Source organism: Lissotriton vulgaris, chromosome 2_1 (genome assembly GCF_964263255.1).
Source record: "Lissotriton vulgaris chromosome 2_1, aLisVul1.2, whole genome shotgun sequence".
Taxonomy (NCBI): Eukaryota; Metazoa; Chordata; class Amphibia; order Caudata; family Salamandridae; genus Lissotriton; species Lissotriton vulgaris.
In genome coordinates, this window is record NC_141687.1 from 1,474,980,540 (window position 1) to 1,475,052,628 (window position 72,089).

Below are 72,089 nucleotides of genomic sequence, written 5' to 3' on the forward strand. Positions count from 1 at the left end.
TATCCACTCACAGACCGATATAGCCACTCACACAGCCACTCACTTACCCATGCAGCCACTCATATTTATTTATTTATTTATTTAGAGGTTTTCTATAGCATTAGCCAGATATCGGAGCGCTTTACAACATGATGTAGAGAAGACAAATAGAGGATAGTGGAATGGTAGAAAAATACAATACAGACACTCGCTGACTCTTCCAAAGAGCCACTCATACCCACTCACTCACCCATACAGTCACTCGCTCACCCAAACAGCCACTCACAGAGCCACTCACTCACCAATAAAGCCAGTCACACAGCCACTCCCACACTCATACAGTTACACACATGCACATATTCACTCATACAGGTTATCACAGACCCACTTATTTACCCATACAGCCCCTCACACACCTATTTAGCCCCTCAGAAATCCATTCACACATGGATAAACACAGAAACAACCACTCACATAATATATGTTAGAAATAGTATCACTCATTAGTAGTACACAAAGTATAGTAATTTGACTTTTGTATCTTAGTATATATGTTTATTGTCAATGTTTTTATGAACCTTAGGCAGGTGATAAAAAGTGGGCAGAATTGGATTTATAGTATCTGTAGACGATAATCGTGTGTTTGTAGCGATGCCTTGAGGTGACCAGGCGACCAGTGTATATGAGGCTCTACGCATGTTGTAGCATCAAAAATCTTTTTGAGTCACATTTTTGCTGATACACGGCTTGATTAACTGTGGGAGAGATACATGACTGGATGATGTATACTGTTAACACACTCCCTTAAAGATGATATGTACATTCAGAGATGGCGCGCAAACACGAATGTTTGTTGTAGTCCTATGTTTGTTTTAATCATCCACAGTGAGTCAACATACCGGCGCGCGCAGCGCGGTCGAGTGTAAACACTGACGAAGGGAGTTCCTCCCGAAACACGTTTGTTCTTGTAATAAACCTGTGCTGAGAACTGAAACCCCGAGAGTGTTGTATTCTTCTAACCCGTCTGGGTATTGTTGAGGAATCTGGAGCAGATATTGTTATCGCGGGACACCGCCGCGGAAACAGCACCCGCTACTTGGGGGACTCGTGTTGCTGGTGTTCAGAAGCGTGGATATATATATTTATATATATAATATATAATGTATATATATATATATATAATAGATTTTTTTTGTTCATAGGCATGTCAGCAAATCCATAGTAAACACGTTTTGTTTAGTTTATAATAACTTTGGCACCACTTGACGAATCTCCATGATAGTTTCCGAAAAACGTGCTACATTTTGACTAGTTTGTGTATGAAAAATTTGGGGCGATTCAACAAGCTTGGCTACTGAGAAAAGGGTTCTAAAATGAAAAATCCCCATGTATTTTCCATAGACTTCTTTAAGATTTACCTCAAAAACTGCTGAATGGAATTACGCCATATTTGCTAGGAAGGTAGATCTTCTTGGTCCACAGATTTTGCTTTGTGTGAGTGTGTGTTATTCAGGTTAGTAGATTTTGAGAAATGAAGGTTAAATATATATGTATATCTGGACAGTTTGGCACACAAGAGTCCCTCGAGAGTCACAGGGGCACCAGTTTAAAAATAGAGAGCTCCGATTGGCCAGCAAGCCTTTTTTCATTTGGGCCATCTTGCTCCTGTGCAAGCAAGCGCTCTGACTGACTCCCAGCGACATGAGAAGAGTGTTGCTGGCAGCCATTACATAATGGGGTTCGTGGGGGGGGGGGACCCAGAGGGACCACCAGGGTCAAAATACCTAAAAATTGGCAATTTGTGCTATGATACCCTGGGATTTGGAACAAAAACTTTGAAAATGGGAGCCTGGGACTGCATTGCTTAATTAAGGGGCGAGGAATGTGCAGTTCCCTCCCTAAGTCATTATAGGTCCTGGAAGGCTCACACCAGGGGCCAAAATGTCCTAAAAGGGAAGGGGTCCTCCCTCCCTGAGGCTTGAAAGGCCTCTGTACCCCATCCCCCGATGCCAACTCACTTGTTGTATCCTGGGGAGCCCATCCATGGCACATAATGGTTTCCCTGCCCACACTGGCATAGGCAGGTAAACATATGCTTGGTGGGCAGGGAAACCATTATGTGCCATGGATGGGCTCCCCATATGGTGGGATAATTTTTCAATCTTCTGCTGAACAGGAGCAGGCACAAAGTCTGCTGCCAGATGGCGGGAGCTTTAAAAATGCTCCAACCAGCTGAAAGCAGACTTGACATCAACAGATTGATCCCACATGATGGGTGTCTGGGTGGCCACCGGGGTACCCACCTTTAAATAATGCAGGCCTCATCCGATGGGGCACTGGCTCCTTAATATGCTTGGGAAGAGGTTTTCTCAGCTACCCTCCCCTTTAAAATAAATAAGGCTCTGGTGGTGGGGTCCCCAGAGTGGGGCGTGCCTAATGAGGCTCTTGGAAAGGGACCACTTGTCCCCTCTACCCCACTTTAAAAATAGACGCAGCCATCTGGGATGGGGTCCCCAGAGCCAAATGAGGCTCAGGAGGGGGCACATGTCACCCCCCTTTTTAGAAATAAATACAGCGATGAAAAATGGGGCCTCTAGGGCCTAGTGAGGCGCATTGAGGAGGGCAACATAAACCCCTCCCCTTTAAAACAAATTGTCCCTAGGAAAGGGGGTCCCCCAGGCCTAATAAGACTCAAAGTAGGAGTCCCGGCAGTCTCTTCCCTTAAAAAAAAAAACACAGGGCCTATGGGGATGGGGTTCATTGAGCCTGATGAGTCTTGTAAAGGTGGGCCGTGCAGCCCCCTCCCTTACAAAAAAAACAGCCCCGGCGATAGGGTTCCTGGGGCCTACACAGGTTTAGGAAGGGGCCACGTGGTCCCCTCCCCTTTTTAATATTTTTGTCCCGGGGGATGTGATCGCTGGTTCCTAATTAGGTTCAGGGAACAGGTCAATGCAGCCCCCTCCCCAATCCTTTGTAGGCCCGAAACCCCTTCTCCTGGGGTCAAAATCTAAAGGGAGGGTTCAGCCCAACATCCACAAGCCTTTTGCGGCCCCTGGGATCCCATCCCTCAAAGCCAAACAAATACAAAGGGGAGGGGGAATGTACAATATATTCTACAAACAAAAGTTACAGTACAATATATACTGTATATTTCTAAACTTATCTGTTTTCACTCAGCGTCTTATACTATTATAATTCTTGCACCACCATACACAATGTGTTCACTCTGTAGCCACACTACATTAACTATAGCTTGTGCCTTCTCCATTGACTTCTTATACTCTTTTATATTATATCAGTTATACCATCTAAAATAATATTATTTACAATAATAGTTTTGACATCACAAATCATATAGTTTATGAGAACATAGTCCATTGTACAGTTGCAAGTTATAGTAGCGATGTTTATATATACCTGTAAATATGTTAACACTGATTTCGGCAAATCTGCAAATTTAGGGGCCGATTAGGATGGCAGCCGGACTTTAGTCCACCCACCACCCTAGCGGTGCAGGGACCGGCTGCCAGTGGTGCGGTGCTCCTGCACCTGCAATTAGGATGCCACCGTGGTGGTGGCATCCTCCATTCCCAGCATAGTGGCGGGCGGTGCTGTGAGCACCACCCACCACAATGCTGGGAATGCACTGTGTGCATTGTCATGCACAAGGTGATGGGCACCGTGAGGTGCCTGCCACCATGTCCATGACGATGCAGGGGGTACCATAGGTACCCCACATGTGCACCCCCTAATACTCTGGGGCCCACAACGGGCTCCCAAAAGCAGACTCTGCATGGCTTTCCATGGCAGGGTCTCCGCCATGGAAAGCCATGCTCCGCTGCCCATGCCAATATGGATGGCGGGGTCTAGCAGACACTGCAACCATGGATAGCCCCTTTCCCGCCCGGTCGACCTGCGGAAAACCGGTAGACAATCGTTCCGTCTGTCGGGGTTCCCCGCCATACTAATATGGCAGGGGGAAATGGGTGGCGGGTGGGGAAGGATGTAGGGCGGATCACCAACACCAGGCGGGCGGTGGCGATCCCCCCCATATCCTAATCGACCCCTTAGAGCCACCGATTAATTCTGATCAAGTGATTGGGATTAACAAGCATAGAATAGTAGTCTGTCTATGTTTGCAGACCAGCGCAGATACCGCCGTACCCACAAAACATATATATATTTTTTAATAAAATGTGTTCAATTACATAACAAATATGATTTTTATTTTTTATGATTTTTTCAAAGTATAAAAAGTATATTTATAAAAAAAGAATGTCTACAGTAAAAAATGAATTACTAATTAAAATAAATTCTAATACACTTAGTATTAAAATGAAACCCCACAAATTCACTAAAAAACCTAAATATAGAAGGGGATAATATTTTAGAAATGGAATTTGAGAAACCTTTGAAATTCACTGAAAAAACAAAGGTTACAGCGACGTTATAGTTAGGCTTACACTTCACTTGTACAAAACGATTGACATTCAGCAGTTGTAGTTACCTGAGCTAACTATAACTTATGCCCCCACAATTCACTTCCTATGATCTCCGCGACCTCCCTAGGGCACTAATGTTTAAATATGCAGAGGGTGCCCAAGCAGCACCTCAGTGCCCCGGGGACCAGCTTCTCCCAAGGGAAGACAAGGCTAAGAATGCGGGGAGCCTGCTCAGCCTCCTGCAGGCCCAGGGCCCACCACCACCCTGGGGCAAACAATTGTAAGAATGTGGTGGGCCTACCCTGCCCCCTCTAGCCCCAGGACTGCCACCTTCCTGAGGCAAACAATAGTAAGAACACGGAGACGTCTGGCCCCTGCAGCCCTGAGGACCACCACCTGCCCGAGGCAAACAATAGTAAGAATGTAGGGGGGCTATGAATTATAGAAGTACAGGGAGCCCACACGTCCCCCCGGTAACTGCTACCTCCCTGAAGCAATTATCATAATAACTGCCACTCCAGGTCCTCCCTGGACCAGAAACAAGCATCCCGGGACCGGTTTTGAGGTTTGCTCTGTATTCCACTGGATTCAAGCTAGCCTGGCTGATGAGAGGTGTTACCCCAAAAGCGGTCCAGGGATGCTTGTTTACGGTCCACGGAGGGCGCAGCTGGGCAGTTTGGGCTGGACTGTTCCCATAATGAGCAGGTCAACACTGATTTGCATATGGCTCGGTTCAAACTGGGGGGGCCCAGTGTGAAAAAGAACAATGGATTTAACCCATATCTCTTGACTGGGGGTTTATGTTTGATTAATTCAGCATTCCGTCGATAATTTGTTGCTGCAGCACTTTTCACTCTTAGTGGGATGGGTATGCTCAGATGTGGGTTCCTTGCTCGCTGTGCCACTGGATTCAAGCTATCCTTGCTAATGAGGGGTGTTACCCCAAAACCGGTCCCAGGATGCTTGTTTCCGGTCCAGGGAGGACACTGCTTGGCAGTTCGGGCTGGACTGTTCCCATGAGGAGCAGGGTCAAGACTGATTAGCAAATGGCTGGGTCCAAACTGGGGTGGCATATTGATCTAAAGAACAATGGTTTTAACCCATATCTCTTGACTGGGTTGAATGTTTGATTCATTCAGCATTGCATTCATTATTTGTTGCCCCAGCATAGGTATAATTATCATGCACGTAAATATGTATTTACTTATATATATGTCTGTATTTCCAAAGAATATTTTCAAGTATTTTACCTAATGTTTTCAATAATCATTTCCATGTTTGAAACAAACATCTTTTTGAAGCTAACCCTCCCAAAATAAACATGTACTGTTAGATATATATAACTGTCAACATTTGAAATATGGTTTTATATTAACAGTTCATGATTGTTGTGATATTTTCAAACCACTCAGCTTTCTGACTTGTAGTTTATACAGTCATAAGAACAAGTTAATGCCAATATAGGACCATGTTTCAGTTTCAGTTTCAAAAGCATTATTCGGTTTGTCAATAACAATCATATAAAAAATGTGTTAAAATACAGAAACTATTATTAGCAGCCCACTTCAAACTCTCAAATGTTTGCTTAGCAGCATGGGTAACTTAGAGGCAACATGTGCAATTTTATATATTTCGTGGAAAATCGCAAAAAAAGTGCCAAGTGCAGTCAGTTTACATTTTGTGCAAATATCGCAAAAGAATACCATGTGCAATCATTTAGATTTCATACAAATTTTGCAAAAAGTGCAATGTGCCAATAATAATGAAATAAGTATTACAATCAGTACATAAAAACCCAAATTAATCACATGAAATATTGTATATATATCACGTGTTCTAAACCTGTCTCTAGAAATTCCATAATGTGCTTACGGGATTTCTTAGGTATTTGAGTTGTAACATATAATTGTGCATAATCAAAAGTTAATAGATTTCCTAGCAGCTATACATTTTAAAATATAAGATGCGACATAAAAGCATATGTCTGGACCTTCCAAAGAAAACAATAACTTCACAGCATTTTTAGTTGCTCTTACATTATGTTTTAAAAAGATAGGTTTCAAATAAAACTTCCTTAAAAAAGAATAAAATGTACAAAACATTAAAAAGTGACAACAACTTTGGTTGGATATATTATCACATGGGCATGCAGTAGTAGAACTTTTTTTCATAGTCAGAAAAACCACGAGATGGTGAGCAATCCCTAACCTTAGGCGTGTCAATACAAAACGATGGGAGGTTCTAGTCTCTTCGGGCAAATATGGCTGAAAGACGATTATAAGGTCTAATTGCTGATAAAATACAAGAGTGGGTTGTTCCCCAATTGTTCTCCCACGAACCTCCCTTTTATATGCTAGAAAGGTTGTTATTATCTCATTCTTAGCAATTGAGGCTGCGTACTCGGGCTCTACCAAAATGATACAATTTAACAGAAGACTATACCAGTGGTGGATAAAAGGTAACCAGGGAATACGAAAACTGTGGTCCAGCTTCAAACAATCTTTAATAATTGAATGAGTAAATAACGTTTCTTCTTTAGACCAGATAGATCACCACAATAACAGGGGGTGTAGGGCAGCAAGGTCCGAAATATATTTGATTCCCACTTCTTGGTGTACTAATTCCGTAGAGGCAGATGTTGGCACGCTCAGCAACCGTTTGATGAAGGTGTTTTCATCTTGCTAAAGTGACTTTTCATGACAGTGTCCCCAGACTCCTGCCCCATAAAGTACGGAAGACACACACCTAGCATTATAGATGGCCACCATATCTTTTACTCTGCCATCCCCCAATTTTGCAGAGAATCTAAAAATGCTATTAGTATTCCTGCCCTTCTTGTAACACACGTTATCATGTTCACATGTCCATTTCCCATTACCAGCAAATGTTATACCCAGGTAAGAGAACGATTTGACCGATTGCATTTTGGTATTCTCTATATAAAAAGTCCTAGTTGATTTAACAATTTTCCCACATGTCATAGCAAATGTTTTAGATTTATTAATTAAAAGTTTTCTCCCGTTAATAAACAATGTAAAATTATTAATAAGCCGCTGGAGACCAATCTGAGTACGTGATAATAAAACAGCATCGTCTGCATATAATAAAATAGGTACAGCCTTGCTGTCTACCAATGGGGCATCTGCAAGTATCTGTCTTAATGTTGCATCAACTTGATTGATAAATAATGAAAACAATAGTGGAGCCAGGATGCTACCCTGTTAGATGCCTCTTTTTACGTTAAAAAATGGGGTGCAGTCCCCCATGGGCCCATAGCGAACTCTACTGGATAATCTCTCATAAACTCTTGCTAAAAAATATACAATCTCCTTTGGGGCACCAGAGTCAAGTAATGTGGACCACAAAATTGAGTGGTACACAAGATCAAACGCACTACTCAAGTCGGCGAAACATAAAAATATGCTTCCCCCTTTAGCTAATGTATATTTACTAATGAGAAGATCAAGGTTAACACACTGTTCCAGGGTTCCTAATCCCTTTCTGAACCCATATTGTGCTTGTGAAAGGATATTATTATCTGACGCCCAACTTTCAGGCCTTTTTAGAAGAATCCTGCTCATAACCTTGACAGACGAGTCCAACAGTATATTGGACAGTAGTTACATGCTTCTGATTTTGTGCCTTTTTTAAACAATGGTATATTAATGACTGGCCCCAAGACAACGGAAATGCGCCCACCACCACCTGGGGACAAACAATTGTAAGAATGCGGCGGGCCTGCCCTGCCCCCTCCGGCCCCAGGGACTGCCACCTTCCTGGGGCAAACAATAGTAAGAATGTGAGGACGTCTGGCCGCTTGCAGCCCTGAGGACCACTACCTGCCTGAGGCAAACAATAGTAAGAATGTAGGGGGGCCTAGAATTATAGAAGTACAGGGAGCCCACACGTCCCCCCGGTAACTGCTACCTCCCTGAAGCAATTATCATAAGAACTGCCACTCCAGGTCCTCCCTGGACCAGAAACAAGCATCCCGGGACCGGTTTTAGGGTTTGCTCTGTATTCCACTGGATTCAAGCTAGCCTACTGATGAGAGGTGTTACCCCGAAACCGGTTCAGGGATGCTTGTTTACGGTCCACGGAGGGCGCAGCTGGGCAGTTTGGGCTGGATGGTTCCCATAATGAGCAGGTCAAGACTGATTTGCATATGGGTGGGTTCAAACTGGGGTGGACCAGTGGGCAAAAGAACGATGGATTTAACCCATATTTCTTGACTGGGGGTTTATGTTTGATTAATTCAGTATTCTGTTGATAATTTGTTGCTGCAGCACTTTTCATTCTAAGTGTTATAGTTATGCTCAGACGTGGGTCCCTTGCTTGCTGTGCCACTGGATTCAAGCTATCCTTGCTAATGAGGGATGTTACCCCAAAACCGGTCCCAGGATGCTTGTTTCCCATCCAGGGAGGACACTGCTTGGCAGTTCGGGCTGGACTGTTCCCATGAGGAGCAGGGTCAAGACTGATTAGCAAATGGCCTAGTCCAAACTGGGGTGGCATATTGAGCTAAAGAACAATGGTTTTACCCCATATCTCTTGACTGGGTTGAATGTTTGATTCATTCAGCATTCCATTCATCATTTGTTGCCCCTGCACAGGTATAATTATCCTGCACGTAAATAGGTATTTATTTATATATATGTCTGTATTTCCAAAGAATATTTTCAAGTATTTCACCTAATGTTTTCACTAATCATTTCCATGTTTGAAACACACATCTTTTTTAAGCTAACCCTCCCAAAATAAACATGTACTTTTAGATATACCTAACTGCCAACATATGTAATATGGTTTTATATTAACAGTTCATGATTGTTGTGATATTTGCAAACCACTCAGCTTTCGGACTTGTGGTTTATAAAGTCATAAGAACAAGTTAATTCCAATTAAGGACCATGTTAAATGGTTACTGTTATGTATATAATACAAACGCTGTGTCTAGCTATCTTAGTAAATTGAATTTTGTGATAATCGCTATGAATATTTGCATTGATTCATCCCAGTAACACCTTGTTGACGCACAGTGACTCAAAGCAACGCAAAGGGATGTAAAGCAGGTGTTGAGCTGACAAAATGTCAACTTTCCATTGCAAAATACCTTTTGCTTCGGATGGCAGTAAGCATCCCTAGCTTAGCATCACTTTTGTATTGCCCTGCGCTGGCACAAAGCATCAGTAAATCTAGGCCAGAGTCTCATGAGATACATGATGCTATGCAGCTTTGCAAATTTCTTGCTTTGAAGTCACATATTGGCTAGAAAACAGCCAAGCTTGTCCTGTAAGATATAAATCTACCAGCCTATTGTTACAGTCAAGGTCACAATAAAACAAGTATTTTACAGTAAATCTGCTTTGTTTTTATGAGCGCCCATCTGACTGTGTGATCCTGAACTTTTTTTCTCAAATATTTGTGATTGCAAACATGTTCTCAGTAGTTGTCTCCAAGTTCAGAAAATCTCACTCCAGACATAGATGCAGTTTCAGTACACTGTTTTTAAAAATCAAGAGTTTTTTTCACCATAGGCTCTCTTCTTTAACTTTAGTAAATTTGTGGACCTTGTGAGGATTTACAAAAAAAAACATAGGATGTCTTATGGATATGAAAGCTGCAGATAGCAATGAACACATCTAGTGCCCTGCACTTACTCATGCACAGTGTTATTGATCCGAGAAAGTAAGTGAAGTTGTGATAGGCATGAAGACATTAATTTGTTTTCTGTTTCGCCCACCATTAAAATAGCTTTCCTTCTAGAGAAATCCCTTTCTTTAATGCCCAGGAAGTAAAGCAGCATGCTAAGGTTTATGCACCTGCACCAGCCACAGTGGCACTTAGGGCTTGATCATGAACAGCCCTCAAACTTCTAGTTTAAATTACCCATATATAAATTTGCGATTGTGGAGTTCATGTGACAGTTGGTGAGCAATTTGTGCTCAATTACATGCGTCACAACTAGCAATGGAAAAGAACATGATAATAGTGCATGTTACTCCCTATGCCAATTTCTACACACTGTCCATGAGTGCTATTTGCGCTGGTGATTTCTGCAAACTTTCACTACCTACTTTAGTTTTTGCCCAAAATATGATTGCTAATCTGATTGTGATTGGGGCCTTACGAAATGCCAAATGTATGACTTTGGGGGTACCCACAAACTTCCCAACATTCACCACTAGTCCCTCTCCTGGAGCAACATGTTCTTCACTTTAAACCTGAACTTAGTACTGCAGGAAACGCCCAATCATTTGGGATTTTCTGGAGCAGAAAATTCTGTCTATGGATATTAACTGATCAAACAAGGGAGGGAAACCTGCCCTATATGGTCTAGTAAGAGGCCTCAAAGAGGTCCACTATATTAAGCAACGTGCCCTGAACCCACAAGGAACAATTCAAAGATACATTTACTCAAGTTTATCAAAATTTATTTTTATTTTAAAGTTCATTTTTCTCATAAATAGGTTGAAACAATCCAATGAATAAATATATACAAAAATAGAAAAGAACAACAAGGCAAAATTAACAGTGGTTCTTACTCCACACTTGCATACCACCTACACACATACATAAACATTCATACATCACACAACACAATGCAAGGATGGTCTTTGATGGAATGGGGACCGATGGTTGGGTGTCCTGGTTGGTTCTGTAAGTTCCAGGGTAGGAACAGACGCCAACGCGCGTTTCGGTGTGTGGCCCCGTCTGGGGCTACACCTTCATCAGGGCAAGGTGAAGTGGAGGAGATGGAACCACAAAGGAGACGATTAATCTGTATAAACGATATATTAAAAACATTGTTTCAGAAAACATCCTCACACGGGTTCAGGGCACATCAGTATAGAATAATTTGTAACTACAAAAGATGATGACATCCAGGTTGTCCAACAATAACTAGGCCTACAAACAACAAACAGAGTGGTAAAACAACATACGCATATATACACGTTTCAGGTAGACAGGGATAGCCGGTTAAACACAGGACAGAATATAGACCAGGGGTACAAAACAAAAAGCAGAGAGTACAGTTAGAAAATCGCTGCAGCTGCCAAGTCATATATTTTACCTGTTTCTAATGTGCTAATGGATATTAACTGTTCACAGATTAGGAATGACTTTCTCTGATGTCATTTTTCTGCCCATAATTTGAACCTAACTGCAGAAAACTGTTTTGAATCAGGTTCTTATTAAATGAAGGTAATATTAGCTATCACAAGAACTCATGATTTTAGCCTAATATTAAAACAACCAGGAATAATATGGAATAATATTGTAAAAAAAAGTGTTGTACAAAGTAAGAACCATCTTGGAAGATTGTGCCAGCAACCAGGAGTAGTAGCACTATTTGTAGTACGTCACATAAATATTTGTACTATATATGTATATATTTATATGTGTGTGTGTGCATTTTCATTAATGAATCGGTTTTTTGAATTAGACTAATTGAATTGCATTTGGCTGAGCAAATTCGTTCATCCTGCACATATTATTAATTGTATTTCCTATAACTACACCAAAGACCACAACAAAGTAGGATTTTGACGTTACTTTCTATATTGTCGGCTTTTTAAGTAAAATTCATGAGAGCCACTTGAGGAATGACAGCAGCTGCTTCATCAGTGTGCAACTGTCCAATAATTTCATCCCTTATGTGCGACTTGGACTTGGTTTCATCTTTATGGGCGAATGCCAACAACATAACTTTATGAATGTTTCACTGGAAGCTGACCTAAAATCTTTATTTTAATCTTTATTTTAGAATGCTGGATTTATAGAGTGCAGGGTAGGACATAGCACTGTCTTGGAAAAGACTTCAAATACCAAAACATTTGTCTCTGAAATCTTTTCTTGGACTATCCAAAAACCACATGATAAGATTTGACAGTACTTTTTAAAGCTTATGATTTGGTAGCTCTTCTGCAAATGACAAAAAATTAATCGAAATATGGGAAGTAATTATTTGTACTGATTAAAAAACTTACCTTTGGTGGGATTTCAGTTGACTCAAATGGATTCTATTTGACTGAGTTATAGGGTTATGTTTGTTTTTATGTCTCGCAAGCAAGTACAGCAAGGTTAGACTCTACTGGTGAGGTAAAATGGCACCTGAAACCAATCTACATAGCTGGAATTAAAATAAATGACCAGTTGTAAAATCAGCTGTAAGCAAGTATTATCCCCCCACCCCGACAGTTCTAGATACAACATCTCATGTGCCATAAATTGAAACAATTAGAACGTATTTGTAAGTGGCCAACCAGAATGTTTAACTCTGGACTTGTAATGTACCAAAAAAAACCAGGCAAAGAGTAAAATTCAGTTTTTTTTCTTTACACAAAAAAAACACACACGTTCATAATACAAACTAAAAAGTTTGTATTGTAGACATGTATTTATTATTGCTGTTTAGGATTCTTTCATCCAAATTACGTTCTACATTTCTTTAAACCTTGACTGATAATTTGATATGATTATCTCGTTTTCCTTTTCTTCTAAGTATAATTCAACCAGGTTCTGCCATTTGAGTATTCGAAAAAAATAAAAAATATACAGAAATTGTCTAGGTTTAGACAGTAATTATTCTTCACTTCCGTGCATGAAAATTCTAATTTAAATATTGCTGTAAGCAAAGAAACTCTTCGCGATGAATGTTTTCCCCTGTAAACAATTGCTTATTACACCGGGTTTCAAAAATTAATTCTGTCATAATTGGCGGAGAAAACAAACAAGCAATTAAAGGTGCCGCGAAGATGAACTTTTTCCACGTTCTCCTCCTTTTCATTTAATCACTGTATAGAAAGTGGATGTAAGACAATGGCGCCCTGAGATGCGTGGAGCGCGAAGCACAGCTTGCCTTAAAGCTACAATATGGCTTTAATTTATATGCAAATGCGAGCAATAAAAAGGCGGACAGTGCAGAAATGATGGCTTTGGCGAGGAAGCCAGCTAAACTGGCGTACGTTTCCTGCATTTCGATTTTAACTAGGAAGGAACAGATTATACACATTCTTTCAGAAACCGTATCTTTTTATCTCTGCAAACTGCAGTACCTGTAAAGAAGGAAAACGAAGCGATGGCAGGGGTCTGAATGAAAGAGGGCAGTCCCTAACAGCTTCAAGATAATTTCACAGTCTCTGCTCTGTAACTGCTGTGTCCCGAGATGACCAGCAACATGCAAGGGCGATCAAAGGCCAGCGGAAACATCAAGTAAGCCTAAACGGGGCTAAACTGCGGCAATAGGGTCGCTAAATGTACTTTAATCCTGTTATAATAGAGGCTAACCTTGCGGCAGTGAAGGGCCTTGTTCCTTTTCACCGCTGATTCCAGGACCCCTGCATGCACTGAATAGAAATTGCTTCCTTTTCTTTGGCGCTGCTTGGGCCTGCTTTTCTCTGATGCCCGCGCAGACCCCTCCTCCTCCGTTTACCGAGTGTCAACACACAGTCGGGTGAGCAAGACTTCTCATCTCTTTAGATCACTACCCTGTGACCTTCCACATTTAAGCACAGGCCATTAGACTAAGCTTTCCAGCTGTTGCCTGAATGATGTGTCTTTTTTTTTTCCAGAGAGGAGCAGTGCTGACTGGAACACTGGCCAACAGTTTAGTATTCCGCTCTGCAACCACCCAACTAGCTGCGCAGATAATTGTGTATGAGGAATGAGTCTATAAAAGGCAGCGCGCGCATTGTATGACGGGAAGCGTGACATTGCGTAGGCACGACCCGGGCGCTTATGTCGTTAAAGTGTTGTTTTAGGAACCGCGGCCCCTCATAAAATTCATAAAGGTATGAAAACTTGACATGGTTTGTAACATAGTAAGTCAAATGAATTCCTTGATTATGACGTTTGATGTGTAAAACATAGACTTGCGACTCTGAACCGTGAGCGACCATAGAAACTGCGCATTAATTTGGACTTATAGGATATTATATGTAGGAAGGAAGAGGGGCGCACTTGCGAATCCAGCCAACTGGCTGACAGTAGCAGAAGGTTCAACACAAAGGCTTCATTGACAGGCAACCTCCCACAGAGGAAAATGGCATCAGATATCTTTCACTTAAGTACAAATTACATACTGTACATATCATGTTTTATTGGCATGTTTCCAGAGTCAGCATGTCGCTGTGTGAATATCAACACAGACAAGGGGTGTGTGCGGGAGCCGACAGGGCTTATTTCATTGTACATTTGGCAGCAGTGGACTCCATCTTGTGTGTCCCAACTGCGGCTCCTGGCTCTTGAATCCGCTCCTCTGATTTTCATGTAAAGTAACCAATGCATGGAGCAGTCTGGGATCTACAGTAAAAAAAGAGCAAAATGATATGTTAACCTAATGAAACAGTAATAACCTGAAAGTGCAACAGCTTAATCATGAATATAATCACTGCAATGACTCCTAAAGGCCTACTGAAATGGAGCAGAAAAATTATATTTAAGGAGAAGTATTTTTCATTTATACAGTTTCTTTTCCAGAATCAGCGTGCTGTTTTAAGGAAGTGCCAAGCTTCTCAAATGGTCACTACCAAGCAAATTCTTCATAAAATATAAAATGGAAGAATAACCGCCTGCCTCTTTCAGTAGTCAACTTTGAAGGCTGATTAGTCTGTTGTTTCTGGGTTGCATTGATTAATGTAGAGTCAAATTGGATGAAAATGGCTCCATTAGAAATGGCAATGGGACTGTTTTGTACTTTTATTGGTTCAACTGGTTATCAAATTACGTCTGGTTTTATAGTTAGGTGACCAAGAAGATTCTATTGTTTTTCATAGAATCAGTTAGGGTGCACGATCTGTCATTCACAGCAATCTAATATCATTTTTTAGCAATGCACAAGTTTCTGATTCAGAAAGCAAATTAATTAATGGCTCAACAGAGTTGTCTGTGCCTTGACAAAGGGGCACAATTATCAGTAGAGCAAATGTACAGGAGCCTTAGGGTAAAAGGATACGAGGACCTGACTGCAATGCCCAACTCGTGGTTGGCTTGCTTGTATTTTGACCAATTGCAGCTATGGTACCCTATTGTCATCATAACATCTCAAAGCATTTTTAAACAAACTTTGTTGAATAAGAAGTACCCGAAGTTCACCCTTTGCTAACATTGCACATATTTTCAGATTCACCTTCCACCAAGCAAATGTTCGGTACATATTGCAAAATACATTTGTAACCCATTGTGAGATAATTTTCACTCCAACTGAACTGAGCCAAACTGGAAAATGTATGCAGACATTTCCTCAGCAAGTGTAATGTTAGACCTAGCATCTTTTGGAGTGATTTCCTCTGTCTTTTTCCTTCTGAATTCATGTATTTGACAGTGTGCTGTATTTAGTTTTTGCTGGTTTTAGGACTCTGGGCAGTTTACCACTGCTGACCAGTGCTGAAGTGCAAGTACTCCCTGTGTAAAATGTAAGGATAATTAGTTTCTCCGTGATTGGCATGTTAGATTTACTAGTAAGTCCATAGTACAGTGCACTATGGGTGCACAGGGCCTCCAAATCAAATGCTACTAGTGGGCCTGCAGCACTGATTTTGCTACCCTCCTGAGTAACCCTGAAGCATGTCTCAGGCCTGCTACTTCAGAGCCTGTGTGTCCAGTTTTAAACTGCCAATTCGATCTGGCAAGTGCACCCACTTGGCAGGCCCAAACCTTCACTTGTATTACATGCCAGGCCCACCAAATATAGGCCCAAGGTAGCCCCTTGTGTAAGATGCATTTTATTGAAAAGGTATGACATGTACTGTTATGTTTTACATGTGCTGGTAGTGAAACACTGTTAATTTCGTTTTTCACTTCTGCAAGGAGGCTTATCTCTCCGATAGGTTAGCATTGAAGCTGCCTTGTAACATCTTACAAGTCTATTTTCCAATTGGGAGCTGATAGAAAACTGAAGTTTGGGGTCTCTGGACTCACAATTTAAAAATAATTATTTTAGTAAAGTTGGTTTTTAAATTTCAGGTCTGAAAATGCCACTTTTAGAATGCGCACATATTGAAAAGAAATGAAATATAAGGCACCATAACCACTTAAGAATTGAAGGTGGTTATTGATGAATGTTCATTATTAAAAGCACGTCCAAACCACTCTCCTTTTTCTAGTATTACTGTTGTCTAGTTTGGACGGTGGTATAGGCCCAACCCCTTCTTGTTTAAATACTTTTAGAAAGCTGTCATTTTCCAACTTTACCCATTCTGTGCCTTTTCATGCCTGCAGAATACATGTCTGGATTAGGATGACTGTCGGTGTGTGTGTGCATTCACACTAGACTGTAACACAATGGGAGCTGAGGTGTGCCCTGCATATCCTGAAGACCCATCACCAGGCTGATGGGTCTTCCTGAGCTAGAGTGGTGGGAGAAGTTGACACTGACACCCGAATAGGACTGTGATTGTCCTTACGCCAAGTCATCTCCATCCCCCTGTAGTGTGTCTGGAGCCAGGGAAGGGACACTACAAAGACTGTCCAGTGAGGTTTTTCTACTTCAAAGACTAAATTGGGTAAAGTACTGGACATGTGACTCCATTTCTTTAGAGCACTTCTGGGTTGAGGACATACTGCCAGGAGGAAGAGCTGGATAAGCTGGCAGGAGGGACTACCACTTTGCTGTTTGCTTTGCTGTGTTGGCCTGCTGCTTCTGTCCTGGAAGTGAAAGGACTGGACGTTACTTTCTACATCCTGTTTCTAAAGTTCTCCAAAGATTTGAGTTGAGCTTGCATTCTGTTAAGAAATCCCAGGGCCATCAAAAGCTTCACCTACTAGTACCTGGGCTCTGCAGTTGAGAGTTCCTTCTTGCCAAGTGGTGCCAAATCCAGTTCCTGGGCCACTGGAAGTGAGTTCTGTTGATCCAAACAAGAAAATCCATGCATTGACTTCAAGCGGGATGTATGACGGGACCATGCGTACTTTTACAACGCGTACCGTTACCACGCTACTTTTACCACGCAAGCCGTTACAACGACTTGCGTGGAGGGGCGCTGGATAGTAAATTATTTAATTTACTATTCCAACTCCAGTCCCCGTGGACTCTAGGGAAAGGAGTTGGATAGTAAATTAAAGTATTTACTATCCCGGAGCGCCCCCCAGCGCATTTCGTTGTAACGACCTGCGTGGTAAAAGTAGCGTGGTAACGGTACCGCGTTGTAAAATATGCATGGTAACCGTTGTATACCCTTCAAGCGTGATTCGGAACCTTTGCATCATTACCAAAACTCGATGCATCGCCGCTGCTTGCACCAGAGCGTGGTCCCCACTGAACACATTGATGGCGTTACATAGCAGGCCCCAGCTTTTCATCTCAGCACCTCTGAAGAACAGCCGCTTTGTGAGTCTCGAGCACTGCATCACCGAAGCCCATGATGCATCGCCCAACTCCGAAACAGCGCATGCTTCAATGCTGTGGAATCTCTGCAGAATGACTTGTCTTTTGTTGCATCGTCCCTGGGTACCAATTTCTTCATCGACACCGCACTGCTGTTAGGAACCAACGCAACCCCACCTGCCTAGCAGTAAGGAACCAACCCATCACCTGCTTTTTCCATAGCTTACCTCCCCTGCGTCTCGCATCATCTATTATTTTTGACGCATCAAGGTACTTTGTCCTGATCATGTGCAACTATTGATGTTTTAGAACTACAACTTTATTTAATGCTTGAAAATTCATATATGATTTGTGTATGTTGGATTTTTGTCATTTTGGTTCTTGTATTATTCAGATAAATTGGCTATTTTTCCAAACTGTTGTGGAGTCATTTTGTAGTGTTTTCTTTGTATTTACTGTGTGTGCGTGTGTGCGTGTTTGTGTGCATTTGTGTGTGTGTGTGTGTGTGTACACAAAATACTTTAAACATTGCCTCTGGGATAAGCCTATATGCCTGGCTGCTCTTGCCAAGTTACCAAGATGATGAGCAGCGGTTATCTTAGGTGTGCAACCTACTTACCCTGACTGGACTGAGGGTCCCTACTTGGACAGGCTGCAAATCATTGTCAACTTGAGACCCCATTTCTTACATTTACCTCTGTGAAACATTTTTATGAACAATTGCAAATTATTACAAGCGTATCTTTTGCTTATTACACAGGCTGACATTGCGCCGGAAATGAAGATTATTCTTCAAACTGTAACTTACACCAAGCTATTTTCATATTCTGATTAAAATTAAATGTGCAACATTAATTAGAATAAGGCAATGATTTTCGTTTGTAAGAGGCAAAGCAAAACATTGTATTCCATTTGCAAATTTGTAATCTTTTCAATTAAGCTTCAATAAGGTTGCAAAAATAAATGTTGCAATTTTACATGCCTTCAAACACCACTTCAGTGCCACACGAGTTACTTCAACAGAAAATATGTATTTGTATTATCAATCCACCCATTCAAAATGCTTATAAGCTTTATAACTAACCTAAAGTGGTCTTTGGAGGAGGCTATGATGGCGTTTAAGGACTTTAGGCTATTGGATTTAATGTGCTTGCCAATTTGCTATAAAAACAAAAGATTTACGCTGTTCCCCGGGGAGTATGAATAAGGGTGTAACCAAGCCCAACAAGAAGAGGGTGGCACGAATGCCCCTTCCAGAACTAAAACCCTCACACACCCAGCAAGCTAGGTGTCATGCTTCATCATTTAGGTTTTGCTCCTCGTCAAACTGGCGCTGCAATGTTTGACGGGCTCCCATAAAAGGGCTCTTTACTAGGGGTGGGCGGCCAGCTACGCTCCGTGCACGGAGTGTGCGTAGTTCCGCCCACTCCGCATTTTGCGGAGCTGGCGGAGCCAGGCGGCACTACGCACGCTCCGCAGACGGAGCGTAGCTGGCCGCCACCCGCCTCCCTCCCGCCCTCCCTAAATACTTTAAAATAAAAGAATGCTATAATTTAAAAAGCACTTACCTTGCCGCCGCTGGCCGCCGCGTTCCCCGGGGCTCGTTATCTTCCGTCTTCCGTCTTTATCAGTAATGCGCATGCGCGGGCGGCCGCGCATGCGCATTTTCACGAGAAAATGCGCATGCGCGGCTGCCCGCGCATGCGCATTACTGATAAAGACGGAAGACGGAAGATAACGAGCCCCGGGGAACGCGGCGGCCAGCGGCGGCAAGGTAAGTGCTTTTTAAATTATAGCATTCCTTTATTTTAAAGTATTTAGGGAGGGCGGGAGGGAGGCGGGTGGCGGGGCTGGCGGCCAGTGGTTTTGCGGAGTGGGGCTACGCGGAGTGCGGAGGTGGGCGTAGTTTCTCGCCCACTTCGCGTAGCTCCGCGAAGCCCCACTCCGCGAACTCCGCCCAGGGTTACTCTTTACCCGAGATCTTTTGTTCCTGTCAGTTGGTGCATGTGGATATGAGGGTGTTAGGGAAAGTGTAGACGTGTAAGTGAAAGTGGGAATTTAAAAAAAAAGTTAGTGATGTGGTTCACTACTTTATTAAAAACAGTGAGCAGAATGTGACACGCTAGTGCTATGATCCGGCAGTGTCTTAATCTACTTGAAGGTCAACATGTTTCATGCTCGGAAGAGCAATTCGTCAGGACCTAAAAATCAAGAGGTGGGTACTACACAGCAAGGGAGACCGGTCTCTCTTCCTCCTCCCTACGTGTGGGTAGGTTCTACAGGCAAGTCCGGACTGCGGAAAGGTACCTCAACCTTAGTGTATCAAGCACATGGGAGACAACCGTTGAAGCCGTTCTTATGTCTAAGTAGGGTCCCACTTAGAGACTGTAGGTCCACCTGGCCTGCCTTGATTTAACCCAGTGGAAGGTAGTATCTCCCCCTTCCCTTGCTGTGATAAAAACTTCAGTGGATTTACTAACTTTAAAAAAAATTCCCACTTTCACTTCCACGTCTACACTTTCCCTAAAACCCTCATACCCACATGCACCAACTAGCAGGAACAAAAGATCTCCGGTAAAGAGCCTCTTTATGGGAGCCCGTCAAACATTGCAACGCCAGTTTGATGAGGAGCAAAACCCAAATGATGAAGAATGACACCTAGCTTGCTGGGTGTGTGAGGGTTTTAGTTCCGGAAGGGGCATTCCCCCGCCTTCGAGCCCCCCTCTTCTTGTTGGGCTTGGTTACGCCCTTATTTATACTCCCCAGGGAACAGCGTAAATCTTTTGTTGTTATAGTTCCAGGGCCCCTACGCTGGACCGCATTAAAAAATTGCCCTTCCGAATCCCCTTGATTGTTAATTACTTGCCAATTTGCTGTAATATATTTTGCTACCGATTGTAATCCACTTGCCTTACATAATGATACATCTTCTGTTTTTGGAGGGCGACGTGAAGTAATTGAACATTGTTGCCCATTATTGCCTATACCTTTAAACAGCTTTGTTGAGGGTGATACACACCGTAAATTAACATTCAAAAGTAGATATGCCAGTGTTCTAAGCATTCTCGGTTTATTTTAGCATTCCATAAAGTGTAGTAATGATAATAACAACTTGAATGTTAATATTAATAATAATAAAGACATATATATTACATATATAGCCCATTCCCCATTCAGAATTTTCTATGCCACTGTTAAATGGTATTATTTATTTAGTTATTTATTTATTTATTTAAAAGGTTTTATATAGAGCTGCTGGACCCTAGAGTATCAGAGCGCTTTACATAAAACAGGTACATATTAAGTACAATATACAGTTTTCGAGTGTACAGGAAAATTAAAAGAAAATAAAGTGGAAAATGAAAGAAAGAAAAAAAATAAGAGTTTGGTAAGTAGAGGGGTCAGGAGAGCTGGAGAGGAGATATTGGGAGAGTTGAGCATAGAGATGGGGTGTTGAGCAGGATTCAGGATAGATACAAATTAGGATCCCCAGTGTTTATTGAGGAGAAGTAATTTGAATCTTTTTTTGAAGAGAGGGTAGGAGGGGTTGCAGAGAAGGTCTTTGGGAAGAGACTTCCAGATCATAGGGGCAATGCCAGAGAATGCACAAGATTGGGTCTTTTTATATTTGAGTTTGGGAGGGATAAGGACAAGGGAGTTCGTACTTCTCAAGGATCTAGTCCTCACTGCTTTATGTAGTTTGCTTGAAAGGTAAGAGGGGGTGTCTTGGTGAAGAGCTGTGTGTGTAATGCAGGCTATCTTGTATATGGATCGACTTTCAATTGGGAGCCAGTTAAGATTTTTGAGGACAGGGGAGATGTGGTCAAATTTTCTACAGTCAGTGATCAGTCTAGCAGCTAAGTTGAGGACAGACTTAATCGGTGCCAGGTGGGCTTTGGGGGTGCCGTCCAGAGTGGCGTTACCATAGTCAATCCTGGATAGGACAAGAGATTGAACAACGATTTTGAAGTCATAAGCAGGAATGAAAGCTTTAATTTTTTTGAGGTGGTGCAGGGTGAAAAGAGCACTTTTCTCTGTATTCTTAATGTGGGGGATGAGAGTAAGGTTCTGATCAACACTGATACCAAGGGATTTGATAGAATTGGAGGTGGAGACGGAGCAATTAAGAGCATTGATGTCTTTGATCCAAAGTTGAATGGGGAGGGAGTTGTGTTTTGGGGTGAAAAGGATGATTTCGTTTTTTTTTAGCATTAAGTTTGAGATGATTAAGGTGGAACTAGGTTTGGACTTTTAACAAAGTGTCATTGAGGTGAAGGATGTCATTGTGAAATTTAATCGTGTAGTATAGTTGCGTATCGTCGGCATAGAGGTGATAACTAATTTTTGCTTGTTTAAGAATTAGAGTGAGGGGTTCCATGAAGAGGTTGAAAAGGGTTGGAGAGAGGATAGACCTTTGGGGGACCCCGAGAGGGATAGGTTGGGGTTTGGATAGGCAGTGACTGAGCTTAATTTGCTGTGATCTATTCTGGAGGAAGGAGGTGAACCATTTGAGTACAATGCCTTTAAAACCAAAGCGATCTTTAAGGGTGTTAATCAAGGTGGGATGGTGTACCACATCAAAGGCAGCTGAGAGATCAAGGAGGATAAGTAGTGAGAATTCACCTTTGTCAAGAGAGTGATGAATGTCATCAGTTATATTGAGCATCGCTGTTTCTGTGCTTCATCCCTTTCTAAACCCAGATTGGTAAATGTCGAGTAGATTGAAAGAGGAGATATGGTTATCCAATTGGGACAGAACACATTATTCTAGGGCTTTAGAGGGGAAAGGAAGGTTGGGGATAGGGCGCAGATTTTTCAGATCATTAGGGTCGGCAGTGGGTTTTTTGAGAATGGGGGATATTTGACCAAGCTGAAGGGAGGCAGGAACGCAACCGGAAGAGAGTGTGGAGTTGATGATATCGGACCAAATAGGGGCAATGATATGTTTGAGTTCTTGAACTAAATGGGCGGGGAGGGGGTCATTGGAATGTGAAGACGATTTGAGTTTGGAAATGATATTGATGATATTGGTTTCAGATATAGGATTAAATGTGCTCCATGAAGCATTGTTTTTAGGAAGGGTATTCATCGATGAAGAAGCAGACTGGGCTGCTAGTCAGGAGGGGTTGGGCGGGGTTGAGTAGCTGGAGGCAGGAGGAAATACGATAACTTGCATTGCTAGGGAGGTAGAGTTGGATGGGCTGCGGTAGTCGGGAGGGAGGAGGGGGGCGGAGGAAGAAGGTGAATTAGGAATATTTGGGATGGTGAATTGGGTGGAGGGAGGATGGAGAGAGAGAGGAGGGGAAGAGAAGGAACGTTCAATGGAGTTGACTTTATTAGAGAAGAAACTGGCAATTTCTTCGCATCTTTCCACAGAGGCTGCAAGTTTAGGAGGTCCAGAGGAAGCTTGTTTTTTAACAATGTTAAACAGTTCTCTGGGACGGTTCTTAGCCTGGTCAAGTTTAGACCGGAGAAAGGTTGCTTTCTCATTGAAGATATGCTTTTTGTAAAGGGCTCTGTTGGCTCTAAGTAGAGCCAGGTTTTCGGAGGAGGGATGACTCCTCCAGGTGCGTTCTGAATGTCTTATGGTCCGTCTTTCGTTATTGAGGTCGGCGTTGAACCAAGACTTGGAAGGGATGCTTTTTTGCTTTTTGAGTTTGATAGGTGCAATAAGGTCAAGGGCGTCGAGAATGGAGGTGTTGTAATGATCCGTGAGATCTTTGGTATTACGAGAGGGAGGGGCGGAGTAAGTGAGCTTTAATTGTGGATTCGAGTTCACCTTGTGGGATGAGGTGAAGGCTACGAGTGAATTTAATGGGAAGAGTGCTGATAGGTGCGGGGGGAGTAGAGGGGCAGTTCAAGGTGAAGAGGATGAGGTGGTGATCCGACCAATCTACCGGAAGTATATTAGAATGAATGAATGAATGAATGAATGAAAAACAACTTATAATGTGCAACTAAAACCCGAAGGCATCAAGGCGCCTAACAGACAAAAGTCCTCTAAAAAGGCAGGGACAAAAACTACAGGTAGGCTTTGGCAAAAAGATGAGTCTTCAAGGCCTTTCTGAAGGCTTGCAAGGTAGGCAGAGACTTAATTTAATCCGGTAGGGAGTTCCACCATTTAAGCGCAAGACTCGAGAAGGCTCTGCCCCACCACTTAGCTCTACGAATGCGGGGCACATGTAGCAGAGACTTCTTGGAAGAGCGTAAATTTCTGGAAGGGCTATAAGGGACCAAAAGGTCTCCGATTCCCCTCGGCCTATTTCTCGCCAAGGCTCCATATGTCAGGCATAGAATTTTGAAAAGAATCCTGTCCTCCATAGGGAGCCAATGAAGGAGTTTCCTGGCAGCGGTGGCTGATGAACGTCTGGGCAAGTCTAAAACAAACCTCGCTGCGGCGTTCTGAACCATTTGTAAACGCTGCAGCAGGCCCTTGTTGATCCCTGCATACAGCGTGTTACAGTAGTCCAGTCTCGACCCTATAAGGGCTACCACGACTTGCTTTCTCGCTTGCGGGGACAGGTAGTGTTTGATCTTCCTTAGAATGTGGATAACACCCCAGCAGGTGGCAATTGTTCTGTTAACCTGCTGCTGCATGCTAAGCGAGGGGTCAATCAGGACTCCCAAATTCTTAGCCAGGCCCGTGGGTGCTGGACAGGCTCCCAAAGAAGTGGGCCACCATTCCACCGACCATATCTCCTCCTTTCCTCCGAACACCAGGATCTCCGTCTTCTCGCCGTTAAGCCTCAATGAATTGCTGATCATCCATTGGGCGACTGCCTCCATGCATAGTCTAAAAGGCAGTCAGAGTGGCAGACTGGGTGACAGACACCAGAATCTGCGTGTCGTCGGCATAGGAGACTACCTCCATCCCAATAGATCTAATAAGCCTGGCCAGTGGGGTTACATAGATGTTAAAGAGGGTCGGACTTAATGCCGACCCCTGAGGAACCCCACAGTGCACAGGAAGGGATGGAGATAGAAACTCTCCCAGCTTGACTCTCTGTTCTCTCCGATCAAGAAAGGAGGTCAGTAGGCTAAGTACAGACCCCTCCACCCCTATCTCCCTCAGTCGAGATGTTAATACTGAGGGAGAGAGGGTGTCAAACGCAGCTGTGAGATCCAGGAGGATGAGCAGGGTAGTCTGGCCCCTATCCACTCTAGTGCGGATGTTGTCAAGCACAATGGTGAGGGCAGACTCCGTACTGTGCCCCCTCCTGAAACCATGCTGCAAATGATCAAAAAGATCGGAATTTTCCAGAAAGGCGGAAAGATGCTGGTTCAGATGTATTTCCAGCATCTTTGCGGGGGCTGGGAGCAGGGAAATGGGGCGGAAATTTTTTAGCACCCCTGAATCCAACATGGGTTTTTTCAGCAGTGGTTTCACCACTGCCCTCTTCCACTGCGATGGAAAAATACAGTCCCTCATGGCCCTATTCATGATCTCCAAGAGTGGCGGCAGCAGAGTCTCCTTGCACTGCTTTAGGAGCTTGAGAGGGAAAGGGTCTAGCGGGGAGCCCGATCTGATCCTGCTGAGAAGATTCTCCAGGTCTGAAAGAGAAAGGGGAGGAAAGCTACACAGACTACCCTGTGAAGAAACCTCAGCCACCAATGAGGGGGAGGAGAAGGAAGGGGGAGAAATGGATAATGAAGTCTTCTGCAGCTCTAACGCAGCATAGATATCCCCAATTTTTGATTGAAAAAATTGGGCAATGTCGTTGCAGAGCTGTCGAGACCCAATGACGGGGTCAGACATCTGCAGGGAGGTGAGAGAGTCCACGATTTTAAAAAGCTCTTTCGGGGAGGACAGGGAGGTGTACGAATTGTAAAATATTCCTGCTTGGTTCTAATAACCTCAGCCTTATACCTCCTCAATAATGTTTTATGAGCAACTTTGTCCTTAAGGTCCCAGGAAGCCCGCCAGAGGCGTTCCTGTCTCCTGACTCCCTGCCAAAGAAGCCTTAGCGACTCAGAGAACCAGGGGGCCGACAGCCTTTTCCTGGCACAATAACGCAGGGAGGCCGGGGCCAGCTCATCCATTGCTGTTATGACAGCGGTTTCTAGTTGATGTACCGCCATGCCTACATCTTCCTCCCGGTAAATGGCCTCACTAGGAATCCTCAGGGCAAGTGAATCATTAGAGATATTTTAAAAATTTCTCTGAGATTCCATTTTACTCCCATCCTTTGCTTTACTATTCGTGGAGGTAAAGGTCAATTCTATCGGGACAGCAAAATGATCGGACCACGAGAGAGGAAACAGGTCTTTGACAGTCAACCTCCCGTCATTCGAAAAGATCCCGTCAAGCGTATGACCCGCCTGATGGGTAGCCCCCTTCACTCGCTGTTGTAGCCCACAAGCAGATAAGGCATCCAGGACGGAGAGGGTTTCCGTTGTTTTCAAATTCTCCAAATGGAAATTCAAATCCCCCAGAATCGTTAGGTGATCGCGACCAAAATAGGGTTCTAAAATGCCAAGCAGGTTTTGTCCAAAATCTTTTCAGGACCCCGGAGGTCGATAGATGAGGATGCCCATAAATGGGATCACATAAGGATCATTTAAAGAGAAATGAAGGGCCTGAAAGGCATCCTGAGGGTCAGTTAAAGTGATGGTATGACATACGAGACTCTCCTTAAACAGAATACCTAACCCTCCCCCTATCCGTTCGACTCTATCCTGCCTGACCAGTGTGTAACCTTCTGGGACAGCTTCCACCAGATCAGGAATCTTTGGCCCAAGTTTCGGTAACGAAGACCCAAGAGGGTTTTCTATCTAGGACAAAATCCTTGAAGGCGACATTATGTTTTATAATTGATCGTGCGTTTAAAAGGAATCCATGTTCCCTCAAGGCGCAACTGCCCGTAATATCACCGTTTGCGGCCGAAATACGGCCCAAGGAAGAAACAGACCCAACAGAACCTGTCTGAAAGCAGACGAATGGGGGTGAATTAAGAAAATCCTCTGGCCTGAATTTATGATGGCAAGACATCATGGTAGGATGGAAAGTCAGCAAATCCTGCCAAGAGTACCTGATAAGAGGGAGCTCCCCAGCAACCACCCCAGTCGTCCGCCCGACCAGCCCGTCCTCAGCGCGGACGGGCGCAGACGGGCTGGACTCTGGTGTGACTCCGGCGATGCTTCGGCGCACACGCAGCGCGCACACGCTGCACGCCACCATATCAGGAATTTATAGGGCTCTAGCTAGTCAGCCTGACTCCTAGAACGCTCGTCCCAAGTCTAAAGCGTCCCCTCACAACCCCCAAGATGGCGCTCCAAGTTGCCCTAAACGCGATGGCCAGCCCGCTAAAGTCGCGGTGGGTCACAAATTATGGTGTTGGCAATGCGGCAGGTGAACTAAAAAATAGGCGAAGTGCAATATTAAATTTAAACTAAAAAGACAGAACAGGAAAATTTAAAAGTAAAGCGGCGCCTGATTTACAAAGTGCAGCGCGCAGTGATGTATGCCTTAACAGGCGAGAGTGGCCATATCCTTGTTAGTAAGGATAGCATCTAGGGTGGCGCCTTTGCTGTGAGTAGGGGCAAGGCACAGGTGGGTCAGGTCTGTGATGTCAAGGGTTTCATTGAAAAGGGTGACCGCAGGATCATCATTCTTGTTCCAGTGGATGTTGTAGTCACCCAGGAAGAGATTCTTGGAGTGGGAGATCGATGCTTGAATAATAAGGTCAGTCATCTCTTCGGAGAAGGGTAGGCAGTTTCCCGGTGGTTGATAGATGGTATGTAGCCGAGTAGAGGGCAAGCCCAGAAAAGAGAGGTCAGCGCAAAGGTATTCAAAGGACGAAGGGTCTTGGAGCTGGACAGGCGATATGTTGAATTTGTCTTTAAAGATCAAGGCAAGTCCTCCGCCTAATTGTTCGTTTCTATCTTTTCTAATGATAGAGAAGCCTGGAGGGACAAGCAGGTCGAGGATAGGGGTGGAGTGGGTCATGAGCCAGGTTTCTGTAAGGAATGCAATGTTAATATTTTCACTAAGGATGGTTTCAGCAATTTCAGTAGCGTGGCAGGAGGCATATCTACAGTTAATCAACATGCATCGGAGGGGAGTAGAGACAGGAGGAGGGGTAATGGGACAGGAGGGGATAGATCTAAGTATTTGAGGAAGCCTAGGAGATGTTGGGTGCGGGGGGGGGTCTGTTCGTATTTAAGTGAACAGGTATTGTAGAAGGAGAGGGAAGGGTGAGCGAGGATGGAGAGGGGGGGCTGTTAGAAGAGTTGATTCCTGAGGGTAGGATGCTAGTGTCACGGTGCGACAGAGAGGATGTGTTATGGTTGTTAGTTGTGGTGCTAATAGAGTTGTTATTATGGTTAGCTCGGGCCGTGAATTTACCGAGGAGGAGAGGGGTGCAGGTGGAGGTCAATACAATAGGAGGTGGTCCGTTGGTGGTCGTCTTGCGCTGAGTATTGCCTTGTGCAATTAACATAGAGTATCCCAACTGGTCTAATTTAGAGACAATTAAAGAAGATATGTAAAAAACATTATCAAAAAGGAGCTAAGGAGTCTCTTTTGGTATTTCATATAAGTGCACACGGCATCATATTTATTACAAATATAAAAAGGGGAACACACAGTAAAAAGAGATAATTTTGCAGTTATTGCAGCACTGCAAAAGACAATGTAATACATTCAAGAAAACCCAAATTGTACTTGGTGCTCAGTGTAAGTGAGTGAACGACACAGTAGCAACACAAGTGACAATAATCAGCGACGGCGGCACAGGTGACTGGTGATAATTATGTACAGTGAGTAAAAGACAGCAACAATGGTTCCTCATTTGTTTGAAATAAACTTCAGTGATACAGTTATTGTATTAGGAACCATCTGGTCTGGGGCGCCTATGTTCGCGCTGGACGGTCGACCGCATTTCGATCCTTTTCAAATCAGGATCATCATCAGGACTTGAATGAGGTGCAGTGCTTGGGCAGCGTGGATCTAGTGTCAGGTCCGGGGTAGGCATGAATCCGACGATCAGGATCCTGGGAGGGGGTTCTGGGGTCGGTATTAGTCCGACGGTTGGATGCCTATGACAATGGGAATCCACACGGCGTGGAAGGCGATCTGGTAATGAATCCGGAATAGGGATTTGCTATATCGATCCACGGTGGGATCGACAATCTGCCATCAGGGAATAAATCTCCAAGCGGCGAGGTTTCGAGTAAGTTGCCTGGCAACACAAGCTCGGACCCATTCCCTGGCAGAAACCTCTTGAAACTCCTTACATCCTTTCAAATAGATAACCTGAAGACCCCAGTACACCAAGTCTTTAGTGGACATCTCTCCTTTAATTTTTTTTAACATATTTGTATTGATTTTCTATACATCCAAAAAGGGGTTCCGATTACATACCCTAGATAGGTAGCAAAGTCACAGTGCAAATCAGGTTACTTATGGCATAGCTGAAGCACCATATGATGTCCATATCAACTGTTCAGGCACTGCATACAGTCACCATGATAAGTATTTGTAACCAATAAAACTTCCCATCCCCAAATAGCCCCCCACCCTTAAGGCCCCACCCCCCAGGTGTGTCACTTAAGTGTAGGCTGTAATCAGCAAATAGAACTGTTATCTCAGTGCGGCGACTAATTCGTATAGGAGGCTGCTGCCCCTGAGTGTCACCTGACTTGCTTGCCGAGCACCAGCACTAAATGTGGACGTCTCTCCTTTCATATGTTCAGATTTCAGATACTACTTCAGGAAAATGGACTCCAGTATCTGCCTCCCCAGCAATCTCAATGTTCCTTCGTTGTATCCATAGAATGAACAGAATGTCTGTGGTGATGTGATTCATATTAATGTGAAAAGTACTCTGAATTAGCAGTCCGAAAACCGATTAAGGCAGTTTTACCTTAGTTGCTTTACTATTTGTAATTAGAAGATGAGCTTTGCAATGGCAGCGCATACCCTAAAGAGTGGGAACAATCGAACAAGAATCAACAAGTAATAACGAGAAATAGTTTGGCAAATCAGTGAGCTTCAGACCCTAAGAAATGGTGGGAACAACGTGGGCTCAACCACGCATCTCCCAACAACGCAAGTGCTACCACGTTTGCCTTAACCACGCATATGCCTTAATCGAAAGTGCGCTGTCTTGCTGCTGAAAGGGGTGGGCTGAAGAAGAAGAAGAAAGAGGAAGGATCGAGAGGAACACAGGGGCATATTATCAAGGACCGGTGTTAAAATTATCGCTGTTTTATCGACAGGAAACTGTTGATAAAACGGCGATAATGGGTTTGATAATACGCCCTTGTTAATTCCCATAGAAGCCCATGTTAACACCAGAACATGGGCTTCTATGGAAATTAACAAAGGCGTATTATCAAGCCCATTATCGCCGTTTTATCAGTAGTTTCCGGCCGATAAAACGGTGATAATTTTAACACCGACGCTTGATAAATTGCCCCACAGTGAGGTAAGCGGGGCTGGTTATTTAGGGGTAAAGGAGTAGTTTTCAGGGCTGGGGAGGTCAGGGTTGTTTTTAGGGCTGGGGGTTGGGTAGTTTTTAGGGCTCAGGGGGTCGGGTCGTTTTACGGGTTCAGAGGGAGGGCCGGGTAGTTTTTAGCACTCAGGGAAGAGTGAGTTGGTTTTCACCTGATAAGTCTTAAACACAAATATGTCTTTGCTATACATGCCGTAACAAATCATATTTCATTGTAAAGGCATATGCGTGGTTAAGACCGTGTGGAACGTCATGCGTGGTAATCACATGTGTGGCTTCCGTCACACAACCTCAGACCCTACATTCCAGGTTTGCCCATTCGTTTTAAACAGGCTGTGCTGTTCTTTTGCAGTAAGCGGCCACCATTGAATAAGCAATAGATGCAATTTTAGATCACACTTTTTCCCCTTCCATGAAGCTGCCAACGTGTTTTTTCATTGTTCAGAAGTATAACGTTTTTCTAAGTCTGTCAGATTCTGGCACAACGAACCAACACATAAGGTAAAGGTAAACTGTGTTAGATTCTAAGGGGCACATGCATCATTGTTCCTTTTTGTGATTCATAATTTGCGAATTTTAAGGAATCGCATGTTGCGAATCGCAAAATGGAATGCATCATCATTTTTGCGATTTTTTAGAGATTCTGTAAAAATCGCTAAAATTATGCGAATCGCAATTTATTTGCGATTTTTTGCGAATTCGCAATTTAAGAAATTGTAAAAAATTCGCAAAATTGCGAATTCGCAAATTCATGCATTGCATTGAGAACACACCCAGAAATCACACACACTGATTAGGCACACCTGAAACCTAGTTTGAACTACAGAGTGGCAGTTGGTCATTTGAACAGTGTGTGCTGCAGCAGGAGGAGTGTTTTGGGAGAGCAGCAGAGGAACAAATGGAGCCAGAAACTGCTAGTCAAGACCTTCAAGCAAGAAAAAGGAAGATAAAGTTCAGTGAACAGGAGTTGCAGATTTTGATAGAGGAGGTTACTCATAGGCAGGAACAGCTGTTTAGGAAGCAGTCATTGAAGGTTCCAGAAGCAGACAAAAGAAAACTGTGGCTGGCCATACAGGCAAAAGTTAATGCTGTGAGGGTTGCCCACCGAGATATCACCAACCTTCAAAAAAGGTGGTATGACGTACGCTCTCACGCAAAAGAAAGAATTGCGACAAGGATAAAAAGTGCCAACAAAACTGTTGGAGGCCCTCCCAGGGACAGACCAACTACCCCCTTGGAGGATTTGGTTGAGGGGACCCTTGTGACAGAAGCAGTCATTGGAGTGATTCAAATAGACACCTCTGAGCTGGCACTTCACAAGGTAAGTTTACTGTGCGAAATATTTTTTAATTCTAAGCCAATGAGGTTGCAGGTTGTAATTAAACATTTCATTAGTGCTAAGGTTAAAAGCCATAAAGTTGTTTACTCTTTGCATTATCAGATGTAGGTTTAAAAGGCATTTTAATGAAGGAAGCAGTGCATCATGGTACTTGTAGTTTTTCTAACATGTTTAGTACAAGGTTTCATAAAGTTTTAATTTTTATTTTTCAAAAAAACACATCACTATTGAGGTACTTCAGAAGCATGCATTTAGCATGTTTATTACCCAACAAATGTGCATTTCAGTGATTTTTACAACATGCCATTTAATTACATTGATATTGTGAATACACTTTTTCATTAATAGATGTTGATACAGAAACTGAAAATAATAATTTTGAAGACACCAACATGGATTTACAGAACACATTAGAGCAAAACTCAGAGCCATCTTCACCAACTGTGCACACATTGCAAGGTAGAAAGAGAGTGGGTCAGCTTCAGGATTCAGACACTGAAGAAGAACATATTGTCACAGAACTTGAACAACAAAGTGCAGGAATCACTGGCACATCAAACAAACAGTCAAGTCGTCGTAAAAAGCTCCAAAAATTCTTCAGAAGAAGGCCATGGTCTTCCAATCCAAGACACTCCTTAGAAGATAATGCCCTTGCAAGTGAGGTTGAACTGAAGTTATTGAAAGTGCAGTGTCTGCAAGGGAAGGATATGAGAATTATGAAGGGCAAACTGAGTCATATCAGTGAAGACATCAGTGACATGAGTAAAAGTTTCACATCATTAACAAAAGTGATTGAAGATGCACAAAAGGCGACATGTGACAATTTAAACCGCATAGCAAATGCATTGGAGACTATTTGTCATGGCATGGAATCTCAGAAAATTGCAAATTGCAATAGACACATGAGAACAATGATGAGCATGCACACATATGCAAGGGCTTTGAATAGAGTAACTATTAGCAATGCACGACTGATTAAACATACAATTTCCATTCAGAAGGATATTAGACAATGTTGTGATGAGCTATGTGAAGGTATGATGTTTATGAAAAGTGCTGCTAATAAGATGCAAACTATGGAAAACCTAAATAATTCTGTTGATGGGGGTTTTAACATTGATTGTGATGGAAGCAGTGTCAAAATTAAAGCAAAAGAAGTGTCTGAATGCCGTAGCACAAGAGGCCAAAACATGCACACAAGAGAACCTATAGTTTCTGAAAAAATTAAAACTTAAGCTTTAGGTTTGCGTGGGAGGAAGAAATGATTTCCTGTAATAATTTCATAATATGATCATGATTTTGGACTATGTTTAAAAGTGCAGCTTGACTGATTAAAGTTTGATAAAAGTTTATGTTATTCTCCTACATACATGCAGTAATGTTTCTGGAGTGCAAAGCTCTTCATAATATTTGAACAATTATTGAAATAAACATTTTGAATGCAAATTACATTTATCTCACCTTCATTTTAAAAATAATGCTGAGTGATTTCTTCCCTTCTTCTCCTCCCTTCTGCTGCGTCAGGTCCATGTAGTCTAGCATGGGGTTGTTGAGGCTGGTTGTCATTATTTGGTAGCATATCCTCCTCATCAAGCTCAAGGCCTCTCCTAGTGGCTAGGTTGTGTAGGATAGCATAAGATGCAACTATTTTGCAGCAAACATCCGGGCGATATTGCAGTGCTCCTCCAGTCTTATGCAGAATTCTGAACATTGACTTCATAACCCCAAAAGTCCTCTCTATTATACAGCGAGTTGAAATATGGGCATGGTTATATTGCTGTTCTTTGTTGGTTGTTGGAGTCAGGTAAGGTGTGAGTATGTATGACCTCACACCGTATGCACTATCTCCTATGTTTAATGGAGAAAATTTAAAATGAGTACCAGTTCAATGCCAAAGCACAAAAGTGAAATACATAATACGTTGATTAATTACATTTACCTAGTAAATATCCGTCTCCAAATTCTCCAGACAGCAGGCGAGCATGAATGGCACTATGTTTAAAAATGTAAGAGTCATGGACACTCCCTGGGTAACTGGCAACTAAGTCAGTGATGATTCCTTTTGCATTGCAGATTACTTGAATATTTAATGAATGGTAATTTTTCCTGTTTCTAATCAATCAAAGCTTTATTTCGATATGCAGAATATCATAAAAGCACATAAAAGTATAAAACCACAATTCATGAACATTACAATTTTTTTTAATGGATTACGATATAAAACCATTCATACTTCAATAAATATTGTTTAAAAACATATTAAACATAAGCAGCTTTGTGAACATTTTAAAAGAATTAAGCTAAAAATACAGTCATCTAGTAGCCTTCAATCTAATCAGCCAGGCCCAGTTAAGAAATTTGGCCACCCCACATACTAAGGTTGTACTAGTGTCAGCCTTAAGGATTCTGAGTGCAGCAGAGTGGTCCCTGGTTCCTAACAGCAGACACACAGGTTTGAGCCATTTCTGTCTGGGTTTTCCATAGGCTGGGCATGCAAAGAAGACATGAGGGATGTTTTCAGTGACTCCTTCACAGAATGGGCAGTCAGAAGGGGTTTGGTGCGGGGGCTTCCACTTACAGGTGTAATCGCGGAGAGGCAATGTGCCCAGCCTAAACTGTATAAAGAGGGATCTGTCTCTTGGTTTTGTAATAAAATCCAAATAAGGCTCCAGGTGAGGCTTTGATTTGTGCTGTCTGATTCCTCAGTCAGCCTACCTTGGTTTGGGTCCCTTTGTTCTTGATCATCAACCCATGTCCAGTAGGCTCGCTTAGTTTCAACCTTGGATAAAGAGACCCCAGGCTCCCAATCAGTTGGCAAGCCAGATTCGAGCAGGAGCCTCTTTATATTACGGATCCAGCTAATTTTGTGGGCACCAAGAAGATTCATAACTTCTCTCAGACCATCCAAATACCTTGAAAGCTCTGGGGTCCGCCATAGCCGAGCCCAATTTAAAAGAGAACGTAGCCTGGCTAGGTCCTTAATAGAGCGGCGACCCAGATCGCCCAATAATGGTTTGATAGGAGTGCCCCTCGGAAGTGATACCAGCTCCCTGAAAAACTTATTCTCAGAGGTGACCAAGGCATCAACACACTCAAAGCCCCACAACTCTGCGCCATAAAGGGCGCAGCCTACAGCTGTTGCAGCGTAAATATCCAGAGAAGGGGCTATTGGCTTAGAAATAGATTTATGATGCTCACACCCTAGTGCTACCCTTTTGTGATTTAATGCCATTTTGTCAATGTGAGGCTGCCACTTTAATTTATCCGAGATTCTGATTCCTAGATAATCTAATTCATTTACACGTTCCAGTGGCACTCCATCCAGGGAAAGGGTGGATCTGGATGACTTGCTTGGATTAAGATAAAGGAGCTTAGTTTTCAAGGTGTTTATGACAAGGCCCCTAAGCTTACAAAACAGACAAAAGCGATCCAGCAATTTCTGCAGTCCTGCGGGTGTTTTTGATACCAATAATGTATCATCCACGAAAAGAAGAGCGGGGACTTTGTCACCCGCCAGGGTCGGGGCATCAGCGTTTATTTCGAGCAAAAAAGAGACTACACCATTGACAAATAACGAGAAGAGTGTCGGGGCTAGCACGCAACCCTGGCGTACCCCTCGATTCACAGGGATTCTATCACTTTTTTGCTCTTGGGATCCCCATCGTGCATGCGTGCCAGGAGGTTCAAGATTGGTGGAGGAAACCCCATCTCCTCCAAGATCAGCCAGAGGCAGTCTCGAGGGACCAGGTCAAAGGCGGTCTTTAAGTCAATAAATGCCAAATAAAGACCGCCTTTGCCAATAGTAACCACCTTCCAGTATAGGAGTGCAAGCCTAAAAGCTTGGTCTACCGTGCCTGTGCAAGCCCTAAAGCCTGCCTGGAAGGGTGAGATGCTACTATTCTCCTCAGCCCAAGAAATAATCCTCTCCAGAAGTACCCTGCCAACCAATTTCTGTCCCGCATCTATAAGACTAATTGGGCGATAGTTGGCAGGGTCCTCCCTGGGGCCCTTCTTGTAAATAGGAATCACCTCAGCCGCCTTCCATGAATTCGGGACAGGTGAGCCCTCTAGCAGTGCATTTATTAAGTTTACAAAGTAAATTGCCCAGCCTTCAGGGTTGGCTTTAAAAAGGTCTCCTGGCACGCCGTACTGCCCTGAAACTTTAGCGGGTACAATTTTAGCTATTGCAGTAAGGACCTCTTTTTTGTCGACTCTATTGATAGAATTCTGTCCAGATCCAAAATCCAGGGCACCGCTCAAATGTCCTGGGGCTCCGGGCATTGCATTACCACCACAGAGTTTGCTAAAGTGTTCAAACCATTAATTGTCTGTAATGTGGTTGGGGATCTGATCTGAGTCACAACCATTCGATCTTCTTACTAGGGCCCAGAATAGGTCACCATTCTTGTTTTTGCTTGCGTTTCTGAAGCTTTCCCTGTGGGATTCTTCCCACTCCCTTTTAGCTGTTGTTATAGTTTGTCTATAGTGCAGTCTGGCCAGCCGAACAACTGATGGGTTGCTTGATTTAATAGCAAATATTAATTTATTTTTCATCTTTCTACAGTTACTATTAAACCATTTCTGGGCTGGTTTGATGGTTGTCAATCTCTTTTTACCTGGAACTGTGAACAGTTTGCCAATCTGATCTATAGTAACAGTGTAAATGGCTTCTGCCTCCACAAGCCCAGCCTCGCCATTACATACTGCAGAAAGCCTTAAGGATTGCTCATTAAGGATTCCATCCAGCGCACTTAGTCTAGTTTCATCCATGCTAAACATGGGCCACTTGAGAAATCTATTGCAGTTGAATGATATAATTTGCTTAGTTATTAGCCTCTCACTATTTGTTAAAGTATGTTCCCTTCTCTGCCACGGATCCACCAGTGTGAGGGACAGAGGGTTATGGTCACTCTCCACTGATGGTGTAATGACCATATCTACCACTGATTTCCAAGCTCTCCTGTCTACCAATATATAATCGATCCTACTCTCACATGATACTCTGTTATATGTGTTTGCTCCCTGAGCGTCGGAGATGGTACTGCCATTCACAGCTCTTATACCTGTTTCAATCATTAGAGCATTCAGTTGAATGACTACTGGAGACCATCTCCTCACAGGCGTGAGGGAAAGGGGCGGAACGCCCCATTGGGCGTCGTCCTCATGCACCCCGAGAATGTCATCCACTGCCAAAGGTTCAAACGAGCAGTTAAGGTCCCCAGCAACCAAAGTTAAAGAGTCAGGAGAACACAATTTAAGCAGATCAGTTAAGATCTCAATAGTAGTGGATTTTGCCCCCCCTTGGGTTCCTCTAGCGTACACATTAAAGAGTTCCCAGGTGGGGGCACCATTCATACCCCCAATAGAAAGTCTCATAATATCCAGAGATGAGCAAGTGTGGTGAACAATCTTAAGATTAAGATCAACCCGTACCCACACCATGAGCCCTCCAGAGGGACGACCACGCCCGACCGTAGTAGCAGGCACATGGAAACAAGATAATCCCTGCTTATATAGAGGTTCAAGGCTCCATGTTTCCTGAAACATACATATGTCATGCCCGTCAATGAAATTATTCCAATCTGGTAATGAGAGCTTGTTTTGCAGACCTGCCACATTCCATGAAACAAGTTTCAGATTGTTGATATAAACCTTGTTGTGGATTAGGACACATGAAGTTTTACCCGAGTCCTGGATGGTGGCTATATTAGAGGCACTTAAGGTGTCCAGAACTGGATTTGGGTGCTCGAACCCCACAGGCTGTCGTAATATAGGTGAGTCGGGTGAACAACTAACTGGGGGGGAAGTGAGATTATTCAGTTCTCTTGCTCCAACATCGGGTCAATCGACAGCCTCCAGGCAATCAAAGTGGTTGTGGTTAAAGAAATTGTCCATGTGGCAGGAGGGCATAGGCCATCCTCCCTGGTGTGGTCCCCTCCCGCTCCGTTGTACCAATGACCAACCATCTAATTGTGGGGTAAAATAACCTGGAGGATAAAGGTAGGTGAATGGTAGAGAGCGAATGGTCGTACCTGTGTAAGGGTATCTACAGTAACAAATATAATCAACAATTCTAGAGTTATTAAAATTGATCAAGATGCAATCGCCCCTTATATTTTTAGCCTAATGACCAACCCACGGTACCCTCGGAAGCATGAGTATTTTGCCAACAAGGTGCGAGGGCAGGGGTCTGTTCAGATTTAGCCAGTGTGCAACCCTATTCCAAAGTTTTATGGGGCCTTCCACCTCATCTTTGCCCAGCCTTGGAACCCCAGCAAGGACTACCACGAGTGGACAAACCTCCGGGGGTAGATTTAGAATTATTTTCCCCATATTAGGTTGAGTAGTAGGAACCTCCCTACTTGTCACATCCTGTGGTAAATTATGTTTTTGCTTACTTGAACTATTTATATTGGCTGGGGCTAGATCCTTAGTAAGGAGGGTAGGTGTAGGTGCAGGTGGTGGGGCCAAGTGGGCTGTGTTTGGTGCTATTGTTTCTTTATGAGTGGCTGGTGCAGCAGCCTTTTCCTTGCGGATTTTAACCAGTGATTTAGTAGCGGTGGTGGGATTATTCCTTATGGTGGATTCCACAATTCCCTTGAGGTCACGCTCAATTCTTTTTAAGTGGACCTCTATCTTGCTCAACCTTTCCTCTAATGGAAGTAAAGAGCCTGAGGGTCTCATAGATGGTGTTAGACTCAACCACCAGGACCCCCTCCCGTTCTCCTTGGCTGGGCAAGCCACCTGTTGCCTGGCTCACCCTACAAGGCGCGGAAGAATCAACTGAGCCTGGGACTGGATTTGCTACAGGTTGCTCCAGGATAAGTGGATTTTCTTTTGTGGCTTTTCGGGGTTTCCTTTTCCTCCCACCAGTGGTATTGACTAACCCTTGCTTGTTTTTTGGGATTGCCCCCGGGTCTATCCCACACTGTTGCCTTGTGTTATGCACCTTAACTATATTGGGCACAGAGGGAAACCTTTGGGGGGATAGCAGTAATGATTCTGAAGCCGTAGACTGACCACTAAGTGAAGCCTGTGACAAATCACAAGCCGGAAGCTGAGGGGTGGAAAGTTCTAAGATTGGGGAAGCATTTATAACACTATTAACATTTAAGTTATCAGGAGTCCGCACAATAGCAATGTGTCCCATTGAAGACCTTCTTGCGATGGCCAGCTCCTGGGAAACACGTCGCTCCTTTATAGTGATTCCCTCATCAACAACACTGTTCATTCTCGTTATGAAGTTGTCCATTGCACCCGTGAAGTTAGCAGCATCCGTTCTCCCCTTGACCTCCTTGGGAGGCATAGTAGGAATCCTGATGGACTACAACAATATACAGAAACAAAGTACTCACAGGAATATACTGGGCGGTAGATGGAAAGGGGGTGGCCCGACCCGGCCTTCTCCGGTCTTTAACGGGCTTAAACGGGCCCGACCTTGGTCCGGGCTTCGCCCAGGCGCTCCCGCGTGCGACTCGCGGGGCGAGAGGCGTTCCACACTTTTATCGCGCCTCCGGGCGCTCTGCTGGCGTCACAGCCGCTGGGGCACCTGTGATTGGAAGTTCCCTGCCCTCGGCGGTGATGCTTCCGGCTTCCTGCGCGTCTGTGCGGGTGTTTCCCTGCCCACGGCGGAATGATGGCGGTGTGTGATTGCAGCCCCAAGGAAGCAAGATTCTGGTAAGCCGTTCCCCTCATGGCACTGCTGTCACTGATTTACATGCTCCTGTTTCTAAAAATGTACTCATTTTCAGCTGGGGGACAAATAGGAACATGTGTTCCATCAACACATCCTATTACATGTGGAAAATGTGCCATGTTATAATAGTCTAATTTGTTCTGAAGCAACTCCTGCTGAGTGGTAGGAAACTTTATGTGATGGTTTATCCTTTGGAGCATTGCATTGAGAAAGTCTATAAAAAATCTAGACAAATCACTCTGTGAAACCCCCCCAGCAACAGCAATGACACCTTGAAAGGACCCAGAGGCTAGAAGATGAAGACAACATAACACCTGTACATAGGTGGGTATGGCTTGAGTCCTACGCGTTTGCCTATGCAATATGGGATCTAATTCTGCTATCAGATCTAAAATAGAGTCAGCATTAAGCCTATACTTATCATATATGTCTGCCTGTATCTGCCCAAGCAAAGTGATGCGCAATCTAAATATTCTTTCATTAAGTATTCTTCTCCTCCTTCCTGCCGCTCTCAAACGCCACCTACGTGCTAGCAGAATGACTGCTGCCATCCTGGAAGAGTTCCAGAGGTAATGTGGAACCCCTTTCATAGTTGGCTAATCATTTGCACATGTTCTGCAAGAAAAAAAATAATACCACCTGCTCACACTTCTTCTACTTTTAGGAATTCCTATTTGCGATTTCTATGAAAATAGCTAATAGCGAATTTTCATGCATTCCAAAATTCGCCAAAAAATTAAGGATTCTTTAAATTTGCGATTCCTTACCAACTCACAATGCAATTTGCGACTTTTTAAGGAATCGCAAAGACAATTGCGATTCCTATTTCGAATAATAATTGATGCATTGCAAAAACAGAAATTGCATTCGCAATCGGGCTAATTTAGCGATTCGCACTGTTTGCGAATGCAATTTCTGTTGATGCATGTGCCCCTAAGATCCCAAACTATTTCTGCATGTGCAACCTGTGCCATATTTAATAAGGTGTCTCAAAACAGCTTTATATACATGAGAAAAATCACAGAAGATATTACAAAAGATTTCCAAAATCCTCATGACGAAGTATGTTATGTTCAAAATATCCGCCATTTCCTGCAACTTGAAGTTTTTTTTCTATCAAGACCAAGGAACTTTTTGTTAAGTTGCCCCTAAGTAGAGGAGGTGATACCTTCCCCCAGGTGCGGTGTTTATTGGGTGTGGTATTATCTACCCGTTCTGCACCTTGCAATCGGGTACTAATAACCACGTTTTCTCTTGGTTCCAAGTTCTAAAACCTTAATATGCAGTATTTCCCCTACACACTTCCCCAAAGCCATACCTAGGCACTTTGCGCGTGGCATAGATCTGGCTTAAGTATATCAGCTGCATTTTAGATTTAATGTTTAAAAAAATCGGCACGACAAACAACGAATGCAAGACATTTTCAATCGCCAACTTTGATTAGTATTTCTGTCGTTGGCGTTTCGCTTTGCGTTCATAAACGCTAATTTCGATAACAGAACTACAACTTTGAGATTCTATTGCTGGGGAGTGGGTCCAGCTTAAAAAAATTCCAGGAGCACAAAGAGAAACAGGTGAGCCTCAAAGAGTACAAATTCGAGAGAATTGAGTGGGAGATGGTAAGGTAAATTAAAATTAACAAAATGCAGTATTTATGTTTTATATATATTCATACACACACACGCAAGCGGAAGAAAGGTGTACGAAATTAAAAGAAGTATGAAACTAAAAGAGGAATAGAAGGCTATAGCGCCTATATACCAAACACATATCCATTTTATTTCTTTCTTTATTTTATTTTATGTTTTTATATTGTGTTGCTCCTCCAGTAAAAAGGATGTCAGTGCTGTTTACAAAGTGACAGCCATTAGGAATTGTATTCTCCTCATACATCAACGACTAGCCACCAAACGTCATGCTAAAATGGCGTTTTAAGCGTGCGTGCAAGGAATTATTTTCAAATACGTTGCTAAACCTTTTTCATTTCGTACAATGCAGTACTGTAGAATCTCACACAGCACTGGCCGGTTTATAGAAAAACTGGGGCCTCATTTATGAGGCTGTGCGCCACTTTTACCCCACCGGTGCGTCACTTTTTGTGAAACACTATTGGCGTAAAAAATGCGCCTTGTTGCGCCATATTTACAAAGTGACGCATCTAGGTAGATGCGTCACTTTGCAAACCCCTGCGCCACATTATACCTGCAAACCCCTGCGCCAGGTATAATGTATGCAAGGGGGCCGTATTGATGCAAGAAAGGTTAGTAGAAGTGACGGAGTGAAATCTATGAGATTTCACTGCGCCACTTCTAGGACTTAAATGAGTCAAAATCTTACGCCTGCCTCACAGCAGGCGAAAGCCTGACGCAGGCCCTTTCACATGGGGCTTGCCCCATTTGAAAGGACATATTGCTGGAGTTGCGTCACTTTTGTGACACACTCCAGCAATGCGTCACTTTTGCGCCATACAGATACGTCAGAAATACTGATGTATCTGTAACTCCTTGCGCAATGATGCGTCATACTGTAAATATGACGCATCATTGATGTCGCAAGGAGGGCGCAATGGAAAGTGATGCATCGCTGTTTCAACGCAGCGATGCGTCACTTTTCATAAATGAGGCCCCTGGGATCCAAATGTCAATGTTCGACATATACTAATAATGCCAAAATAGCAGTGCACAAATGCCTCTCATAAATATAGGCTTTTAAACAAATCCTCGCCTCCTTTTACACACGTACATCTGTCCCACCGTGGCACACTGAATTGACAGTAACAGTCTTACAACGGAGCAGTACATCCAAAATGCTGATCCTAATAAACGAATTCCAAAGTTGGAGTTCCCTGGGGAAGTCAATGTGGGACAATCAATGACCCGTTATTCGGTTGATAAGTTCAGGTCCCTAGATTTTGAAAACGGATTTGATACCGAGGAGGCGATATGCAAACTGTCTGCTATAACAAGTCTTCAGACTCACCATAGGGTGGTTCAGAGGCTCCTTAACACGGGCATTCCCTCATAACCCGAGACCTCTGAGGATTAGTCAGTTGGCAAAGTGGCCCCCGCAAGTTCACCATTGTGCCCCGGCCTCTTAAAGAAGGAGCATCACAATGGGGAGGCTGCGTGTGTGTATTCACTAAGTCAGAGTTCATGACAACAGTATTAGGGGTCCCACAGATCTCAATCCCAGATCAATGGGCCCAAAAGACGACGGGGAGCAGCCCTTGTAGATAAGATCCGCAATGTGACTCCACACTCCTTCCCTGAGCAGGCGGGGAAGAAGAACTGTTTGAAACCTTTTATAAACGCTCAGAACATTTTTGTGCTATTATCTGTCTGACTAAAGAACTTGTAGTATTCTTTTCATCAGCTAAGCAGTCACGAAGGCGCAGTGCAACATTTATGAAACCAAGGGCCATATGTATCAACATTCCGTTTTGCGATTTCTAAATAGCGATTTTTAAGGAATCGCTATTTAGAAATTGTAAAATGGTATGTAAGTAGAAATTCGCTTCTTTTTAGCGATTCCTTAAAATTCCTTAATTGCGATTAGCAAATTGCTAATCGCAATTAAGGAATAATTTCCCATTCATTTCTATGGGCCAGGAGGCCCATAGGAATGAAGGGGAAATTTGCGATTCGCAATTTGCTAATCGCAAATTGAGAATATTTTCAAGGGTGCAGGGGTGTCCAAAGGACACCCTGTTGCACCCCTGAAATCTGCATGGGTGCACATGCGACGCACATACATGCCCTAAGGGCATGTATGTACGTCATATGGCACTTTGAAAAATGAAAAAATATGCATTTTGAAAGGAATTCGCAACTTACCACCAACTAGAAGTTGGTGGTAATTTGCGATTCCTTAAGGCCAATTTGCGATTTTTTTTGGCTTCCTACATTGCATTTAAGGAATCGCAAAATTTGCGATTCCTTAAATGCAATCGCAAAATAAGGAATCGCACATTTTGCGATTCCTTATTTTTAAAGCACATTTCCTTCATACTTACCATTTGTCCAAATTGCATTCGCAAACGCCGAAATTCAGCGACTTTCGGCGTTTGAGAAGTCAATTTGGCTTGATACATATGGCCCCAAATGTATTCAATCAATTGATTTTTTTTGGTATGTAAGCATACATCTCCGTCTGCAGCTTTATAACCCTTATCCACAGTGAACAATAATCTTGGTATTGCAATAACACTATTCAAAATATTGCCGAGCGCAGAACAAGCGGCAGTGTGATTGGAATTAAATATTTATCAAACTAGCACTTTTGTTAACCATGCATATTTAAAAAAAACGATATTTGCAGAGATCTGAATTCTCCAAGATGGAGGGCTCCAGGTGACTTCAAATCACTTATAGACTCATTACATAACTCGCTCCTGCAATGCCTGACGGGAAATCATTTATAGAAGTGGGGTTCGCAAGACCAAACTTTCAAGACCACTCCAGGGATGTTACCTATATAGTCCACTTAACCCTGATCAGTACTATACATGTTAGTACTGAGAGTCAACAGCGAGTAAACCAGTGCTTAATTTGTGCAGGTGGCTGCAGTTATGGGCACTACCGCTCATTGTTGAGGATCGGAACTTATTTTTCTGCCTCAGTAGAAGAGGGAGAAAGGGAGAAAGAAGGAGGTATATAAGAAAACACCAATAAAGAGAGAAAGTAGAGATGATAAAGACCATAAAAGATTGAGATGAGCTAGGAAGTGGAGGTTGGTGGAAGAAAGAGCCAGAGAGTTCAAACCACAAACCCTCAAAAATAAAAATAAATGCATAAATATAAGGTCCCTATTCAGATGAGGCTTGAGTTGGGTACTTCTATAAGTATACAGGATTACTTTTGGGGATAGGATATTAACTATAACTGACTACATAGGCGAGTCAGTTATCAGTGATTAGGACAGATACAAGGCAATAAAGAGGTGAAGAGAAAAGGGGGGACTGTAAGAGAGAGTCAAGGGTGCAGAGACTATAACACAATAGCTAATATGCGAAAGCCATCACACAACATAGGTAGGAGAGTAAGAAAGTAATAAAGAGTTGGGAGAGAAAAGATGTAAATTAATAGGACAGTGACTGGATAATTGTGGAATGTATCAGTGAGTCAAAACTGAAATGACATCCTTAAATAAATAAGAGGAGTGGCTCATTGGGAGGTGTAAGTGACTCTGCATGCTTGCTAGACTAGAATTCCTAGATTGAATGAGAGTGCTTAAGGTGTATGGTTGGACAAAGTGCAAGTCAGCACCATCACAAGTTTTGTCTTTTGCGCCAGGCACCACACTTTTCAGGGCCACCCACTGTTTCAGGAAAAGTTATTTATAACTTTTTAAATGAAACACGCCGCACCAGTCTTCAATAATAAAGAGGCAGACTATGAGGCCACTTTCACCAGATGCCATGTTTTCATTTTCCCTGGAGTACTTTTTTAATGCATACTAAGAAGTGCTTTTTGCACTAGCCAAAAATGTACCTTGAGTTCAGAGCAGCCAGAATTACGTTTCTGTCCCAAGCCTTACAAAAACGTCTGACAGTTTTGGTGCATGCCATTCACTACTAAAGTAATCAACTTTCAGCAAGAGAGGGCCATGGGTCCTGTGGTGTTTTGAAAATGAGCAGTGTATGGCTGTCAGTTTATAATGCTATAGTTGTAAAGATGATAGATCTAAGATTTTTCCTTCCCCATTTTTGGGTAGTTTTTAGCCCAAGAGCTGAGCAGGCCCAAGAGCAATTCCCTTCTCACTGACCAGGGCAGGTTTCCGCCCATCATAAAATCTCGTGGGATAGGTGCTCATTTTAGATGCCACTGGTAACTGGTGTTTCTTCAGTGGCACCCAGCTCCTGGAGAAGGACGTATTGTTTCTAGGGATGGGCGGAATATTCCCATTTCACCCACAGAATTGGCAGAATTTGGGTGACTCCGTGTTATTGTTGTAACGTGGAGTTCCAGCCAAGTAACAGCAATTGCGGTGTGGGAGATTTTTTTCTCGCTCACAGCTCCAGAACAGTAAATTAGCAAGCGAGACGAGGGATCGTCTAATACAATTTCTGGTCGCTGAGAGGATTTCCGGCGAGATTTTTCTAATGCGGGCTGTTGCGACCATCCGTGGTCGGAAGGATGCAGCTCAACTAGAAAGCCTATTAGAGCTGCAGCAAATTGAACTCAAGTAGCTGCTCCCTCTCTCTATCACACCAGGGGCCTCATTTATGAAAAGTGACGCATCGCTGCGTGAAAACAGCGATGCGTCACTTTTCACTGCGCACTCCTTACGACATTCCTGATGCGTCATATTTAATGTATGACGCATCATGTTGTAAGGAGTTACATATACATCAGTATTTCTGACGTATCTGTAAGCGCAAAAGTGACGCAATGCTGGAGTGTGTCACAAAAGTGACGCAACTCCAGCAATGCGTCCTTTCACATGGGGAAAGCCCCATGTGAAAGGGCTTGCGTCAGTCTTACGCCTGCTGTGAGGCAGGCGCAAGATTTTGACGCAACAGCGTCCTAAAAGTGATGCAGTGAAATCTCATAGATTTCACTGCGTCACTATTACGAGGCTTTTTGTGGGGGAACGCCCCCTCTGCATACATTATACCTGACACAGGTATAATGAGGCGCAGGGGTTTAAAAAGTGACGCATCTACCTAGATGCGTAACTTTTTAAATATGGCGCAACAAGGCACATTTTTTGCACCGCTGGTGCGTCACACAAAGTGACGCAACGGCGGCGCAAAACTGACGCAAGGCCTTCATAAATAAGGCCCCAGGTGGGGCAGTTTGCGCTGTTTTTTCAGCGTGGAATGCACTACTGGTGCTAAATCACAGCACGAGCAGTGTGACAGGCCTGTTTATGCCTGTTGCCGGAACTCTGCAGAATCTCACAGAGTTTTTATTTAACTCTGTGGAACTCTGCTGATTCAAATTCCTCAAGTTCCGCCCACTCCTAATTGTTTCTGGTCACCTACATTGGAGACAGGTATTGATTATTTATGGCCCAAAAAACATTTGGCTAAAGAAGGGAAATATTTATATGTCGTCACCAGATTTTAATACATCTGTTTTTCGAATATTGGGCATTGTCCCGCTCAGCTGCAATGTGTCTTTTAGTTGACATGCACTATGTGGATGTGGCAGTCGGTCTCGGGTGCTTCTTGCTTAATGTACTCTGAGTATACACTGATTTTATGTCCTGTTTGTATTTATTCATGATGTTTTATAATTGTTTAACAGATTGCGTCTAAATTAACAACATTTTTATTCTGAACCTATGTGGAATATCTGCTGTGAAATGGCACTTTAAAGAATGAATGGCCTCTCTGACTCACCAATGACACAGTTATATTTCAGTAAAACCTGCCAGAGGTATCACAATTTATTTTTAGGACCACATTATACTTTCTTGTTTAGGGTGCACATGGATATTCAATTCACCTGAGGAAGTCCTCTTCCCTGTTATCTGTGTATTAGTATGCCATGTCAGGACAAAAGGGCACATTTATAAGAAAATATTTACCATTCCCCCAAAATTGCCGTACATATTTTAATAGCATACTTGCTGGCACCACTAGACTATATAGCAAACTATTAGGGACCCACAGGGTCCCTGGGAGGGTAGAGAGGTCCTCAATCGCGAGGTTAGAAGGGGCACATCCTCCATATTCAATACAAACAAAATGTGATGGGTGTCCCTTGAGAAAAACGCCAAGTTTTATTTAGGAAACAGAGAAAGAAGGGGGACTAAGTTTTTTTTTTTATATAATAATGTTCACTCCTAAGTGGTTTGCACCCGGAGTTCATATGTCCAATCTGTAACCAACCAGTATTTATAGGTGGGAAGGGAAAAATACCCTTTTCTTTATATAGCTCTCACTCACTCTAGTAGTGACCTGCTTCATCATTGGGCCCACCCCAACCCCGAGAGGTCGGGGTGGGCTACACCATATTTCAGCAGTTGGCAGTAGGAGTTCCTGCAGGGCGGTGGCGTGGGGAGGGGCAGGGTGGGGGGTAGTAATGTATGGATTACGGAGCTTAACAGGTAAGTAAACATATAAATAAATAAAACAAATTTTGTTGCGTGCACTGCATCACCACATGCAAAGCAGTGCGCGCAACGAAATTCGTTTTATTTATTTATATGTTTACTTACCTGTTAAACTCCGTAATCCATACATTACTACCCCCCACCCTGCCCCTCCCCACGTCACCGCCCTGCAGGAACTCCTACTGCCGACCGCAGCTGTATTTCAGGGAGCACTTATGAAAAGGTGTATGGGTGCGTAACTTTAACAATAAAATTCCTCGCCCACTCTTAAAGTATCCTTTATTGGTGGAGTGGGAGGTAAGACTAAAAACACTATTGACGGGTATTTTAGGATGTAATGGCCCTATGACCCTAAACTTGCCATCAACATGTTTCAGGCCTTCCTAGTGGCCTAAAAAAGTCCTGGCCTTTTGTTCGGGTGGATGCAAAGATGTCACTTAACCCCCGAGACGTGAGTGCACTATAAGTACACAATTAGAATAGCACATTGAATGAACTTGTAGGAACAAGTCTAATACTTGCCACGAGTTTCTTAAGGGGATTTTCCTATAGAAAAGCGGAAAGAAGAAAACACATAGTACAATTTGTAGTATCGTGCTGTAGGACGTCGTATTGTTGCCTTTAAAATCATAGTGTAGTCCCCATCAGAGAAATTTCAGTGGTTGTGTTTAAGTAATAAGCGAGATCCCCCTAAAAATGAAAAAGTGCTCCAATCATGTGATCACAAGTGAGTTATGCTCTTCATACATCAAACCACATGCACGTATGTTTTCTCACATTTGCTATGGGTTGTGCATACATGCATTATTTCTTTCACAATTAGCATACAGACTTTGTATTGTTACATTGCATCACACATACAAACATTGTCCTTGCTAAAATGGAAAATATAAGGCACTCACCCCACATGAACAGGGCTACAGTTCACAAGGGAGCACGAGGGTGGGTCTTGTAGTCAGACACTAAGGGTAAATAAATAGTAAGTGGCTGTTTCCAACATGTGCAACAAATTTCAAAAGAAATGGGGAAGAGAGAATGAGTGGTGACCCAAGGCAGGCCCACGTGATTAGCGCCTTGGTTTTGACACAGATCAGCCACTTACTTCATCAAAGGTCAATCCCAGCTGTAACCTACTTGGTGCTATGTTCCCCTGCTTGTCCGAAATGCAAGTGGAGCGGCGCATGCATAGAAGTATTTAATCCCGCCGGCTCCATTTTTGATGTTGATGTAGGAAGAGCATGACTTACGTGTGATCACCTGATTGTAGCACTTTCTATTTTTAGGGGGATCCCGCTTAATACTTTAACACATCCACTGTAATTTCTCCAATGGGGACTACACTATGATGGTTTTAAGGTGACAATATGCCGTCCTACAGAACAATATTAAAAATTGTATTATGTCTTTTCTTGTTTCCGCTTTTCTATAGGAAAATCCTCTTAAGAAACCAGCGGCACTTAGTAGACTTGTTCCTACAAGATCATTCATTCAATGTGTCCTATGCTCATTGCGTACTTATAGTGCACTCATGTCTCTGGGGAAAGTGACCTCTTTGCATCCTACCCCGAAAAAAGCCCAGGACTTTTTTTAGGCCACTAGAAAGGGCTGAAACATGTTGGTACCTAGTTTAGGGTCATAGGACCATTACATCCTAAAATACCCTACTATAGTGTTTTTGGTCTTCCCTCCCGCTCCACCAATAAAGAATACTTTAGGAGTGGGTGAGGAATTGTATCTTTAAAGTTATGCCCCATACACCTTTTCACAAGTACTCCCTGAAATATGGTTAAGCCCACCCGACCTCTAGGAGTTGGGGTGAGCCCAATGATGACAAGGGAAAAAGAACAAGCTAATTGCAAGCATACATATTTAAAGTTTTAACAGGACAACATACACATAATCAAATGACATAGCACATATATATTTTCAAAAGATATATTCTTATTTTGTTTTGCATAAAGTTTTGTCAATTGTTTTGTCAGAATATCAAAAATATATAATTCTGTATATTTTAAAATCAGAATGCAATAACACATGTTATGACATATGGGACATGATTAAACTAAATAAGAGATTAGAACATAATGACACAGTTGTCTAATGATATAATATTTTTTCTCTTATAGTTGTAACAGGGTCCAGATCATATATGGACAGAAAGGAGGGTCGGCAGTAGATGAGACTACGCGCGTTTCGTCAAGTTGCCTTCGTCAAGACACCGTCTCGACTTTCACTATTACTATTTCACGGTGCGATGGATGGTCACTCCAGTTTCACTGTTTCGCAAAGGTGAAATTGCATTTAGATTTAGATACTGACAGCATGTTTCTGTGGTCAGTAGACTGTTTCATATATTGTGGTTTTACTCCAATGATGCTTTAGGCATAGATAACGGGTTTCAGTCCAAATTCAGGTATCAGAATCTGTAATGGTGATGGGCGTGGCTTGAGCGCCGCACAAGATGGTGGCTTGATTCCGGAGCTCCGCTGATCGAGCACCGGAGCCAGCAATTCTCTCAGCATTTCCCGGACTTTCGCGGACACCACCAACATTTTTGAATATCGGAGCATGAGGTGAGCAGGATGATATAAGCTGCTTCCCTCTACTCCAGTGTAATGCGCTCTTTCTATTAGTGACGTGGCTCGCTATTTCGGCGGCCGCCATTTTCTCACCTTTTGCCGCGATTTTCCCTCAGTCGGAAAATGCTGTTTTTATGCCACAGCGCCTCCTCTATGAACCTCGAAGTTACCAGCCTCTTGCCTCAATAACATACGCATTTACCTGATGCCTCCTCAGCAGAAACTTTTATTTTTCATTTTGTGACGCACACGCGCCATTTTCCTTCACGCTGCTTAAGCGTTCCACGCTGCATTTTCCTAAAGGGCACCGCTTCTCACCGCTATTTAACTCACAAGCAACTGACGTGCCTGCAACAATGTTCCTTCATATACATGGTTATTGCAGTTCTCTTCCTTATGACCAGTGACTTATATGTTCAACTCATCTTCTGAATTCATTGTACATTCTCCTCACTGCTAACCCGGTCCTTGTGCTTGGATTTTCAGTTCCTTATCATGCGGTGACATTTTTGTGGCGCATTTCTATATTCTTAGATTTTGTGGAGGATTTCCTGCAAAGAGGCTGTGTGTGATACAACTAACTTTTGCTCCTTGAACCACGCATTATTTGTTCGTTATTCTATAATATCACATCAAAGAGTGCCTTCCTCACAAACCTTTTTTCTTAGAATCTGTGGTAGCACTGCTATTTTTCTCCCTTGCCTTATATGGGGAAGCTGCGCACCCTCAAGCTTACTGCCTCTAAGACCAAACCACGTCAATCCTCAGATTCTGATTCCACGACGCAGACCATGGATGATCCTGTTTCCCTTAAACCGGATGTTACCCATGGGGCAATTCCTAAAGCTACTTCCTCCAGTAAGCTTTTGCAACCTGGCTCTACGAAACGTCTGAAGAAGGATCCTCCCTCTCCAGGTTCCTCGTTGCACTCAGCATCCATGGATCTTATCCTTGAAGAAATTTGTGCGCTTAAACCCTTCATGGCTGAAACTACTAAAACTCTGCAATTTCTTCATGACAAATGGTCTACACTTGAATCGCGGGTTCTTTTGGTGGAACAATCTACGTAGTCTTTCCAAACTTCCTGTGCTAAAATTTCGTTGTTAGAGAAGGATGTCTCTCTCTTAAGAAGGCAGACAGAGGAGTTGGAAAATAGAAATCGTAGAAATAACTTACGCCTTTATAATCTTCCGGAACTTACAGAAGGGTCCAATCCAACTGCCTTCTTCCAAACCTTCTTACCAAAAATTTTGGATCTTCCTCCTTCTTGTTCACTCAACATTCAACGTGCACATAGACTTGGTCCAAAAGTTTCCACCAAACCCTGCGGAGTCATCATGCTGTTCTTACAATATACTGACCTCCTTCAAGTACTTTCAGCAGCAAAAGCTAAAAAACAAGTTATGTGGGAGGGTCACCGTTTATATCTTTCTCAAGATGTAGCTAAAGTAACAGCTGACCGTCGGAAACAGTTCCTTGATTTACGACCACGACTACGAGCTCTTGGTGCCAGGTTTGGTCTGCTTCACCCTTGCCTCTTCAAGGTCACCTACAAAGACAAGACAACAACTTTCGAAGAACCACAAGTCCTTGAAGAATTTCTTCGTCATCATGAAACCGACAACATGGACACTGCAAGACCTGTTTAATTATTCATGTTTTCTCCTGTTTGACTAAAGTGTTTACCTTTCTGTTATCCTACTATATCTAGTTTTTGTTTCCTCCATCCTACTGAATACACCTAGCCCTAGTATATTTTGCCCTAGTATTGTGCAGTTTATATATTTGGTTTTTCTTATGTCTCTTTAACATCCCCTTTTCAATTTTTGTCTTCTTACAGATCCTCTCCCCATGTTCTCCACCCCGGTGTATTTTTGCTCCCTTCAATTGGTCCTATGCTGGTTCCTCAGGTGTTCGGTGGCGAGAGTTTCCGTTGTCGATGTCGTCCTCTTCTGGCGTCGTCACCCCTTATTCTTCTTCTGTATTTGTTGGTATGTTTCTTCATTCTTCTAACTCCCTTCTATTTTTTCTACTGTTCTTTCTTACTATTTTCTCTCTTTACTCTTTTCTCAACCTTTCACTTAGTCTATTCTCGATTTTTTCTCTTGATTTATTTCTCTTACAGACTCTATTTTTGCATTCTGCTTACTTCTCTCCTTTCTTCTCGACTCATTTTCTACTTCATCTTTTCTTTTATATCATTCTATTGATAATTTATATTCCGAGTAGTTACCTGGAATGTTAAGGGGTTAAATAACCCCATTAAACGTCAAAGAGTTTTAACACATTTGACTAGGCTTAAAGCTGATGTAGCCCTCCTCCAAGAATCCCACCTTACAGAAAAGGAGGCTACCAAACTTAAGCGTTGTTGGGTGGGTCATGTTTTTCACTCTCCTGCTTTAGGTAAGAAAAATGGTACAGTTATATTGTGTCATAAAAAGTTAACAGTTTCAGTTATATCTTAAGAATGCGATGTTAATGGTCGTTGGGTTCTCATTAATCTTCTTATTGATAAAATACCTATAGTTATTTTCAATGTTTATGCTCCTACAGGTGTTGATAAATTGTTTTGGCCTGCCATTTCTGACAAACTTGTTACACTCGATAGGCAATATGTTATTTTCGGTGGTGATTGCAATCAAGTCCTAGATCCCTTTATAGATAGGAATTCAAAAGTTAAGTTTGTTCCCTCCAAAATGCATTCCCAATTTATCACTTCTATACGGAATAATGGTTTAGTTGACATTTGGAGGCTATGTAATCCTGACCTTAGAGAGTACACTTTCTATTCCCCCACTCATCACTCCCAATTCCGTATTGATTACCTCTTCCTCAGCAAACCCCTAGCACAACTTACCATACACTCAGACATAGGCTCCATTTTAATTTCAGACCACGCTCCCGTCTTTGTTGATATTGACCTTATTCCCTTCTCCCCTCACTCAGGGCGCTGGAGATTTAATAATTCTTTACTCCTTGATTCCAACTTTTGCACTCAATTTAAAACCTTTATCACTGAATTTTTTACACTTAATCATCTCCCTGAATCTTCCTTTGCCATGGTATGGGATTCATTTAAAGCGGCTGCTAGGGGATTTATCATTAACTTCGTTTCCCAAAAGAAAAAGCAATCAATCTCTAAATCAACTCAACTTTTGGATAAAATTAAGAAGTTAGAATATGCCTATTATAACTCTAATTCTGAATCCTCTCTTCGTGAACTTATATCTGCCAAATTTGATTTTAATAAATATACCACCAATGCTGCTTCAAACTCCCTTCTTAAATGCAACTCCCGCTATTACGGTGGACAAAACAAGATGGGCAAACTTCTAGCTAATTACCTCAAGATACGAAAAGAAAGAACAAAAATTGAATCCTTACAAGGCCCGGCTGGTGTTTCTCTATTTAAGGACAAGGACATATTAGCTCAATTTGTTTCCTTCTACCAAACTCTATATACTCCTGAATCTAATCCTGACCCTATTGATCTTCTTACATATTTTCAAGATATCCCCTCCCCGGACTCATCTCATATTGATTTTCAATCATTGGATTTGGATATTACCCTTTCTGAAATCTCACATGCTGTTTCTATCCTTCGTCGAGGTAAAGCACCTGGGCCTGATGGTTTTACCATTGAGTTCTACAATCACTTTTCCTCCCTTCTTCTCCCTAAACTACTTCTGTTATTTCAATCCTTTGCAACTTCCGGTTCTTCTCAGGGAACTTTCCAAGAAGCATTAATATGTTTAATACACAAACCAGATAAAGATCATACCCTATGTAAAAATTATCGCCCTATTTCCCTAGTAAACACTGATTATAAAATTTTCGCCAAAATTATAGCCCTTAGGTTAGATCCTCTACTACCGGAACTTATCGGCCCTGAGCAATCCGGATTCGTTAAAGGCCGTTTATCATCGGATAATTCTCGCGTTTTCTTTAACATTTTGAGTAAGGCCGCCTCCCTTTCTACTCCCCTAGCTGCCATCTCTCTGGACGCCGAGAAGGCTTTTGATAGAATAGGATGGGATTTTATGTTTCAGGCACTTCGTTGGTTCGGTTTCCCTTCTAAATTCATTTTTCTTATTTCTTTACTTTATTCTAGCCCCCATGCTTCAATTTTTGCAAATGGTATGACTTCCGAATACTTTCCCCTTCAAAGAGGGGTACGTCAAGGATGCCCTCTATCTCCCCTTTTGTTTATTCTTGCTTTAGAACCCTTTTTAACTAAGATTAGACTCGATGATAATATTACTGGTTTTCATTACGGTTCTCAAAAACAAGCTAAATTATCGGTTTATGCAGATGATATTTTATTTTATTGTTCAAACCCCCAAACAACTTTACCTTCCTTCCTTAATCAAGTTTCCTCTTTCTCAAATGTTTCAGGCTATCGTCTCAATACTGATAAATGCGAAATTTTACCCTTAAATCCTCTATGTCAAAAACATCTCTTTGACGCCTCTGGCTTTTCCTGGCAGCCCTCTAAGATTAAGTATCTAGGTGTTTGGTTCGCACCTCGTCTTTCCGACACACTTAAATTCAATTTCGAATCTCTTTCCAATAAAATTACTACATCGATCAATCGTTGGAATCCTCTCTTCCTTTCCTGGTGGGGTCGTTTGGACTCCATCAAAATGATGTTAGCACCTTTAGTTCTATATTCTATCTCCATGATTCCCATTCGTATCCCGGATCACTATTTCAAGTCGATAGACTCTATTCTATTAAAATTTCTGTGGAAGGGTAAAAAATCTCGAATAGCACTTTCTTCTTTGAAAAAGGATAAATCCCTGGGTGGAGTCAAATTTCCTAACTTTAAATCATATCATAATGCTTTTTCCTTAAAACAAGCCTTGCGTTGGCTCTCTTCTGATCTTCCTCATATTCCTCCTCTATGGCTAACTTTAGAATCTTCTTTTCTTCATCCTTATGAATTTGAAGAAGTTCTTTCCTTTTCCTCTAATGTATCATCTCTTCGTTCCCCCATTATTTCTCACTCCCGCTCTCTTCTTCGTCCATATTTATTATCCTCATACCCTTCTGTTTCCTCTACTCACACCCAACCTATCTGACATAATAAACTCCTTAAAATTCGTAATCGCTCATTATATTGGAAAACCTGGCATTCTCTTGGTTTAAAATGGATCTCCCAACTTCTTTCAGATACTCAACCTCTTTCTTTTCAAAATCTTCAAACTCAATTTTCGCTGCCTTCCTCTTCTCGTAAACAATATCTATCACTGATTCCATCCCTTACCCAATACCTCTCCTCTCTCCCGATCATCAACTCTATACCTGTCACACATCTTTCGATTTCTAATGCCCTCGACCAATCCCCTTCTGCTTCATTTCTCTACAAATCTCTGCAGTCTTCTAATGACCGTACTAAATCTAAAGTTGAGTTGGCTTGGGAAAAAGATTTGTCTCAAATTTGGTCTTTCACTTTATGGGATAACATTTGGTCTAAGATTCACAGTACATCCAGAGCTGCTACCACTACACAAACTTTATTCTTTGTTTATAACCGTACACTATTTACTCCATTAACTCTGTCATCATTCTCTCCAGACACTCCCTCCACTTGTTGGTCCTGTCCCTGCCCTTTGGCTGATTTGAAACATATGATATTCGATTGTCCTCCCATTTTATGTTTCTGGCAATTAGTCTGGTCCCAATTGCAAAAGATTTTCAACTTTACTTTCTCTTTTTCCATTGTTCATATTTTCCTAGGTTCCCTTTCTCCTGCTTTTACCGGATCACACCACAAACATAAGTTAATTGACCTCTTAATAGCCATTGCTTTTCACCATATTACATCACATTGGAAACAGGCTAAAGATGTTTCCTTTACTGCTTGGTGGAACGCAGTTTGTTTTAATCATCGTCTAGACACTAATTTTGTTTCCCCCATTTCCTTAGCAATCAAACGTGATCTTTTATGGCTTCCCCTTACCGAGTATTTATCTAGGATTGCCAGACTTCCTCCCACCTCTCCGATACGTAATGTTGAAGTTTGCAAACCACCGTGATTGCATTTTTTCTTAATTGCATGTACTATTTCTTCATTGCATCTATTGTATTATCATATCATTTATACATTTTTTATTATTCAGGATGTTCCTTCATTCCCCTATGTTCCTGACATTTATTGCTTATCCTATTTTTATGTATAAGATAGTTTTAATAAGTTCCACCATTTTGTAAGAGAGATTTCTTGTTTTCCATAACTTTTGACTGTTTCTTCATTTTCTGTCTTTGTCTCTTTTTACTTCAATAAACTTCAAACTTAAAAAAAAAAAAAAAAGAATCTGTAATGGTTTCTATATGGTCAAGGTTTCCTGATAGTTGGTGGTCAATGTACTAGGACATCTTGTGCCGGCAGTATCGGGGTCTCAATATGATGGTGTGCGAGTATCTGCAATGAAACATGTTGGTGGCAAGTTTAGGGTCATAGGAACATTACATCGTAAAATACCCTCCTAAAGTGTTTTTAGTCTTCCCTCCCACTCCACCAATACAGGATACTTTATACAGGAGTGGGTTAGTAATTTTATCTTTAAAGTTACGCCCCCATTAACCTTTTTATAAGTGCTCCCTGAAATATGGTAGAGCCCAACCCGACCTCTAGGAGTTGAAGTGAGCCCTATGATGAAGCATGTCACTACTAAAGTGAGTGAGGGCTACATAAAGAAAAGGTATTTCTCCCTTCCCACCCATAGGTACAGGTTGGTTACAGATTGGGCATAGAAACTCTCTGTGCATTCCTCTGTGCATTCCATTTAAGAGTGAACCACCACTAGACAATGCTCACATGGAAAATTCCTGGGTACGTTAGTTGTGCCGTACTAATGGAATGGTATCGGCTTTGACTGATATGGCGGATACGGCTGAATGAATGAGATAGGTTTGGTGGGAGACCAGGAAATAAATGTAGAGACTAATGACCCAGGGAAGCAGATAATAGCTTATTTTTGTCTCATTAAGGGCAAATAATTATTTGTTAATTGTTATTAATTAATTCAAGTGAAAATAAATTATAGTAATTGTGCAATTATTTTTAGGTGTGTGTTTTTGGGTTTATACGGGTAAAAGGTGGCAAGTAAATATTTATTTTAATGAATAATTATTTGTTAAATATTATTAATACATTTAGTAAAAGAATTATTATAGTAATTGTGTAATTAATTTTAGGTGTGTGTTGTGGTGTTTATAGAGGTAAAGGGTGGGAAGTAATTTGTGTTTATTAAATATTATATAGTTGTTAATTATTGGATATTTATTTTGGGCAATTGTTTATTTTTGGTGTGTTGGTTTTACTTTTAAAGTAGTAAAGGGTGGGTATTAAATAAATGTTTTTACTTAATAATTGGTTGTTTAATAGTAATAGACTGTAATTTTAAAATACATTTTAATTGTCTCATTTATTATTTTGCAGTTTAATTTAGTTGTGTATTGTGGGATTATAAGGTTAAAGTGTGGGTAGTTAATTACCTTTTATGAATTATGTTCTTTATTAATAACTTTTTTTCCATTGATAATTAATTATGTTAATTATGGAAGTATATTTTTTTTCCCAAAATTTAGAAGTGAGTTGGGATTTGTGTGGTGTTGTAGGGTAGGAAATAAAAGAAATACATTTATGTAATAGTTAATGTTTTTGTTTGTAAATATTTTCTAGTTTAAAATATTTATTTTTGGAAATTTATTTTTTTCTTTTCTTTTATATAATATTTGTAGGTATTTGTGTATGTAATTAATATTATAATATGTTTTCTTTTTATACAATAAATATATTGGTATTTTAATTTTTAACATGTTTACACATTTATTTATTTATACATTTTTATAATATTATTTTCCGATTTTTAAAAATGTATTTTGTTTTCATTTCTGAACTGAAAGGAGTGTGAATAGCAATTTTATACCTCCGCTATCCAACACTTTCCCTACTGTTGCACTTACTGGATTGGAAATAGTAATTTTTACCCCTCCTTTATCCAAAACTCTCCCTACTGTTGCACTCACTGTAGTGGGAATAGAACGTTTTACCCCTCTGCTACCCAACACTTTCCCTACTGTTGTAGTAATTGGAGTGGGAACAGTAATTGTTACCCCACCGCTATCCAACACTTTCCCTACTGTTGCACTCACTGGAGTTGGAATAGTAATTTTTACCCCTCCACTATCCAACACTTTCCCTACTGTTGCACTCACTGGAGTTAGAATAGTAAATGTAATCCCTTCCCTATCCAACACTTACCTTACTGTTACACTCACTGGAGTGGGAATAGTAATTTTTACCCCTTCGCTATCCAACACTTTCCCAACTGTGGCACATACTGGAGTGGGAATAGTAATTTTTACCCCTCCACTTTCCAGCACTTTCCCTACTGTTGCACTCACTGGAGTGGGAATAGTACTTTGTACCCCTCTGCTATCCAACACAATCCCTACTTTTGCACTCACTGGAGTTGGAATAGTAAATTTAATCCCTCTGCTATCCACCACTTACCCTACTGTTGTACTCACTGGTGTGAGAATAGTCATTTTTACCCCTTCACTATTCAACACTTTCCCTACTGTTACACTCATTGGAGTGGGACTAGTAATTTCTACCCCTCTGCTATCCAACACGTTCCCTACTGTTGTACTAATTGGAGTGGGAATAGTAAATGTTACACCACTGCTCTCCAACACTTTCCCTACTGTTGCACTCACTGGATTTGGAAAAGTAATTTTTAACCTTCCGCTATCCAACACTTTCCCTACTGTAGGAATAGTAATATAATCCCTCTACTATCCAACACTTACCCTAGTGTTTGACTAATTGGAGTGGGAATAGTCATTTCTACCCCTCCGCTATCCAACAATTTCCCTATTGTTGCACTCACTGGAGTGGGAATAGTTACCCCTCTGCTATTCAATAATTTCCCTTCTGTTGAACTCACTGGAGTGGGAATAGTAAATGTTTCCCCCTCCGCTATCCAACACTTTCCCTACTGTTGCACTAACTGGAGTTGGAATAGTAAATGTAATCACTCCAATATTCAACATTTACCCTACTGTTGCACTCATTGCAGGTGAAATAGTAATTTTCACCCTTTCGCTATCCAACACTTTCCCTATTATTGTAGTTATTGGAGTGCGAATAATAATTTTTACCTCTCCACTATCCAACACTTTTCCTACTGTATTGGAAAATGTACAATTAAATATTGTTTAATAGTTTAATGTTTTAATTTATTATAGAATGTTTTTTCTTATATTTTAAAATATTGATATATATATGGCTAGGTGCGGGGGGTTTGAGCACAAATAAACGAAATTGCACCTCAACTTTGGGTTTGCAGTCGTCCTTTGAAAACGTTTGGGAAGTTCGACTTTATATATATTTATTTTTATATAATTGTAAAGTTTTAAATTATGTTTGTGTGTTTATCTTTTTTAATTAAGTTTATTTGTTATATTTTGTTAAAATGTATATTAAATGTAATTTATTTAGTTAAAATTAATTTGAATATTTAATATAATTAAGATATATTATTTTATATATATATATACATCAATATTGTGTACATCTATATTTTATACAACAATATTTTTAAGTCAATATTTTGTACTTAACTGATTAAGTATAGGGGTCGATTTTTTTGTAGTCTATATTTTTTCATCAATGTTTTTGACATCGATGTTGCGTCAGTGAACCGCTAGAAAGTGTTGAGGTATCTGAGATTCTGCATTGGATTCAGCCCTGCATGCCATCTACGGAGGTCATCAGCAATGTACTGTTTTGAGATGATAAGTGAAGATCAAACTGTGACTGTTCTAGCAAAAGTCCTGAGAAGTAATTCGAAATTGCCACCCTGAAGATCTTGAAGACCAGTTTTACTGCTGGAAAGAAGACAATGAGGTCCTTTTTTCATGATGAAGATAATCAAAGCCAGTGAGATTCATATGGCGAGAAATCATGCTACAAGGGAACGAGCTTCTGTTGAAAAGGCAGGTTGGCTGATTCAGCATAATTAATGTCAGAAAGACTGGTAGTCCGGGATGTTTCCACTTTGTATGTAGCACTGAGGCTTTCCCTGCAAGCACTGATGATGCTGGAAAGGGTCCTAGGCTGCTTTGACAAGGCTTACTTATGGCGAGGCAGCACTGGGACACTTAGGAGGTCATGGGCTGGGCACCATATGAGCTCAGTGAAAACCCAATTAAAGAAGCAAGTTACGATGAATCCATTCTAAGGCACGTGTTTCCTTAAAATGATCAGATTAATGGGTCTTCACCACAGTCACAATTTTATCCGGATACATGGCATTTAATTAAAACAAGTTTTACCCATCGTTTGTATTATAATCACATTTATTATTTTCACTCTATTTTCGATTTGTAGTTTTGAGTTATACCCATCCTCTTGCCTTACTTCTTGTTTATTCTTGTTTCCGAAACACATGTATCTGTTTGCTTTTGCTACTTTTCTCGAATAGCTCGTCTCCTTGGTGATAACACATCTCCCCAACCCAGCAGGATATCATGTAGTGATATGTTTATCTCCCTTAGTGACAACGTTTTTCTTTTGAATGTCCATGCCAATACCTCATATCATTGCTTCCCTTCACCATCTCTTCTTTTTAACACCCTCCTCCCTGACTGTGCCATCCCCATATTCCTTATTAACTTTTTTCAATGGTTTTCTCCTCTTTATGCTGTGTACAGCACTATCAGGGAAATACAAGATGAACTAGCGTACCTATCTGTGTCTTTGTTAATATTTCCCTGGTTGAATGTCTTTATTTTTACACTACCATTCAATTTTAAGAAATAGGGTAGATAAAAACCACTTTAAAACAAGTAGTCAGTAAACCAGCAGCATTTTGACTTATTTCTCATCAATCTGCCTTTTACTGAAATTTACTTTTCTTCAAAGCTGGCCTTTTTATTTTGATTCATCAAGTTGATCTTCACCAAGTTAGTCTTTTTCTAAGAACACATAATACCGCAGGTGGGAATAGAAAGAAGTCCACCATTCTACCCTTTGTTCAAGGTGTGAAGCCTACACAAGACAACCACCTCAGTGAGTTGGTAAGTGTCTCATATGAACAAGACAGAGACAAATCCAGCTCATGCAAGACATCTGGAGCATTGGACGGGCTTGCTGCAGTCCAAGACATCACTAACATCACAACAAAGTTATACCAGGATCTAAGAAGCAACCCTGCATGCTCACACAGTGGGCGCCCTAGCTGCATGCCAAGGGTAATTCCATCTGTGCCCATTCGCCACCGGCTAGGCCCAGGTGCCAGGTATTATGCTGTTTTAGGGACATGTTCTTCTGAGGACCTTCAATCTTTCAAAGGTGTATCCTCTTGTTTGCCAAAAGAGGTAGTTGAAACCTTAAAAATGAATGGTATTTTTGAAGATCATGCTAAGGACTTTAAACTTAAATTTAAAGACTTGACTCTACATAATATCCATAGGGATGTATTAGAATGTGCTTTCTTGAACACTCACTACCTCCCTAGACATGTGAATGAGATTGATGCTTTCATAAGGTATAATAATTTAGATGTTATCCTCTTAAAATAAATTTGGCTATCCGCTATTTTGGGCCTGATCTGATCAGTTCAGTGCCCTAGGGGTATACATCGATTTTTATAATAATAAAACAGGCACAACAGGGGGTGTTGGTAGTAATTTACAAATATGATATCCTAATTAATGTTCAGCATGACAATAAATTAGGAGAGTTAATAATATTGTATTTTTAGGTCTAGTCCAAGACAGCGCATGTGCTGTCTTTTGCAAACATATTCTTAGCTTACAGTATGCTTAGATGATGCCCTTTGTTTACCATTCTTTTGCCTCATTGTCACCCCTATTTGCTTGCTTCTTATCTGATGGCTTTTGTAAACTTTACTTCCCTATCATGAATTTGTCACTCCCCTGGAAAGTGGATGCATTACAGTGTCCTTGCACCACTCTTTTTTTGGTGCTACTTTGTTCTTTTAGTTAAGCACTCTATAAAACAGCGGGTGTGTTCTACCTGTCTCTCATGTGTTTCTCTGCCCCATCTCCGTGTGGCTTTGTTTCATCATGTGCTTCTGATCTGACCCCCATCCATGATCACTGTGTTGCTCTGTTTTGCTGTGTGCTTCTGTGCCCCCCCTCTGCCCCCAAATCCCTGGTCTCTGTTGTTTCCTTCCCCTGTATTGCTTCTCAACCCACCTCCTTCCATCGTTTCACTTTTCCACCCTCATTCCACATTTTACTTCCACCTCCCATTGGGTCTTTTTTTTATTTACTGATCCAACTCAGATCTTTAACTGAAAATAAAAAAAGCTTGCACTGTTATGTAACTGGATTCAAGGTAGCCTGGCTGATAAACGGTAATACCCAGAAATCGGTCCCAGGATGCTTGTTTCCGGTCCACGGAGGACCCTGGCTTGACAGTGCAGTCAGGACTGTTCCCATGAAGCACAGGGTCAAGACTTATTTGCATATGGCTGGGTCTAAATTGGGTTGGCATGGTGAGCAAAAGAATGATGGATTTAACCCAGATCTCTTGACTGGGGGTGAATGTATGATTAATTCAGCATTCCGTCCATCATATGTTTGCGTAGCACTTTTCACCCTAAGTGGAATGGGTATGCCCAGACGTGGGTCACTTGCTCACTGTGTTACTGGATTTAATCTAGCCTGGCTGATGAAGGGTAATACCCAGAAACCGGTCCCAGGATTCTTGTTTCTGGCCCAGGGAGGACCTGGCTTGGCAGTTCAGTCTGGCCTGTTCCCATGAGGTACAGGGTCAAGACTGATTTGCATATGGCTGGGTCTAAACTGCGTTGGCATGGTGGGAAAAAGAACAAAGGATTTAACTCCGATCTCTTGGCTGGGGGTAAATGTATGATTTATTCAGTATTCCATCCATCATTTGTTTGCATAGCACTGTTATGTAGGCACATGCATGTGTGATGCTGTACCTACAAAAAGATACAGCTATCTGCATCAATTTTTCTTTTTGAAACAGATTTGAAAAGTCAAAAGGTCCCAAAGGCAAGACCTATTTACTTTGTGTGAAAAATTGGGTTACTGGTTGAGGGGGGTGAAACTCTATTCAAGCATCAGTCACAATCCTTGTCAGGGTGAGTCACACACAAACCCAAATTAACCTGTGCTCGAACCTCTGGTAATTTGGCACAGAGCAGTCAGGCTTAACTTAGAGGCAACATACAAAGTATTTATACAATACTTCAAACAGTAATAAAGTGAGGACACAATACAGAAAAAATCCCACAACAACTCAGTAAAGCAGAGTACATTTTAGTAAATAAAAAAAGGCCAGATTCAGTGAGAATAGAGTAAAAAAACAAAAAGTGCCAACTGTGCATATCTGGTCATGCTAGGCCAGGACAAAGTCACAGGTTCAGGCTGTTTGTGATGGAATGCTAGTCAGCCACTGGGACCCAGTTAGGCCCACTGAACAAGAGTACCTTAAATCCTGTTTTGGAGCGCTGCGAGGTCCTGCATCGAAGATATGTTGCACAGCTGAAGTGATGCGTTGGTCTCAAAAAGCTTTGAACCTGTGATGTGAGGTCTTGTGTTGTTGTCGAGGATCCCATTGATGAAGGCTTGCAATGCGCAGTTCGGTGTCAAGGATGCATTGTGCAGTCAAGGTGATACATTGATTCTGAGGAGCTGTGAGGCTGCAATGTGAGAACCAGTGTTGTTGTCGAGGCAGCCATTGTTGAGAGATTTTATAATGTGAGGCTGGGTCACGAAGCTTCACACAGTGACAGTTTCGATGTGGGCTGTGAGGTTGATGTTGAGTCCTTGCGCTGAGAGAAATCTCACAGAAGAGGCAATGCATCAGTTCTTCTCGGGATTCACAGAAGGGCTGGCAGAACACCTTCAGACCTACATCCACGGAGCCAGGACTGGGTGGCACCACTTGGCAGGGTAGAAATCACAAATGGCAGAGTACAGGTGCTGGGATCAAGGATGTTAGAGCCTTCTGTCCCTGAGACTCTAGTCGGGAGGGCAGCCAACTAGCCCTTGGAGGCACTCTGGGGTCTTGGGCTCATCAGATGCAGGTCCAGTCCTTCTCACCTAGGCAAGAGGGCAACTTTCAGCAGGTCAGTATAGCAGGGCAGCAGCCTTTCAGAGCAGCAGTCCAGCACGGTGGCTGTCCTTTCAGCATCACAGCAGTCCTTCTTCTTTCAGAGTATCCACAGGCCAAGAAATGTGCTGAAGATTTGGTGTCTGAGGTTCAATATTTACACCTGGCCCTTCTTTTGAAGTAGGAAAAGCTTCCAGAGGTTTACGGTTGAAGTGCACAGGTGACCTTCCTTCCCTACCCTGGCTCCACACTTGCTGCAGGGGGTTTGCAACCCTTTGTGTGGAAGAAGAACACAGCCTATTCAAATGTAAGGAAGACTGCGCCCAGCTCCGCTCTTCCATCCTGCAGTGAATGGCCCATTCAGGCACACCTAAGCTCGTTATTGTTTGTGGCTGTCTAGGAGGGATGTACAAAGTCCAACCACCAGTTACACCTGGTTCTTTAACCCAATGACAGGCTGTAAGCACTAAACGGTTAAGGTAGGAAAATGTCAACTTTCTAAGAGTGGAATTTTCTAAATTGTAATTTAAAATCCTACTTTGTTTTAAGAGAGGATTTTTCATTTCAATTTCGAATACACCAAATATGAACTGGTTGCTAGGCCTGGGCAGAGATCACGGAGTGCGAAGTTACCAAAAGCTCAGTGGAATTCCGTGGAGTTCCACGGGCTGGTGGAGTTGGCCTTCCAATTCGGCATGACTTAACCACGTCATGCAAAAGTAAACAACCTCTACTGTGAAGTGGCCAGTTCTGCCAAGCATAAACATGATATAACTATGTGCAGAACTACCCCTTTGTGTATGACCCACAATCAATCCCCCACCACCTGTGGCATGACTTCCCTCGCGAGTACAACCTCTGTGGCAACTCGAGATCCCAGCGCCCCACGGCAGGAGGAACAACACCACCTTGGGCTCTGAAGCAACAGTGCGAAGTGTGGGGGAGTCCTTCACCGGTCATCAGCACTTGACCCTGAGAGCTCAACTCTGCACAGAAGTACTGGAACCAGTTCTGGATGGAGAGGAATGTTCTGGCTACTGGTGGACATCCAGGGATCAGTAGATAGGGTCTGGGGAGTGTGTGCAGACTCAGAAGAGCTGTTTGCTTCGGAGCAGAGACGAGCGTGCACACTGTTGGCAGGGCTGAAATGCAAACTACAAAGCAAGCACAATCCACTTTAAAACACAGCCAAAACTAACTGGATAGAACCCCGTTGCAAGCCCAGTTTCCATAATTAATTGGAGAAAAACACTCAAGCACGCCATTGTGAATAGGCCTGGGCGGTGAACTTCGCTCCATTTGCGGAGTTTGCAGAGTTTGCTGCACTCCGTGGAGCTCGCGGAGTGCAGAAAACTCAGCAATGCGATGTGCAGCGCAGTTTTTTCCCCGCTCGCGATTGCGAACAGTAAGTTTGCAATCACAAATGGTAGGTTTGCGAGCGCGAGCTGCTGCTCGGGTAGAATTTATACCCGAGCTGCAGTTCCCACTGCACTCCGCCACTCGTGGAACTTTGCAGAGTTTTTTTGTAACTTCGCGATGTTCGGTGTAGCAAAACTCAGTGAACTATGCCCAGTGTTATTTGGGAGCAGAAAATGTCAACATCTGCTGCTTGCTGACAGCAGAAAACTCTTCATTATGTACATTCTAAATTCAGGTACGTAATTATCCCATTGTGGCATTGCCCGTGAGTTAGCCTGGTACTCGAGCAAGTGCTGGAAAGTTGAACTGCTGGCCGTGTGTGCCACACAGGATAGGTAACGGGTAGGCCACAGGTTACAGCAGGTGCTGTAACGGTGTCAGCTCAGCTGGCGGTAGACAGTCGAGAAGCATCCTCCTGTGTACAACTATTTGTACTCTGCAGATACGTACCTGTGCACTGTGCAGACAAGAAGCAAAGTGGTTTTCATAGGGTGAGCTGAGTTTTTCCTTAACTCCGTGCTTCAAGCGGAGCACGGAGTTGGCAAAACTGTCTGAACTCTGCCAGCGGACCGGAGTCCTCAACTCACCATTACTGGTTACCTTTACGCCAGGAAAAAGAATTACAGGAGGCAGCATGGGCTAAATTGTCTGTAGTCGTGGATACTGCAGAAAATAAACTCTTTTGGGCAACAATCAACTTATCCTTTATAATGAGTAACACTTTCCCTGAGATTATCCCATGGTACATGTAATGCTTGGGTAGCCCATTTCACAGATGTTTTTATTCCATCTGCTGTGGAAAGGGGGTGTATACAAACTGAAAACACAGAGTCGCTGGCCCCCCTACAACTGAACATTACATTTGAAGAGGTTTTGCTTGCACTAAAGGGAAGCTCAGGGGGTTAAGCCCTGGGACCTGTTAGGGACCAAGTGGAAGTCTACAAAGCTGCCGTTGATTTGTGGGGACCCATTTCAACTAGGGTGTTTAACACAGCAGTGACAGACCAGATCCCCATGTCATGGGAGATGTCTGTTATTATACCCATCTATAAAAAGGCAATAAATCAGAACTACAACCTAATTTCACTTCTAGACTCATCAGCTAAAGTGATGAGTAAGGTGTTATTAAAAAGATTAGAATTGTGGGCATGTGAAAATTGGGAGCTCTCTCCGGCGCAATTTAGTTTTAGAGGAGGAGTGGGGACTATAGAACAATGCGTAAATCTGGACCTGTTAATAGGTAAATACACTTGTGCTAAAGGAGGCATTCCTAAAAGTAACGTATAAACAATCATTTTTACACAGGACAAAATAAATATACATTCTGTCAGGTTGTGAATCACGTGAAAAAACTGTTTCCAAAACATATTTTCTTTTAAATTGTCATTTACCCTCAAAAAACGTATAAAAGAAGCCGACCACCATTTTGTGCTCAGTGGTAAACTGACTTCCAAGATTACCACACACAGCAAGAGTAGCAGGAAAATGTTGCAGTTTGTCAACTTGAACATTGCCATCTACAGTCTGACGTAAGTACACGTTTACAATAAAACAGCATCAAAATATTGACACCTAAATCACAAGTACTTACAATATAATTTTTTATTTATTTACAGCATTTACTCATTTTGAAAGGCAGCCACTAATCTAAGCAGATATTCGAGAATTATCTTACTGTTAAAAAGTAAATGAATAAAGGAGCAAAATGTACATAATTTAGAAAACACATAAGCTAGAAAAAAAAGTACATTTTACTTTTGATATTAACAGAGATTGGACATAAATCAACACCGAATACCTTGCAGGAAGAAACAAACCTTTACAGAATCAAATGTAAGTAAAATATTAACAATAATCTGTTCGGAAATAAAACACTTTATTGCTCTAAGAAATAAAAGATTAGCAGACACAGATCAGAATTAAGTTTCAAATATTACTAATTTAACACCTTCATGACTTTGCCTCAGGAAACAGGCTCAAGAAAAGTGTTGGATAGTGGAGGTGGGAAATATATTATTATTTCTCTGACAGGTGGTTGCCTCAGGGAAAGTGCTGGATGGTGGTGGTGACAAATTTACTATTCCTACTCAGACAGGTGCTTGCCTCAGGAAAAGTGTTGGATGGTGGTGGGAGCAAATTTACTGTGCCTACTCTGACAGGTGCTGGCCTGAGGGAAGGTGCTGGATGGTGGTGGGGGCAAATTTACTATTCCTATTCTGACCTGTGCTTGCCTCAGGGAAAGTGCTGGATTGTAGTTGGGGCAAATGTACTATTCCTACTTCGACCTGTGCTTGCCTCAAGGAAAGTGTTGAATGTGGTATGGGCAAATTTACTATTCCTACTCTGACCTGTGCATGCCTCAGAGAAAGTGCTGAATGGTGGTGAGGCAAATTTTACTATTCCTACTTCGATCTGTGCTTGCCTCAGGAAAAGTGCTGGATGGTGAAGGGCAAATTTACTATTCCTAGTCCGACAGATGCTTGCCTCAGGGAAAGTGTTGAATGGTGGTGGGGGCAAATTTACTATTCCTTTTTTGACCTGTGCTTGCCTCAGGGAAAGTGCTGGATGGTGGTGGGGGCAAATTTACTATTCCTACTCACACCTGTGCTTGCCTCAGGGAAAGTATTGGATGGTGGTGGGGGCAAATTTACTAATCCTATTCAGACCTGTGCTTGCCTCAGGGAAAGTGTTGGAAGGTGGTGAGGAAAAATTGATTTTAAACAGCAAATTTTATATTTGTCTTTCTGTTCTTTGTCAAGCATACAGTCAAACATTTTTTTCTTATACCTTCTCAACAGATTAAACCAAATAAAACAGTAAGAATTTCGGAACACATCCTCAATCAAAGTAAAAAAAGAAATCCATCACCACTGGAGAAGCCAAACTATAAAAGGTAAAAATATTCGAAAATAACATTTTTTTTGCAGGTTTAAAGTACAGAATCATTTTATTTAAAAAAAAGTATCTTTGCAGTAAAAATGTCAGCCTCATAAACGAAAGCAAAATCACTTTTTTCAACGACAAAAGCACTAATCAATTTCTTTGCAGATTATTTGCAAAACAAAAAATATACAAACAACAAACTATTAACAATTCTTTACTTTTTACAGAGCAAAAGAATCAAAACCACCAAACACAACATAGTGAAGAACAGTAAGAAAAATCCCAAACAAACCAGCATATACACCAGACCTTACTAACAAAGACTACAGAATAACCTAAAAAAGGTAACCCTTACCATTCTGTAAAGTCGAACCCAAATTAACCATTTTTCATCAAAGGATCAAAAGCAGGAAACAATTCCCAAAAAACATTATCAAGCCAATGCAATTAAAACCTGGTACAGTTATGTTAAAACATAAAGCTGTAAAATAAACAATGTACTAACTTTTCACTTGCAGGCAAAATAGTTTTAAAAACAACCACACTTAAAATCACTAAAACAATCCTTTTCTCTTTTTCTTCTTTCCACAGAGAATGGCAGCAAGAAAAGAAGCCAAATATATACAATCAAGCCATGGAAATAGACAGTTAAGTCACAGTGGCTACGTTTTTTGTAAGGAGAGATTAACCGAGCCAAGGTGTCATTGGAGGTGTGTGCATTATTACTCATCCAATTGCACAGGCAGAGCGGTTACTCTTGGTGACACTGTTGAAAAGACAACCGAACATAACCACTCTGCAATGGAGATAGAGATAAGAGAGAATATAAATGAAATTAAAGCCCTGGCATCCACCTCCAATGAACCCTGTGGCTCAGTTTTCAGGGAGGTATCTCAAAACATTCCAACACATGTAGCAAGTTGTATGCCCATAATTCCCAAGCTAGGCAAAATTATTCAGCGTAAAAAACAGGCAAGTAACCCCCTACGTGTAACACCCCAAACCTTTTCTGATGTTAACATTCCACCGGAACTTTCTGTAACCCTTTCTTTTACATGACAACAAAAACCCTCAAAAACCAATACTAATCTTTAGCACACACCCCAAAATCTTGTTAAGTTGGAGAGTAGTGATATTTGGATGATGAATGGGTTTTTTAAATCCACACCCCATCCATTCACCCAAATATATACTATTCAGGCCTACATTAATCATACAGTAGTGCCCTTAGTCTACAATTTTCCCCCCTGATAAACAATCCTCAACATACACAACATTTTTGTCAGTGATAAAAGCTAAAACCATGAACAAAAGTGCTAGAAAAGTGTTAATTGGCTTTGAATTACCTATGATTAACACAATTACCAAAATGTACACAGATACTCAAATAAAAGGATGTTTTTTTCACTGTTCACAGGCGTATTAGCAAAAATTAAACAAAATACTAAATTGAGGATTATATATCAGACAGTAAACTACAATTTGAATTAAAGAAACTAACTGAACTTTGCTTTGTTCTACCTGACAGTGTAGATGAATGCTACACATCTATTACTGAATCTGACTATTGTACTGCAAACGAGGACAAATTTGTACCCCATCTAAGTTACTTTGAAGACACATTGGTTGGCCATATAAGCAGGTCAGGCCGTAATTTCTCTCATTGACTTCAATGGGAAACCATGGAAAAACCTACAAAGAAAATAAACAATATATTTAACAATACACTAAAAAATCTGTGTTCATAAAAAAAAATAATACTACTAATAAAATATATTTACATTTTTTGATTATTTTTTATTCTGTTACATTTCTACTAAATATAATAAAAATATCTACAATACAATTAATGTGTCTATTGTGTGTTTTAACTATAATTGTTTTTTAATTACATGTTTGCTTTTATACATTAATATGTCTATTTATGCATACACATGTTGTACATTTATGCTCTCTTAAATTTTTAAAATTTAAATTTTTTTACTATATACTTCATACTATATTGATTTTATAAATTAAATTTACAAGTAATAGGAGATTTTACATGATAAGTTATATTTATTCCATTAAATCAAATCACCCCATCTCAAAAACACCCTGACTTTATCTGCACAATACTTTTTAAAATGTTATGAAATAAAATTATTCTAAAAGTTTTAAAATTAAAAAATGTATATATTAGGTAATAAATAAGACGCAAGTATTACAATTATTACCTGAGTATTAATACACTCTACCACCCAAACCCCCTGTTTCCCATGCATCCTTTCCCAGAGGATAGATGCAAAAGCCTGTTTTAACATTATTACTAAAAAAAATATAAATTATTTTCAAAATGATCTAGCCGTAAAAATAAATCTCTATTAATTCTCAAGCATTAAAATGAATACCTGAGTATTAATGCAATCCCTCACCCAAATTATAGATGCCTAACCATTTTTCAAATATTTTAAATACATTCACATACAATATTAATATCAATATGAATAAAAATGTATTAATTATTACATTTTAAAATTATTTCCTGAGTATTAATACACTCCCCCACCCTAAGCCCCTATTTCCCATGCATCCCATCCCAGAGGATATGTGCCTAAGCCTTTTTTATTAATTAAAATTTTTTTTAAACATTTACTATGACTAAAACTAAATATAATTTAATTCTCAAGTATTAAAATGAATACCGAAGTATTAATACACTTCCCCAACCAATACCCCTATTTCCATACATCCCTTCCGAGGGAAAAAGTACAAAGCACATTCAATATATTTTAAATTAAATTATAGATATATATTCTTTAAAAAAATTAATTAACAACTAATCTAATTTTTTAATTAAACACAAATATTTTGAAATAACACCTGAGTATTAATACAATACCCCATCAAAACCTATCCCTTTTAATAACATTTTAGGATATATATATATATTTTTTAACAAATAAAACATTTGTAAGATAATACTATTACTATTAACTATTACTTTCCTAAAAAAACAAAATATATAAAATAATCAATAATAACAACTTACCTCACTTACAATCATTACTTACCTTACTATGCATTGTAATGGCATGCGTGTAATGACATGCCTTGTAATGGCACATGCATTGTAATGGCATGCAATGTAATGTCACCTGCATTGTAAAAGTTGCATTGCAAAGGTATTACAATGTAATGCCTGTGTTGTAATTGGCGTTTCCCCATTTAAAACTGCTCTAATTACCCCTTTACTGAAAAAAGCAAGGGCAGATCCTTCTTATTGTAAGACTTTTCTTCTGATCTCCTTGCTTCTACTTACCACTAACGTACTCAAAAGAGATGCTATCAATCATCATCTTTAAACTAATGTTTGTTTACTTTATATGCAGGCTTTAGACTTGCTCACAGCACCAAGTCAGAATAGTTGCCCATCTTAGATGATTTAAAAACAGGCACAAACTTCAGACACCCCTGTGCCCTGATTTCGTTTGACCTCGCTGAGGAATTCGATAAGGCTGATCATACTACTTTGAATTGATCATCTTGATGTGACAGGTATCAAGGGCACAGTTTTATGATTTAAGTGTTTTTATTGAGTTTAAACACACAAAAGCCTCCATGTACATTTAGTTATCATCAATCAAAATCTAGGTAGTACAACCGACCAGAGCACCATGAGGCCGAAGCCCAGCCTATAAAATCATGTGTATGGAATATAAATGTAGGAAGAAGGAAAAAAAAAAAGAAAAGAAAAAACAAGGAGAAAAACAACCCCGCTCCCCACGTCCAGTGCCCCATGTCT